Source organism: Lampris incognitus (genome assembly GCF_029633865.1).
Source record: "Lampris incognitus isolate fLamInc1 chromosome 3 unlocalized genomic scaffold, fLamInc1.hap2 SUPER_3_unloc_1, whole genome shotgun sequence".
Lineage (NCBI taxonomy): Eukaryota > Metazoa > Chordata > Actinopteri > Lampriformes > Lampridae > Lampris > Lampris incognitus.
In genome coordinates, this window is record NW_026611070.1 from 576,384 (window position 1) to 633,630 (window position 57,247).

Sequence of the window (57,247 nt, forward strand, 5' to 3'; positions counted from 1 at the left end):
CCCCGTTACTTTGGACAGTTGACCCCAAGTATTTATGTTTAATACTTGTATTAAATACTTGACCCCAAGTAGTACATTTACTTCGTAGTAATCATATAGTACTATGCATGGTGGCGCAGTGGTTAGCGCGGTCGCCTCACAGCAAGAAGGTCCTGGGTTCGAGCCCCGGGGTAGTCCAACCTTGGGGGTCGTCCCGGGTCGTCCTCTGTGTGGAGTTTGCACGTTCTCCCCATGCCTGCGTGGGTTTCCTCCGGGGGCTCCGGTGTCCTCCCACAGTCCAAAGACATGTAGGTCAGCTGAATCGGCCGTGCTAAATTGTCCCTAGATGTGAATGTGTGTGTGTGTGTGTGTGTGTGTGTGTGTGTGTGTGTGTGTGTGTGTGTGTGTGTGTGTGTGTGTGTGTGTGTCGGCCCTGTGATGGCCTGGCGGCCTGTCCAGGGTGTCTCCCCGCCTGCCGCCCAATGACTGCTGGGATAGGCTCCAGCATCCCTGAGAGCAGGATAAGCGGTTCAGATGATGGATGGCTGGATGAAGTAGTAGTAGTAGTAGTACATTTACTACATACTAATCATAACATAGTACTATATGAAGTAGTGGTAGTACATTTACTACATAGTAATCATGTCATAGTACTATGTGAGGTTAGTAGTAGTACATTTACGATATAGTAATAATTACAGTACTATATTAAGTAGTACATTTACTTAATAGTAGTCATAACAGTACTCTATGTAGTAGTACATTTACTACAGCGTAATTATAATAGTACTATATGAAGAAGTAGTAGTACATTTACTACATAGTAATCATGTCATAGTACTATATGAAGTTAGTAGTAATACATTTACTACATAGTAATCATAACATAGTACTATATTAAGTAGTAATAGTACATATACTAGTATATAGTAATCATGTCACGGTACTATATGAAGTAGTAGTAGTACATTTACTACATAGTAATCATAGTAGATATTAAGTAATAGTAGTACATTTACTTCATAGTAATCATAATAGTACTATATGTAGCAGGTCATTTACTACATAGTAATTATAACAGTACTATATGAAGTAGTAGTATATTTACTGCATAGTAATCATGTCATAGTACTATAGAAGTTAGTAATAGTACATTTACTACATAGTAATCATAACATAGTACTATATTAAGTAGAAATAGTACATTTACTATATAGTAATCATGTCATAGTACTATATGAAGTTAGTAGTGCATTTACTACACAGTAATCATAACATAGTATTATATGAAGTAGCAGTAGCACATTTACTACATAGTAATCATAGTAGACATTAAGTAATAGTAGTACATTTACTTCATAATAATCATAATAGTACTATATGTAGTAGTGCATTTACTACATAGTAATCATAACAGTACTATATGAAGTAGTAGTATACTTACTGCATAGTAATCATGTCATAGTACTATAGAAGTTAGTAATAGTACATTTACTACATAATAATCATAACATAGTACTATATTAAGTAGAAATAGTACATTTACTATATAGTAATCATGTCATAGTACTATATGAAGTTAGTAGTGCATTTACTACACAGTAATCATAACATAGTATTATATGAAGTAGCAGTAGCACATTTACTACATAGTAATAATGTCATAGTACTATGTAACATAGTATTATATGAAGTAGTAGTAGTACATAACTATATGATGTAGTAGTAGTACATTTACTACATAGTGATCATTATAGTACTATATCAAGTAGTAGTAGTACATTTACTTCATAGTAATCATAACATAATACTATATGTCGTAGTACATTGACGACATAGTAATCATGTCATAGTACTGTAGGAAGTTAGTAGTAGTACATTTACTACATAGTAATTATAATAGTGCTATATGAAGTAGTAGTAGTACATTTACTACATAGTAATCATTATAATACTATATTAAGTAGCAGTAGTAGTACATTTACTACATAGTAATTATAACATAGTACTATATGTAGTAGTGAATTTACTACATTGTAATCTTATAGTACTATATGAAGCAGTAGTAGTGCATTTACTACATAGTAATCATAACATAGTAATATATGAAGTAACAGTAGTACCTTTACTATAATAATCATTGTACTATATGTATTAGTAAATTCACTACATTGTAATCTTATAGTACTATATGAAGTAGTAATATTACATTTACTACATAGTAATCATAACATAGTACTATATGAAGTAGTAGTAGTAGAAAGGCGTTTAAGATGAAGAGGCTTAATGTACAACAACAACAACTTAGTTTTGTATCGTGGCTTTCAAGGAACCCAAGTTCAAGAAGTTTCAGGAAGGTGCAGAAGTGGGTCCAGTGTAATAGGTTTCTTCTTTAAGGCCTTTACATGGGCCATATTGCCTGTACTCGCCTATATTTAGTATTTACATGGGCCATATTGCCTGTACTCGCCTATAGTTAGTATTGTAGCGAATTCGGGAGGAAGCCCGGGAACCGTCGCCACAGCCGGGACGCGAACCCGTACCTCCCACTCCGCAAGCGACAACGTTAACCAGCCGACTAAAGGGTCCGACCCGTTAGTCGCGTCTACTTATCCATGCAGATTACAGCAGTTACATGGGCCATATTGCCTGTACTCGCCTATATTTAGTATGCGAGCACGGAAACTAAATTTCACTCTACGATTCTTGTGATTATTCTTCTTTTCCCTCCAGCAGCCTTCGTTTTCAGATGCCACCTGCCGTAGGTTGACACACAGAGGTGTGAGCAGACTTCTTGATACAGAATTAATGCGTCCTTGCTTGACACATTTCGGGTTTTTCGTAGTGTAATTTAAAAAAAAATGCAAAGTGGGGATTTGGTAAAAAAAAAGAAAAAGAAAAAAAAAGCACAACTCTTAACTCATCTGGGTTCAGGAGACTTTTCCCACAAATCACCATCAGTTTGTAAAAGCTGACATAACTAATCAGCTTTTAACACAGTGATCAACTGATTAGACGTCACTGCAGGTGTTCATTTCTACTGAGCGGACGCCAACTCATCCGAGAGTCGACGGCTACCGGAAATCCCACGAGGGCGAAGGTCACGCCAATCAAAGCGTCACGGTGAACGCACAGCAATAAAAGTTAGCAACGTTCAAACACATTTATACACATTTAATGTTTTATTAAAAAAGAAGTTATAACAGTTTATTTTATACACAACTATTTAAGAGGTTATAAGCCTATTAATAGAGAGCATGTCTTCTTGACAAGCATGCCCACTTCACAATGCAAAGAAAAATGGGGGGTTAAAAAAAAAAAACCAAAAAAAAAAAAAAAAAAAACCCAAACAAACAAAAAAAAAAAAAACAGGGAGGAGAGATCGAGGGCAAAAGAGGAGTCAAAATAAGACCGAGGACGGATTTTTGGAAAAACAAAAATCAACCCTTTGGACCCCCCACCCCCCAAAGTATCACATACTAGGTACCAAATACTTAGTTACTATAAAAAACAGCCACTTTCCATGCTGTGTGTGTGTGCGCGCGCCTGCTTAACTAGGCCCCCTCGTGGCAACAGTATAGGCCAGCACGGGGCACAAATGTACTCGAGCACGAAAAGAGAACGGGTGGGGAGCCTCAACCAGAAGCATGCAAGTGCACGGGAGAGGTACAGCCAACACATGGGGGTGGGTTGGGGGGGGGGGAGAACTAGGCTGCGGTGGTGGGGGGTTGTTGACATGTGAAGATTAGGGCTGCCGTTTTTGTGCCGTTTAATGACGAGATGGCCTGCAGAACGCCCCCCTCTGGATGGACGACGGGCCGGTGCCTCTGGCCCCTTGAGTCTCTCTCGTCTTTTGTCCAGTGAAAGCTGTGGACCGGCGTATGTACTGATCTGTGGGCCTACGGCTCCATACCGCAATGCTCCCTGCAAGTCTGCAAAGGTGTCGTGTTGTGTTGTCTCCCCAACTCAAGATCCCTCCCAGATGTTAACACTAGCTGGAAGCAGGTTGACCGGGGTCAAGTTTTTAAAAGGATTGGTGGTAGATATCCATCCCATCTGTAAGCCTCGTGGTCTTATTAACACCCTCACCCCACCCCAAAAAAACAAAAAACAAAAAAAAGGAGGCCAGGGGAGCTGAAAGGAAATTAAATGAGAAAAATCAATTAACACTTTTGTGTCCATCCCCCTTTTTTTCCCCCCCAAAAAAAGAAGAAAAAAAAAGTTTTTTAAAAACAAAAGTTCCAACAGAAGCATAATCATTTACTGGTTTATTGGACATTTGTTCAGTCCTGAACTCAAGAGTTAAAAACAAGAGCACAAACACAAAGGCTGTAAATGATCTTTATCACCAAGTTAGTTTGGGAAAATAAAAAAAGGGGCCAGGGAAAATTAAATAGCGGCTGGCTGCAGCCCGCTGTGGTGTCAATTTATTGCCCTGTGTGGATGCACACTACTGAAACCAAAAGCTGGAACCTCACCAAAATACAAGTTTGCACTTTTTTGGGGGGGGGGAACAAAACAAAAAACAGGATATTGTTTAAATAAGATCAAAATGTTTTTGTTCCCTCTTGCACCACTGTGTCACAGGTAAGTGTTCTTTTTATTACATTTCTCAACTCTGATATATATTCAGCACTCAATTACAACACCGCATAAATGAAAAGTAAAAAAAAAAAAAAAAAACTTCCAATTTTAATACTTCCAACAAAATAAAAATAGAAAAAAAATCAAATTTCCAATTCTCCTCAGTGTGACAGTTAAGCTGACTGTAATTTACACCCTTGTATAACAGTGGCGCACGATAACGACCAAGATGAAAAACACAAAAGCAAAAAGGTTCTCTTTAATGAATAAATATATATATTTATATATATGTAGGCAGCTTGGGAGAAAGCACAAGACAACTGTGAGACAGGGATGCTGCATATTCTCACAGTTTGGTTTTTTTTTTTTTTTTTTGCAGGCTCTGTTTTTGTGGGTGAGAAGATGCCGATCACAGACTTCCCACACCGCGGCCTGTTCAAACAGATGTACAACATTCAGATGGCAATATGAAAGCCAGGTTCACACATCCTCAATGTCGCAATAGTGAGTCGATTAAATTGAATTCTCCCTGCGCCAATTCAAAATGCTGCATCCTGCTGAAAAGCTCACCCAGGTATTGTTAACACCCAAATCTCCCTCGGACCAATTTAGATGATTAACCCCCGTTGCCTTAAATAGTCCAACTCTTCAATCGTGTGCTGAAAATTAAAAAACAAACTCAGGAGGGGTCCTACTGATATTCCAATGGTTTGATGATTATGAAAATGTAATTCGACCCTCCCACTTTTTTTCCTTTTTTTTTCTTTTTAAGCTAATGCCTTTGGAGAAATTCCAGACTATCTGTATGGGTTGGAAGCAAAGATTTGATTTCTACACACATTAAGATCTACCAGGCTTACTACAGGTCAAATGTTGTCCTAGATTGAAATCACTCACACTCGACTGCACGACTCCAAATCTGCAAGAGGAGGACAAGCAGGTTATGTCTATGGAGTATCTTACATATACCATGCAACAGACGCCAACTAAAAACCTGATGAACAATGAATGCCAGACAATTACATCAAACTATCTAACACTATCTGTAATATAGCCATATACCATGTGTTGTTTACCCGGAGTCACCACCCAGCGAAACTACCTACCCCAGACATCATGTCAAAAAACACTTATTTTTATAGTTAAGCAAGTTCAACGAATGTTAGCATGATTTTCCTCCATTAAAATACCATTTTTTTCTGTGAAAATGTTTCTCACTATGCAAGATACAGCCAAACTCATGTCTGTCAAACCCAAGCCACAAAAGCCTCTATCAAACCTACATAAGCTCAGTTAAGAAAGCCCAACGTTACTCAATCCTAGGTCATAACCCTAAACTGTACAAAGTGGTGATGAGAAAAACTCAAGATGTTATTGGGACAAATTCAAAAAAGGTCAAACGGCGGGGAAGAAGAGGAGAAATAGAAATGGAGGTTGGGGGGGTGGGGGTGGTGTGTGCTTTTTTTTCTTCTTAAATTTAGTCTGACCTTCATGGCTTTCCTTGTCAAGTATTTGGGCTTTTGAGATTCCCTAAATTGTCACCTTTCTTTACGAGATGAGGCACAAAACACACTGCTGGGAGAGGGAAATGAAGTCAGATGCATTAAGGTGACCACCCTCCTCCCCCGAACACTGCTTTGACACAAGAGGTATTATTCCAATATCAATCTCTCACTCAGGACCCACCAACCAACGAAAAGCAGTCCCTGTGATTATTACTACAATCTACAAAGTTAAAAGAAGGTGATTTACAATTCAAGGTTTCCTAGGTAGTCTGACTGCCATTACAAGCCTCGGCAAGCAACACTTGGTCAATGTTTACTTATTTTTTTTGACACTGCGAGTTTTTATGAGGCTTTATAAAGAGGTGTGTTATCACTGTACAAGGTAGGTGCTGCACACGTACAAATGTCCACGCCTTACTGAGTGAAATGTCAGAGTTACACCAATAATTTTGGGGAAAACTGAAGTAACAGTCAAGGTAAAAGCTGTGATTGCCAATCTCTTCCGGATGCATTGTGGACTTTCAAACCTTAAAACCCAGCGAGGTTGAGTCAAACAGCAACGTCTGGTGCTCTGTGCTCACAGACGAGCCGTTCGATCTGTAAAAACCAAAGTGAGTATTCATAAACCTTTCCCTCGGCGATGATGATAATAATAATAATAATAATAATAACAAGCGTACATGTGACTACTTGTTAGCGAAACCCCACTTTATCATCTTCCTCAAACTAGTGATCGTGAGAAAATGACGGAAAATTCCCCCACTCACCCCTGCCCCATTTGTCCCGGTAGATAAGATGGTCAAAAGTCTCCATTTTGAGTCCAGTCGATGTGATGGGGACATGTACCACAGGTCAGAACGATGCGAGGGGCATGCGTCGGAGTTTAATCCAGCTAACAGCGGAATGTGAGGAAGACCGCTACTACATGAGACTGGACCCAACCTCCGTCTCATTTTCATTTTCACTCGCACATGCTCATTAACGGTGTGACCATTACACGGAGGTTACACAGATGGCTTGTGAGGCCGCTATCCTCTGTTCAGCCTCAACTGGAACTAATAATGTTCCATTCCTCGGCCTAAATTGTCGGTCAACCACGGCAGCAACAAGGTGTTCGTTGACTGCCAGATTTGTGAACCCAGGTGGGCTGCTTCCTGTCTACCGACATTCCCATGTGGTCATGCTTCCTTAACCCCCACTGCCAGCCACGTGAATGGTGAAATTCAGACAGTCACACTGTTAACAAACCAGAGCAAGGAAGAATGGAAGAAGGCTTTTATGGCGCTGGATCCAGACTACTACTACACGACCATACACCTTAATAAAAGGGTGAGGTGAAAGAGTGTGCAACAGCAACAGTGACAGATGGGCGGGGGAGAAACGGCTACAGAATGGTAGGGGGTGTCTGTCATATACACCAAAGGCTAGATATCCATAAAAATCCTTGTTTAGTAGGAATAATAATAATAATAATTATAATAATAAAAAAAAATCAACTTGTTTAAATACGAATATCATAAGTCTGCTTTCTCATGGTTAGGAAATCAAATATAGTCTCTGTGGGGGTTTGAAGGGGAGGGCTGGGGGGAGGGGAGGGGTGCCCCTATCACTACAACTCCATGTCCTGGGCCTCGTCTTCTGAGAAATCCGACATGGAGCTTTCTGACGAGGAGTCGCCGGCCCCCTCCTCTTGTTCCTTCAGAGCCTCCTCTGTTGCATATTTCTGGATGTACTCTGTGGAGAGACAGGGAGAGAGAGAGAGAGAGCAGTAAATACACAAAACGAGAGAGAGAGAGAGAGAGCGAGAGAGAGAGAGTGGGGCGGCACAGACAGAGCTTCATAGGCTGAGAGGAGTGCTACCAGTCACAGGAGATGAAGGGATGATGGAGGAAAGAAAAGAAAGAAAGAAGTCTACAAAATAACAAGCCACCTGCCAATCTAAATGTGTACACACACCTATCCAGAAACAGACACATACTAGGTGAAATCCATGCTGAGAAGGACATGACATCAAGAAACCAACAGTCAGTCTATATTGTAGGTTGGGGTAGGGAGAACCAGAGCCAAACTGGCACCGATTTCTGACGGCTTAGAACTGAAATACCAAAAGCTCCTGAATAAACAGTACCATTATCAGTAATTTACTGTGAAGCATTCCCACAGAGCTGCATATGTGATTTTATAGCACAATCTGGTCCGTTGCTGGAAATTACTTTTAGTTTAATATACCGTTTACCTTAATATAGCTAACTAATTCCAAAACGCAGTTGCGTATAAGAAGGTTAACACATGCTGTCAACCAAAACAAAATGATATCCATCCTGACTGCTGATTTCAGGAAATTAACTGATCTTTTTCATAACTAAAATTCCCATTTTTTCCGGACGTTTAAAGCAAAGCACACAATCTCCTTTTAAGATCTTGGTCCCAAATATAAGTAATCTTTAGCTTGTATGTAAGGATATGTATTCAACCTTCTCATGTGCAAGTAGAGGCAATCTAAATACACTGAACAGGACTAACTCGGCCCATACCTTTGATTTTTTGTTTGTACTCTTCTGGACGGTGGAGGTACATGGCAGCTGCATCTCCATTCAGGGGATCAATGGGGTTTGGGTAAGCCAGCAGCTGGGGCAAGAAGGACTCAAAGATATTGGTCAGATCTGGGAAAGAACACACAAAACGTATTACTAGTACCACCAATAAGAGAAAGGACTAGACAGTATGATCACAAAGATATCCATACTTCCATCCTGGTGACTGCCAGGCTTCTCTCAGAGTCTATGAAGATATGATCATTAATGTGTGAAAACCTAATGGTGACAAGTCCATGTTATATTAAGCCAATTATGTGTCAAATTTCGATAACTGCAGTGTCTCCTCTGCTTATCTGCCAAATGAAATCCACTGCCATGCAGGCCCTGAAGCTTGTCAGGATCAATTTACATACATGTCAATCACTGCAGACTTAGAAACAGAAGGATCACAGATGCATGGTAAATGTACTAGGTAAGAGGTCCTGAAATGTAGAAATCATTAATCTCACGGTACCAAATACAAGAGTAACTACTCTAAGGGGCCTATTTCTCCATGCCAGCAGGCCTCGTTCTCTCTGCAAACAGGGGCCTGAACAGTGAAAACCTGCAATACTGTTCTCATTCACTAGGTGTCACTGCTAAGTCCAGCAGCACAAATGAACGTTTCCCCTCCGTCACGCTTTAGTGATTTAATCTCTCTGTCTCTGTCTCTCTCAACAGAAGGTAAATAATGCATGATAGATTAACTTGTTGTCTTCATCGGTATTGTCGGTTAGATTTCATTTAAAACTCTAAAGTCCCCGAAACATGTGATTCTACACAAAGACAAACAAAGCTAAAACAGAGAGATTATCTCATCAAATGGATCTGCCTTGATTTGAAAAAGGACAACAGAGATGACTACATCACAGGGTTACCAAAAAAAACCCCGGCTCTGGGAACCTTACAACAGCAATGATCAGAATTACATCCCCATTTCAAGCCACACATTATTTTAGGGTCAGGCACCATTGAAGGCTTTTACATGCTGCTGTGAGCCATACATGTGAACGCCAGGGAAAATAAAGTGGGCTGCCGTAACATCTGCTAGGGATATCATCGTAAAGACATTTATATTGCTCAACTGCCATCCTCACCAAGTAGAGGGGCTATAATGAGAAATTAATGGGGATATAAAGGGGAAGGGATACAGCAAGGTGAAGAGCAAGAGAGAGTGCCAGCGGCTGCGAGTGATACAATGACCGAGAAGAGAGAATGAGTGAGAAATACTAATCATTCACTACTATTGAGAATATGCTGGGTCCCGTTCTGGGTCTCTCAGCTGACAGCTAGTAGATCATTCCTGCTGGGGCGAACGTTTTCTGAGCTTGCTGGCTCAGGGCATTACCTCATTAGTGTAGATTAGGGCCACTACCGCTCCAGTGGGTAATGCTAACATGCCTGCTAGCTAGGGACCACTGGTGAGCAGTCATATCTATGGTGGTGATGGCCCTGTGTAAAGGTCTGTGCTTGTACCCACACAGAGCTTCATGACAAAGTAGAACATGGGAGGGATACGAGCTCTCGCTCTTTCTTTTTTTTTTTTACTAACACACACACACACACACACACACACACACACACACACACACACACACACACACACACACACACACACACACACAGGCTACTCACCATAGAGGGCTGTCCATGTCTGGTTGATGACATCTAAGCACACTGTCCCTGATCTGGAAGACAGAGGAGAACATATGTAATGGAGAAAAGGGCTTAGTTTGTATATTAGTGTGTGTGCATGCCTGTGTGTTAGTGTATTCATTCGCTTTCAGGCCTTTCAATCAGTCGTTAGCAAGAGACCGCAAAAGCCCCCATTTAACACTTACACACCTCCGCTGTGAACAGTCATTACTGGTACTAAATTTGAAGAAGATGTCTTAGAGACTTGTTTGGGCCGTGAGAGTGTGGTTGCTAGTGTGTGGAGGGCTGGTGAAGTTCAGACTAAAACATAGTCCATCACACAACACATAACCACATGATGAGCAATATAAGTGGAGGCAATATGTTTTAACAGGAGGGGTTTAAAACTGAAATGGGGGCTGTATGTGCCCACAGATTATTCTGATCAAATTCCTTTTATAGATTATATTATTTTTTTGCCTTTATTGGATAGTGGACAGTGAAGCGGAGGACAGGAAACAAGGGGAGGGAGAGATGGGTATGACATGCAACAAAGGTCTCTGGCTGGACTCGAACCAGGGACTTTGCGGTTATGCGGCATGTGCCATAACCATTGAGCCACCGGGGTGCTCAAATTCCTTTTCTAGCCACTAAATCCCATAATGCCTCTCTCTATCTTATCTGCAGTGTGTGTGTGTGGGGGAGGGGGCTAAAGACAACAGCAAAAGAAGGTCTACATCCTTGGGAGGAGACTTTGCAAATTCCCCTGGCAGAGGGTTCATCAATCCAGGATTGCAGTAGAAAAACAGACGGGTTTTTTGAGCTATGTACAAATATGGATGATATATTTCCACATTTTGCAATTTAAAATATGATGATGTTGGCAGGTAAAGTCCAATTTGGTCAACTTTGCAAAGCTAAAAACATAACATCATATAAAATGCAACTTGATTGATTGATTGATTATGACACTTGAAATACAAGAAATGGATCAACTTACGCTTCATCAATGTTCGGATGAAAAATCTTATTCATGAATCCTGCAATGGGGGGGGGGCATTATGTTAGGTACAGTGATAACAGAAAACACCAATTTATAATCCTGTATTCAAAGTCAGAGACCTTACCTATTGATGGCGATTTGAAAGGATATTTGTCAGGAAGATCTACTCGGACCTTCCACACGCCTCCCTCATACGGCGCTGAATGTAAAGGGGAGACAGAGAGAGGGATGGGAGAGAGTGAGAGGGAGAGAAACAGAAGAGACAGAGCGCTCTTGAGGACACAGGATGTACATTTCATTCAATTCGAAGGCATAGTCCATCTTTTGAGGCCTCCAATGCCCAAATAGACTAGGACATGGTGGCGTTGCAGCCATTTTCTGTACTGCTGGGAAATACAATGGATTCTGCGCAGTAATGCATTTCAGCCCAGGGCGTTTCAGACTACTTTACCTCCCAACCAATTGGTTTAGTAAAATTATATTCAAAAGCAGGAGAATGTGATTGTGCGTGTAAGTTCATGAGTGTGTGTGCACGTATCCGTGTATGTCTGTGCATGTGTGTGGGGAGGGGGATCTCCCGGAATAGCTGTAGGTAACAGGAGGAGCCTTGGGTGCAATCCTGGAACTGAAACGACACTTACTGAGGACGGAGGGCCGGGATGAGCATGTACACCACTTACAATTGTGCTTATGTGTTTGCATACCTGCACAGGGCACACACACTTTTACTGCCCAATCACTCAACACTAGTTGAAGACATCATAAGATGGGGCATGCATACACCTGTTGCCCCTCCTTGCTGATGTGTAAGTAAAGGTGGTGGTTTTGGTGTGACAGATGTTGTGAACACCATCAGTTTTTCCTGCCAAGAAAGCTGTCGCCTTCATCCAACTTTCCTTTGTGCCTGGATCCGGTCCTCTTTACAACCCAAGCCTCAGGCCTGGTTTCAATCCATTTTACGTTCGTGGCCGGCCCTCCAGAGCTCCTCTTTATGTCCCAAATGGGGGGGGGGGGGGACGGCTGAGATTCTTCTGTTAACCGCTATGAAGACGGCTCTCTCAACGTTTCCTCAAGCTAACTTAACTGAGACTAAAATAATGATGTTTAAAATGTCAAGTATCCTTTTAATTGTGGTCAGATTCTATATCTTATTTTAAATAGAAGAAGGGTGTGTGTGTGTGTGTGGGGGGGTAAAGCACATATATACAGTCTAAGCAACAAGGGTTAAAACAGTGAAGATTCAGCTCTCAAACAGTGTAGAAGGAACACTTACTTCCTTGTGGTCCAAAAAACTTGACTACAAATTCGTTGAGTCCGCTGAGAATAGTGACTTCATGCTTGCTTTCAATGCTGGGTGGCTGTTAAGGACAACGGCTACTTGGGTGTCACAAACACACAGACACACACACGCGGTACACTCAAAGGATAAACAATGCAGTTTTGGTCTCTTGCGTCGCGAAACAATATAACCTCTCTGAGATGATAACTCACCAGCTGGTGTCTGAGGTGTGACACATCATGACGTGCTTTGTGGCGAGGAGAACAGAATATGACCCTCTCCGTTTCTCTCGCTTTCCCTCCTGACCTCATTCTTCCTGATATCACATACAGTCAAGAGGACAATAGGGAGAAATGATAGCTTTTTGACAGATAATGTAAACTAATCAATGTCGGGATATTCGCCTGGGACTCTTCACCGACTCCCCTCCCAGTCTTCCGGAAAACATCCAGGAGAATCAGCGGCAACGCTAGACACTAACTACGCCCCCGATTTTTCACCGTTCACCCCAAGATGAGCGCTGAAATGTCAACGACAAAATATTATCCGACTGCTGAAGAAGGAGATGTCCCTTGGTGAATACAAAAATCAAATAATGGACACCGGCGTGAGTGGACTCACACACATCAGGCACGAGGAAAACGCTAAACTGAAGGGAATAATGAGGCAGAAAGCAGGAGAAAGTGATTCTCAGCATCAACCTTTTTTCGCAACTCCTTTCTAAACTGTTTTGCTTCATGGGAACACAACAGCTGTGGTCTGGTAGGTACAGCAGCCAAGCTTTGCACATCCCGCCCACCTCTGAACCCACCAAATTTGCACCCTCTCTCAAAATACCGGCAAGTAAAACTCCCACTTCTCATAACTGAAGGAACCATTCAGTAGAGTTGGGAGGACGCGAGCCTCTCTGTATCAAATTCCACACTCCTTCTGCTCCAAAACCCCCTGCTTCACTTTACACGTGTCACATATACACGTACGCACAGCATGCAGACCAAACCACACAGGCCTCATTCCACCTGTCATTCTCCAACAGACCCTGAGTGGATAAAACACAGGTCCTCACTGAGCAAGTCCACAGAATGGCGAAAGGTGTTTCAAACCCAAACACCCTCTACTGATTCATCCTCTCTTTGACTGTGACTAATTCCTAGATTATGACCATAAAAGAAAAATTTCAAGAAAGAAACTACCTTGGCACCCTCACTGTGCAGGCATACCTCAGGAGATAAACCTGATAGCGTTCAAATGGACAGATGACGGGGCTTTCATCTGCAGCATGTGAAAGTGAGAAATATTGACTTGCTTACAACACCACTCGTGTGAAACAGATTTGAGACACACTCTTGACAGGGTGCAAGAGTGCCATGACTGAAAATAAACGCAACTGTTGGACAGTATGGGCTGCTTGGCCAGACGGTGAATGAATGTGTGTTTGATTTTGCATAATCTCCTCTAATGTGATTCACCTCCGTACATACAAACAGGCTGAGTTTTACAGAAGTTGCATTTTCCCTAAAACATCTGCCATGGAAGATATTTTTCTCCCTCTGAGATGGGTGAATAATCGGTTAGCGTTCTCCTTCACTCCTGGCCATTTAAAATAGCAGCTACTCCAGTTAAAGACATAATTACAATAATCTCAGCTTCTCCAACACGCGTTATCTTATTTTCTTTTTATTCGCAGAACCACAGGGTGCAACTGCTATGTGGCTATGCTCCATCTCAGCCTTATTCTGCTTGCACTCTGGTACAAATCATCACGGAGAGATTATCCTCTGTGTAAAGAGGAGGAAAACAGAATGCAGAGAGCAAAGGAGTGAGAGAGAGAGGAAGAAAATATGTAAACATGAACAAGTGAGATGAGAGAGATTCACCAAAAGAGCAAAAGACTCCCAAGAGAAAGAGGTGGAACACAGTAAATACAAATCAACTGAAGGATCAAAAGAGTGAAAGGAAGAAAAAAAACAACCTTTCCAGGCCACACGGTAGCAGCTGGCTAGTCAATCCTGATTGAGCGTACATCCCATTAGCAGTGGCACTGACCCCCAAAGGGTTAAATCAAACTGGAGGTTATTTTAAGCTCCGGCTGAATCTGCGTTCGTCTGACTGAATCTCCCAGCTTCAAGAAATGTGTCCTTGTGAGATTGAAGAGGAACTTCTCTGTCTGACTCGTGTTTCAGTCAGGAAGCCATTTTGCGACTCTAAAAATAAAGCCAAGGCAGAATGAATGCAGACTAAACACCTAGGAAGTACCTAATATTCAATCTGAAGCATGCTAGCAAATACTCCAACTAGCCTATGCACGCTGCTTTTCCACTGTTCATTCATTCAGCATATCCACCTGCCTTCCACATAAGGACATCTACGCAAGTAACAGGGACTCACATCTGTGAGGGTTTGCGTCTTGGGGTCACACATAGGACAGGGCCTCATAGGACAGGGGGAGAGGCTGAGCTGTGTGCATTTTATGTGTTAGATGAAAGCACTATATATATATATATATATATATATATATATATATATATATATATGCGTGTGTGTGTTGGAGGGGAAGTGTTACTAATGGGGCTGAATTAACGATGGTCCCACTGCGGGCTAATCAGAATCAACCATATTGCTGTGGGGAACTCAGCGATGGAAGAAACGCCTCGACATTACAAATGCCTCAGAAATGCCGACACTTATGCTACATCTTTGGTCTTTTGCCGACACTCTCATCCAGAGAAATGTACAAAGAGAGGAACAGTACCATACACTTAAGTTTAAGTTCGTAGTTCATCTAAATCAGTAGCAACTAATTGCAAAGAATGCAAGAGTCGGGGCTGTAGTGCCCTCACAAGACTCACTGGACCAGGGTATGTTCCCGTCAGAATGAACTAACGCACACACCAAGATGAAAAAACTTTTTTTCCCAAAACACAGGAGAGTGACATGGTAAACCATCTGCTGACTTCTTACTTTACTTACTGTGACACACACACACACACACACACACACACACACACACACACACACACACACACACACACACAGCTGACCAATAGCAATACACAAACAGGGTTGCACGCTCACAAATGTGTGCACACAGAGGTAACAATGTTCAGTGCTCAGTAGTACAAGACTTGGGTATAATGGGCAGCTCCCAGGTCCCAGGTAGGAGTGGGAGAATGTGTGCAAGTATGGGTAATCAATCTACTTCCACAAGCTTTCCTTGTAAATGAATATGTGCACTTACTCAACCCATTCTATAACCTGGAACATATCTTCATGCAAGTACAGTGAGCTAAGTATGGAGTCACACACACACACTTGGCATCTATAACAACACGTCTGCTTTAGTGTAAACATCACCAGGCTCTCCTCAACAGTACCTTATCTTTAAAGCGGCAGTAGACAACTTTTCTTGCTTTCACTTATCATTATGAAGTAAATTTTTATTGCACATTGTAATGGCTATAGAATAATGACATCATCAGTGCTTAGATTAGTTCCCTATGAGCCTTGCATTCACTTTGCAATTCTGTCTGCCACTGGCTACAATCTCATGGGAAAATGAAGGCTTGATTTATGGCACAGAGGTTGTGCATCAACAATTGTACAACCAAAATAGGATGGGGGGGGGGGCGTCCGGGTAGCGTAGCGGTCTATTCCGTTGCCTACCAAAATGGGGATCTCCAGTTCAAATCCCCGTGTTACCTCCGGCTTGGTCATGCATCCCTACAGACACAATTGACCTTTCGCAAAGTCCCGCCCCCCTTAGTTACTGTTGCTATGCCCGTCAAGCGTTTCAGAACTATCCAGGAAGTAGCCGGAAAACACCAAAACATGAAGGAAGAAATCAGCGCATTGTGTGGGTAAAAGTAACAGTAATAATACGTTAGCTGTGGTAGCTATCAGTAATAGCTAATAGCAAGTTTAGCTTGGAGCAGACAGGTATTTTTTTTGATTTTGGATGGATTAAGCTGGCCATGGGGTCTGCTATACTGCGAAATCTATTGCCGACATTGCACTTCTTGCATTCTGGGTTTCAAGAAGAGAAAGAAAATTACAACCCCCTCCAGACTTTTCAGATATCTAGTATCCGATTTGCAGATCCCATAGGCACGCTGTTTCAGCATTTTGTTGTGTGTTTGAAAGCTTGACGGACCGTTGCTAGGTAGGATTGGACAAGCACCGTTCTGGGGCGGTACTTTGCGAAAGGTCAATTGGCCGTGTCTGCAGGTGGGAAGCCGGATGTGGGTATGTGTCCTGGTCGCTGCACTAGCACCTCCTCTGGTTGGTTGGGGTGCCTGTTTGGGGGGGAGGGGGAACTGAAGGGAATATAGCATGATCCTCCCACGCGCTACGTCCCTCTGGCGAAACTCCTCACTGTCAGGTGAAAAGAAGCGGCTGGCGACTCCACATGTATCGGAGGAGGCATGTGATAGTCTGCAGCCCTCCCCGGATCGGCAGAGGGTGTGGAGCAGTAACTGGGATGGCTTGGAAGGGTGGGGTAATTGGCCGGGTACAAATAGGGCGGAAAAAAAAAGGGGGGGGGATTAAAAAAAAAATAGGACAGCGGTACAACCAAAGTGACAGTAAAAACTCTACCCAGTAACAGCTAAAGAACCCAGCTAACAGAGGAGGCAAAGAAGGCAAAGAGGGAGAGTGATAGAAACAGGTAAAACAAGAGCAAACCTCAGATGGGCATTCACTCAATGGAACAAGCTCCGGTGTTGTACTGAAATCTGTTTCCCCGTCGAGATCCATTTACCCCTAGCCAGATGAAAGCGTTCGCATGGAAACAGGTTAGCTATCAGTTACGATTAGGTTAAGGTAAGTGTTAGGCTAAGTTTAGGGTTAGGTTGAAGTTAGGTTAAGATTTTGAGTTGAGGTTAATCAAGAATGCCGGTGTTGTATCAAACTCTGGCTAGGGGGAAACGGATCTCAAACGGGGAAATAGAGTTTGATACAACACACAGGACTTGAGAGGGTTCCAAACAGACATTTAGTTGGCTTCTTTCTACTGGATCAGTAAGTAACGCAACCTACCTACTTACTAATACTACCAGATGTTTTACTCTGCCTTTATCATAGCACTGAGATCGGGGTTTCTAGTTCAAATTGGGATTATAACAGTTGTTTCTTGCTTTGGATAATAGCCAGGCTGATAATAAATGGAAAGCGATCCAGTTGTCTTTACAACAGCAGCGCAAACAATAAAAACATTTGGAAACAGTAAGGGGGGGAAGTTGAAAAGTTGTCTACAGCTGCTTTAAGTGAGGAAAATTCCAGCTCGCATTAATTTAAGTTGTGGGGATTCTGGCCATATTTCATGCCGTCATGACTCCCTCATGATCTGACCTCACTGGCTTTGTGATTTACACAGAGAGGCCCAGCAAGCCTTGGGCTCACTCTTCCTCTCCAGCAAATAAATGCAAGGCACCATCAACAACTGCATGCTCCCAGTATGTAGGAGTTTGGCAGCTTTGTTAAAACGGAAGGAGGTGCCTGCGAGAGCTCGTCAAACTCCAGCTGTTTGATGGATCCATGGCTGTGGATGATAAAGCCAGTGTATGGTCATCACACAGCTCCACAACAAGTAATAAGAATAGCAGGAGAGGGGAGATAGTTGTGCATGTTGTCAAAAAACTGAATAGCCAGGACATATTGTAAATGCATACCTTGTTACTAAGAACTGTTGGAATTACAATGTTGGACTTAATCCAATGGCCATGTGGCAAACCTGGTATGAAAATGGCAATGACAATATCCATTTCTACAGTATTATCCCAAAATAAAAAGCAAAATTTGTTAGCTTCGAAGGCCAAACCAATAAGAGACCGGGGCATGCATTATGTCAACTAACCAGTATTCAACTATACTAAAAGTTTCACAGCCATTTGTATAAGCACCTCTGAGTATTTTGGCACAGGATATGTCAATTTATCACTGTTCTCCACTCCCTCCGACTCTGGTCTTTGTCTGTCCGTCCCTTCACCCCCCACCTCGGATTAGTATAGATAAATCATAATCTCTGGACAGCACTAGGTCTATAATATCCCTTTACTCACCCTTATAATCTGATACACAGAACCCAATCAGTCCAGAAGAACTAACACATTGTCATGGCCATGACTCCCCAAAGACAGTCATGGTTTATTTTCAGCCTCAAACTCGAACAGCGGTGTGGCACTGAAGACAGTTGTTTTCCTCTGATAGTTTATGCTTGTGCCAAGAGCAGACAGTATTAGAGAGCTTCACATTAGTTTTACATGTATGCTGAAACTGTAACAGCTTTTGTAACAGGTTTTTCTTTTTACATTTGTAGTGTAAATAGAGTACAACAGAAATGTACTCGGGAGTTATGGGGGTTGAAGAAACCTCCAAAAAGCTGACTTCCCCAAACTCTATATCAAATTTCAATATATACAAAAAATAGGTTTAAACAATATAAAACTATACCAGAAAGTGTTGTTCTGCTAGAATGCAGTGGATCTGGGTCCAAGGGTCTTCAGATTCTCCTATCATTCATTCATTCTACCTTATCAAAAGTCAATGTTTCCTCTACCATAGCCATTACTGGACGGGCTGACCACCAATCCTCCTGTTAATGAAATGTGAAAATTAATATTTTCATTAACAGTGAAAAGGAAAACACACATGCAACAAAAGTTCATTTTACTGTACCACGGCATTACAGATTTTCACAAGAATAATCCATACCTCTCTATGTTTAAAATTTTGTCCACAAAATGTGACTGCGTCTCAAAAATAAATCCATGCAAGAGAGTTGCAGCATTGTTGACAGTGTCACTCAGTCTGGTATTTTGGTGTACACTGGACCAAGGTGGACATCTTACAGCACAGTGACTACAATATGTATTGTTTCAAATCCGGTATTCATTTTTTGCTAACGGTTGCTTTACATTTAACACAGTAGAACGTTCCAGCATTACTATTACCACAGTAAAACTGACTACTTGCAAGTGTGGTGTTAACACACGGGTGTGGAAAGTTTAACGCTAGCCTTGGTATGGTGACAAAATGGAGTAAAGGAAGCAAAGCAGGCAACATTTTCAACAACATTCTCTCCCGGTCGACAAAATCCCTACAACTCACCACCCCCGCGCAATGATAGAATAATTCTAAGGCTGGGCGTCTGGGTGATGTGGCGGTCTATTCCATTGCCTACCAACACAGGGATTGCTGGTTTGAATCCTTGTGTTACCTCCGGCTTAGTTGGGCGTTCCTACAGACACAACTGGCTGTGTCTGCAGGTGGGAAGCCAGATGTGGGTGTGTCCTGGTCATTGCACTCGCACCTGTGGTAGTCTGCAGCCCTCCCCAGATCGGCAGAGGGGGTGGAGCAGTGACCGGGACGGCTCGGAAGAGTGGGGTAATTGGCCAGGTACAATTGATTTTTTTAAAAATTTTGATATACTATAATGATCCCTGTAGTGAAATTATGCTCTACATTTAACCCATCCTAGCTGTGTAGCTAGGAGCAGTGAGCAGCTGCCGTGCAGCACCCGGTGACCAACTCCAGTTCATCTTGCCATGTCTCGGTCAAGGGCACAGACAGGTGTATTAACCCTAACATGCATGTCTTTTTGCTGGTGGGGGAAACCAGAGCACCCGGAGAAAGCCCACCGCAGATACAGGGAGAACATGCAAACTCCACACAGAAGATGACCTGGGATGACCCCAAGGTTGGACAACCCCGGGGTTTGAACCCGGGACCTTCTTGCTGTGAGGTGACAGCACTAACCACTGCACCACTGTGCTACCAATTGGGGAAGAAAAAGGGAAAAATCACCCCCCCCGCCCAAAAAAATAATATTTCTAAGGCAAACGCTACAAATGAAAGGCTAACAACTTTGTTTTGCTGCTGTGGTCATGTTTTGGGGTCAAATACCAAGAAGTAAGGACAAATTCAGTACTGATGCTTGACAGCCAAAAAAATCCAGAAATAACCCAAGTTCTCACATTGGTAATATAAAGCTAAATACTCGAGTGTAAAAATATGCAGCAACAGAAAACAAACAAAGCCTTTACAATGTGGCTCAAACAAGTCCGTTTTCCTTTTTGGCTCATAGAGGCCACTATCCCTGTCTAACCCTGGCTCAAAATATCTCCTTATTGCTAAAAAAAATAGGGAAAACAAACATCACGCTCCATCATAAATGGCACCATGTCAAACAATACGGTATTAACCACGCTTGGATATTTCCCTCTTGGGAGACAGGACATGTGGCGAAGCCCCAGTGACGAGGGAAGCAGTACTGAATAAAAAGAGAAAGGGGGAGGATAGCGAAGTATATATCAAACCTATATACAAATTGACTTCTCAGTATTAGCATTAAACTATGAAAAGCAAAAAAAAAAAAAAAAAAAAAAAAAAAAAAAAAACACACAAAATCTAGGAGCTCCAATTCCATTAAAGTTTAAGCATTCACCTATTTTTTCAAATTTTCAGGGTTTTCAAGTTCAGCTCATAAAGTGTGGCCCTATTTCTCAACCAATCAGGATTAAGATGAATGGACAAAACAGGCAAAACTTGCCGGTGTAGACCCTTTTTGTCCTCCACGGCATACACAACACGTAACACCTGTTGAATCCTCCGGCCTCACAGCTGCACCTCTTGAATTATAGTATGAAGAGCCTAGGCTCGTTAGGGATTGAAAAAGAAAGCACGAGGGATAGGAAATTAGACATAGAATACCAAAGAGAGAGGGAGGGTGGGATGGACCAAAAAAAAAAAAAAAAGGCACGGACATCACTCATCATAGGCCTTTTCCACTAACAGGGAATGGGTTCGGTGCCGGTTTGCAAACCCTTTTTTGAACGGTTCACAGCACTTCGACCAAAAATAAATTGGTTGCGAACCAGAAAATTTAGTTCCGAACTGGCACCAAAAAATAGCAGGTTTTTCAGCGCGAACCGTGACGACATCAATGGACGCGTGACATTCCAGAGGAAGAAGAGAGGAGATAGCCTAACGGTAGATAATGGCGAAATCGGCAGATAACAAGTGCGCGCAGTGGTCGGCTGAGGAAACTCAGTGTTTGGCTGTTATCTGAGCATCTCCCGAGTTTCAGGAGAAACTAGAGAGTAGCACGAGAAAGAGTAAGCTGTATGGCGAATTAGCAGAAGAGATGGCCAAGAATGGGTTCACTCGAACGTAAGAACAAAGTGGGTGGGTTTCAGTGGGATATAGCTAATGTTTACATCCGGTGAGCAACGCACAAAGTCCCCCGTTAATGACGTACAACGGTTCTGCCAAAACCTGGTCGAAATGCGGGCTCGTTCGCCATACAACATGAAGGTTCTCAGAATCCTGAAAGGAACCGGTGCTTGAACCAGAGCTACTTTGATCGAAAAGGGTTGGTCCATGGAACACCAGAAGCCACGCTAAGGTGTTTTATATTGGATAAACTACAAATGGGCCTGCCTGATGTAGGCTGCAGTGGAAAGGCCTGCATGGGAAAATCCAATATTAGGCTAATAAGTCAGTGACCTCGCCTTCCAAAAAAAATATATATAAAGAATATAAAGACAGTATAGTTAGGTCTCCCAGCCACACAGCCTGTGAGAAGAATATGACACAGGGGAGTGAGAATATGTGAGATGACGGCAGAGAGATGACAAAGACTCAAGTGAGAGAGACAAAGAGCGAAAGAGTAATGGCAAAGAGAGGGGTAGAGAGGGTGTGATGCACAGAAAGAGAGACGTTCAGCCTGGTGAATGCTGAGCAAGCCTCATGGGCAGATCTGTGGATGTGAATGACATCATGGCTGTGGACTTCAGGCAATAGTCTATGATGACATTGGCTGTGTGTTTGTATGCATGTACATGCACACAAATGTGAGTCCATTATATATGACTCAAATAACTTTGGGCAACACAGAGCATAAAATAGCATATCAGTGGTCAGAGGTGAGTGTGGGGCAGCTCGGTTTTCCAACATCTCTCCAAGGACAAAGGGGATAGGGTTATCCACTGGAGAACAGGATGAGGCAACAAACTGGACTGCTTTAGTAGCAAGGCAAATATTTACTCTGTGCCAAAAGGGTGTACACCTCTGTCTCACCATCCAATTACCCTGAGATTACCTAGCTGCAGGCCAGCCTGCCAGCCTGCCGCCGACTGCGTGCCGAAAGCAAGCAGTTCACTCTCACTTGTTGAGCTGTGTCGGCAGTGAGCAGTTGCGTAGCCTTGGATAGGGATAATATGGTTTGACATGGAATTTTAAAGTGCATAGGGATTGAATAATGTGAGTATGCTGGCCGTCAGTTTGCCTGGTTCCAAGGGCAACAGAAACACAGTAAAATGGACCAGACACTCTCTGTCTGATACTTCTCTAGACAGTACAAGTTTTAGAGTGTATCTGCCATTAGAGACGAGGAAGTGTGAAACATTAGTCTTACACACACACACACACACACACACACACACACACACACACACACACACACACACACACACACACACACACACACACACACACACACACACACACACACACACACACACACACACACACACACACACACAGCAACATATACAATCAAAAGCCCTGCAGATGAAAGGCAGGAAGTATAGCAACAGTCCCTCTCACTGTGAAACAAGAAAGTTTCCGATAGAGAGAGAGACAGACAAACTAGAGTGAGGCATACAAACGGAGACATATAACTTACGAACAAGAGAGGGGTGGGGGGGTGGGGTTCACGAGCAAATAATCTATGAGGTAATAGGAAGGACGGAGAGAGGCTTGCTACAACTGAAATGCATTAGTACAGCAAGACAGTAAATTCTGCAGCAACATCCTACCATCAACAATGCAGCTCTTTTTCTCTCTTCCTCACATGATGGGCACGATGCCCGTTTCCTCATGTGGGGGGCTAACTGAAAGACTCAGAGGAGGGTGGCATGTGTGTGGACTGATGCAAACATTTTTTTTTTTGGTCAGTATAAAAGATTTGCCGTGTATATATATCTTTGGGGTTTCTGTTGGACAATATTGGGACATTCTCCTTCACTAAAGTTTCCTTCCCCATGACTGATGTATTGATAAGCATTTTGGGATTTATACACCTGTTATTGACCATTAAGTATGAACCTACATGTGCGCATTTTAGTACATGCATCCTCAGCCAGTCACATGTGCACATTTGAATACATGCATCCTCAGCCAGCCTACAACTCTAACAGTACAGGTGTACATAGGTCTGTGTGTGTGTGCACAGGCTATATGTGGACAGTTTTGTGGGTATTAATGTGCTGCACTGGGCCAAGCAGATTATTGTGTGACCTCCAACTACACTAAACAGAATCTGGGAACACAGGCTGCTAGAGCGGCACAGCAGTCGGCAACCATCCTAGGTAGAGTCTGAGCGAGAGAGAGAGAAGCCGGGTATCCATAACATATTTTTATGTGCATTTTTAAGTATCGCATTAGAAAAGATTTATGGAAATGGCAAAATTAAAAAAAAATCTTCAATTTCGCAAAAAGGTTTTTACGCCCGCTTGATGTGGTTTTTGCTTTTTTCGAAAAAGAGTTAATTCACTAAATGGGATGTGGAATCACCTTTGCTGAAAAAAGTTCTGACATAGTGAACATTTAACTCACATGACTGATGAGCTGTTTCTGTTGTCGTCATCTTTCCGAATATTCCCATAACGCGCATTTCTTCGTCTTCGGGCAGCATGAAACATGGCCAATAAAAGCTGGTCTGAAAGAACAATTACAACTTTCCAAATCGAAACAAACTCGGGGTCAAGTATGACTGCCCTGGGAGGATGCCTGTGCATGACAGCTTTTTACATGGACTGGCTGATGCGCCTGCAGCCACCACACGGTCCTTGGCAAGGGGTGGCCAGAGTCCAATGGCATGGAGAACCAACAGGATTGGGGACCACCCTCTGTTGCAGCCTTCATCTGCCTTCACTGGCATTGTGACCTGAAGACATCTTCCGCCAGTCCCGCCGTTGAGGTCTTTGTTGGATCGCGCTTTGTCTGGAACCTCCCCCTTGACCTATCCGCCTTGGGTGATCCTACCAAGAGCCAAGCTCCGGACAGCATAGCTCTTGGGATTATTAGTACACGCAAGCTTCTCCACCACTGCAAGGTGGCGATCCAAGAGATCCTGACCAAATACAGACTCAGTGACCACCAGCTGGCAGTAGAAACAGGAAGATACAAACATGGTTACCCAGAGACGAGCAGGAGAGGTAGAGACAGATATGCACTTCCTCCTCCATTGTGAGAAGTTCTCTTCAGTAAGAGATTTCCACTATGGGGAAATAGCCAAGAAAATAACAAACTTCCTAATGTTAACCTCCAGAAGAGAAACTAGCAGTTCTCCTAGGTGAAGGGACAGCAGCTCCTCTGGCATCTAAATATGTATCTGCCTGCCACAGCCTGATGGACTCACAGTCACTATAAAGTCCCAAAATTTGTGACTGTATTAAATTGTAGTGTATTCTATAGCAATCAAATAATATACTGCCTCAGTATAATATAGAACCTGCATATGTGACACCCATGTATTCAATATGTATCGGTAACATATGTGAATCTTCTGTAAACTGCTTTGGCAAAATGTTTTTGTTCATGCAAATAAAGCTATTTGAATTGAACTGAGAAAGAGAAGTTGCTTTGAGAGCATGATTTAAATCAGCTCCACACCAAACAAAGATCGTTCTCCCCCACTGCCATCTTCAGCAAACACCAGTGACCCACTCCAACACTCTCCATGTCTCTCATTTCTTTTCTCACACTGTGAGGCCACTCCCCCCGTCCCTGTTTGCTCTCCTTTATTGCTTGTTAATTCTAGCTCTTACTGAATAGGTGGGTGCATCGCAGCAGGCTAATAAAGAGCAAGCATAGCCTTACAGTAGTTGAGAGCTGAATTAAAATTCAAGTTAGGAGGAAACTCTTTGGGGATCACTATTGATTGAGTGAGACTGACCAAAACTAGGGAAAAAAAACATTTCAAGTACGCCCTAATCAATGTGAGAGCAATGATGAAACTCACTTTAAGTGAGCTTAGAAATAGGAGAGTCTTGATTCATTTGAGCAAGGTTGAAGAGCTGATCATCAATCTTGCTTCACCTGACATGCTTTCTCACAGGACTCAAAGTTCACACGTGCAGCTTAGTGCTCTTTATAGCTGGGCAGTGGCTGACTGTAGAAGAGAATTGCTGTGAAATAAAACCAGTTGCTGCCTTGCTTATAAGTTCCATAACAAGAAGGTTTAGTTGCATGACTGCTTGACTGTGTGGGAGCTCAGTGTTTCTAGTCGCCACGGAAAAAAAAACAAAAACCAAAAAAAACCGTTCCAACAATCAATCATCTAATCCAACGCCTTGGTGACTCACCCGGGAAGTGCGATTCTCAGCCCCCGCCCCCCGTGCACGCATTACAGAATTCAGCTAACAGCACTAATTTAAGAAAATGAGCTTAGGTATTTTCCAAGGAAAAGAAAACCGGCGAGGCAGGTAAACAGAGCAGGCATTTAGTTAACGCGGGTGAGGACGACTCATCTCTCTCACTCGCTCACTTAGGTCCAAACTGGGTTAGCTTAGCTCTTATCCTGGCTCTCTCCCCTCTCTTCTTGGGGCGATCACACCGCTTGCGGTGGAGTTTGGTGCGGCTGGTCTTGCTGGGCGGTTGGAAGATGCTGAGGGCAGTGATTGTTTCAAGGTCCGCTGCACTTAATCCAATCTCTGCGCTTCCTTTTTAGCCTAAATCAAAGTGATCACATATATTACCTTTCCATATCAAGAGCGCCGAACCATAGGTGGGAGGATCTCCAGTTTTCGGTCATTTTAACTGACTCATAGCTGGTTACAGTAATAGTTACTGAAAGCACAGCCTTTCAAGTAACTATTATACTAGCAGCCTTCAGGCAGCTGTGTATTAATGGGCCTCCTCTCAAGGGCTTCCCATATCAAAGGGCCATGGTTCTACAAGAAGCCCCAAAGAGTAAAATGCTTCAACAAATCCTGCAAGCTTTTTCACTAAACAATAATAACCCCCCCATTCACATTGCCCCCACGGCAAACCTCTTGTTCTGCAGAAAACACTGGCGCTGTGACACCCACCATGCACAGGATCTTCAGAATTAAACATGCTAATGCTAGGCATGCCTACAGTTACTTACAGGCCCAAAAGTTATCCTGAAATGCTCTGCCATGTCCAATGCTCCTTAGCCTAGTTCTTCTCTTCAATGTACAGGCTGGTTGTTCTTAGTTCTCCTATGAGGCCATGGGGTCCTGGCTGTCTGTGACTGGCCTGTCCTGTCCTCATAAGTGAATACAGGTGGACTGATAGGACAGTTAACAGGGCTGCAGCCTCTCCAGCTGTTCTCACCTCCCTTTTTTACTTGCCCTTGCCTCAGGGTAAGAAGGTGTGTCATTCCCTTGGTCTCCTTTGACTGTGGTGCTCCACTCAGGGAGTCTAGGGTCTTAAAGGCTACTTATACCACACAAACACTGCACTGGGAAACAGATTAAGCATGTAAGTGTTCTACGTGAAACCAAAACGAGTAAATTAACCACAAGGACTGGATAAATCCTTCAACAGCAGTATGGGCTAACATCTAAGTCAAAGCCTGTTATGATACAACTCATCACTACAAAGACCAGAGCAGCACAATAGGGTCCGTTCAAAGTCTACAAGGAGGCGACAAGATCCATCAACCCTCTATAATTTCTCCTTGGCTATAAAAAGATGAAATGAGAACATCCGGGTAGCGTGGCAGTCTATTCTGTTGCCTACCAACACAGGGCTCACCGGTTCGAATCCCCGTGTTACCTCTGGCTTGGTCGGGCATCCCTACAGAAACAATTGGCCGTGTCTGTGGGTGGGAAGCTGGGTGTGGGTATGTGTCCTGGTCGCTGCACTAGCACCTCCTCTGGTCGGTCAGGGCGACTGTTTGCGGGGGGGGGGGGGGAATAGCATTATCTTCCCATGCGCTATGTCCCCCTGGCAAAACTCCTCACTGTCAGGTGAAAAGAAGTGGCTGGTGACTCCACATGTATCGGAGGAGGCATGTGGTGGTCTGCAGCCCTCCCCGGATCAGCAGAGGGGGTGGAGCAGCGACCGGAACGGCTCGGAAGAGTGGGGTAATTGGACGAGTACAATTGGGGAGAAAAAAAAAAAAGGGGGGGGGTATTAAAAAAAGATTAAGTGAACTTCATTGACTGTTAAAGGGAAATTGGGTCCATATTTGACAAACCTTGACAAAAATGACCGAACTTTACATTCACTTACATCCAACTTTACATCTATGCCAAAAAAGCATTCTTCCTCATAATTTCTTGGTATTATAGAGAGAAAAATTAAAAGCCAAATACGCTAAGGGGTAGTAAAACTGCAAAGGAAAAGTAACGTGGGTACTTTACAAGATGGGATAAGGAATTCAGTTTGCAGCTTTTCTGCAGCTGCTATTTTTAGCACTCTGCTTTCAAATGGTCAATCAGAGGTTCAGCAATTCCTTACGACAAAAAAGTACAGTAACACCACAGTTCTGCTTCTGACAAAAACTAAAGCAGCCATATCCATGCTACAGTCAAAAGTTTTAAGTTAAGATAAACCCACTCTATTCAAACTAAAAATACTCCCCCACACACACACCTTCATTCATGTAATACAGTGAGTTGCAGAAACCTGCTAAACAGTCTTTCGGCATCAGGCTGCTGCTATTCCCCATTCTAATCTTAGCCTGGATGAACAGCAACCTTCGGCCGAATGCTGGAGATTTCAAATTAGCCACTATGACAATTGACTATATATTTGTCTTTGGGAAGAAGTCAACGTGTCTGATAATTGCTCAGTGAATCAGGTAGCCGATAGCGATTACAGGTACTTTCTCACTCTGAGGCCATGTGTCATGTCCTGCTTTCATTCAGGCCGAAGTTGCACAACTCTTGCAGCAGAAAGCTATGAAAGGGCTCATCGTATTTTGAGGGTCAATCTGTACTTCAAGGGGGTCATCTGTTCGGATGTGTTTCAGAAACACAAAGCGGTAAAAGATCAACCCAATAGCAAAGTCTGATGTAGCATATTTCATTAGAAAAGGACTTGGACACTACTCCTATAAAAAAGTGACTTACACCTCCAGTTGAAAGCTGACATGAGTCGACCATTTTTTAATATGATAACTGCAGCGATGGCGGATCAACAAAGGCTTTTTTTTATGTTAGTGACAATTACCCTCGCCCTCTCTTTTTTATAATACCGGTAACCTCAAAATACTAAAGAGCACCTTCCAAGCAAAGTTTTTGATCCTCTTACATGTTCCCAGCTAACACTCTTCTCTTTTCTTATTGTTGCCTTGGGTATTTTCACGTCGAATACATCCCTCCTTTTAAACAGCTCATGTCTGGCATTTCTGAGAATGCTGAATTTAAATTATATCTTCTAAAAAGCATCAAGGTCCTCCTGACAGTATTAGTGTTTGAATACTGCTGGAGCGAATGGTGCCAACATGTGCAGACTACGCAAAGGGAAAACCTTGCCGCATGTTTTACATATCAATGGACATATGGCCCCAAAAGGTCTGACTCATTGAAATCGAAATGTAAATGCTTTTTAGCTGTTAAGTAAGTACTTTACTCGCAGGGTGGTGGGATGAGGGAATCGAATGAACACTTCAGTCTCACATATGGCTTTGAGAATGAAAGTAAACATTTGAGAACATACATGAAAAACACTTTGATGACTACATTTAATAAGACAGTACTGCATAGAGGTTACTTCACAACACATCAGTGAAATGGGGGAGAGACTGAGTAAGCTTCGTGCCTTGGCATACATTCTGATAGGTAATTTAATGTTTTGATGCTGTTAACCTTCTCCAAGTCTCGTTCACAACGTTCTGACTGACTACAGGTGTTTCCACACAGAGATCCCACGATAACAGCATAATGAAGACTCGTCTTTGTCAAAACTCAATTTCTAACTGCCCGCGACAGCCACGTAATGCCAGCTCATTTTCTGATATGCCCATGCATGTAACTTCAGTAGTTGGCCTACTTTTACTGTGTTGCATTATTAGCTGTGCGTTACTGTTTGCGGTCAGTGCATAGAATTGCTGCGATGAACACAATAACGTTGCCCTCCGTGGTCGTTAAAACAAGTGTGATATTTGGTCAAATAATAGCCTTCCCTATCCTCAGCCTCACCAGCCACCTGAGTGACTAGATTTACTGTAGACATTCGTAATGTACAATTAGACCAGAACAGCCCCCTCCCCCATTTTTCTCCCCTATTGTATCCGGCCAATTACCCCACTCTCCCGAGCCGTCCCGATCTCTGCTCCACCCCCTCTGCTGATCCGGGGAGGGCTGCAGACTACCACATGCCTCCTTTGATACATGTGGAGTCGCCTGCTGCTTCTTTTCACCTGACAGCGGGGAGTTTCACCTGACAGCGGGGAGTTTCACCAGGGGGATTTAGCGCGTGGGAGGATCACGCTATTCCCCCCAGTTCCCCCTCTCCCCCGAACGACCAGAGGAGGTGCTAGTGCAGTGACCAGGACACATACCCACATTCGGCTTCCCACCCGCAGACACGGCCAATTATGTCTGTAGGGATGCCCGACCAAGCCGGAGGTAACACGGGGATTCGAACCGCCGATCCCCGTGTTGGTAGGCAATGGAATAGACTGCCACGCCACCTGGATGCCAGACCAGAACAGTTTCAATTAGGCAGCGGAAATTCCCCCCCCCCCCTAAACATCCATTAATCGTTCAGCCGCACCAGTGCTAATTTTGGGGGAGGGAAAAAAAAAAAATCACTCGCACCTTGGAAAAAAAAGATGTTAGCAAAATACGACCAATCAGTTGCAGTCTGGAGTCCTGATAAACCAATTGTCCCCTGAGACCAACACACCTAGTAATGAGCCTTTTAAACAAAGCTGTTTCTGAAACCATATCAATATGCTCTTGCACTCAAACAGTGTGGACATTTTCAGAGCCGGGTCTACACACACAGCTCCAGAGTCCACACACTGCCACAAACATGCCACCAAAAGCCACAACTTTTCTTCAGCTGTACACTCTATATACTGAAGAAAACTCTAGTGTGTAGCTCATTCTGTGGGTTCATTTACTGCAAGACAGGCCTACTTTTAAACATGCTAGCTGCCCATCTGAGTAGGAGCTGGGGCAAGGCAATATGACACAGGAGGAGTTTTTTGTCTTCTGTGGTGAGCGATGAGCTCCCACCCACTCCATTCAAACAAGAATCCCTGAGCTGCTCCTCCTCTCAAGCCTTCACTAAATCAACAGTCTATTTACAGCAATGTGTGTGTGTGTGTGTGTGTGTGTGTGTGTGTGTGTGTGTGTGTGTGTGTGTGTACAGGATATGATCGCCAATGAAATGATCTTCAAAGCTCCTTCCTAACAGGTTTGGGTAGGAGAAACAATGACCTAAATCCTGGCAAGTCATCGAATTGAGGCTGTCACGATAGTAGAGGTTCACTACACAATTATCATGGCCAAAGAATTCACGATAACGATATTATTGCGATATCTATAAAAAATTTGAAGAAAAAAAACAATAAAATAAAATGCTATCAGTCAAATTCACCTTAATTTTTTTTTTACATTTTGTTTTGTGCATTTTGTCTCCCTACACTCAAAATACGAGTGTAGGGAGATGGAGAGAGAGTGTGCAACCATAACTGTACAAAAGCGTACAGAAAGAACAATTACACTTAACGGATAGTGAAACGGCAACCAAATGAACTGGTAAACAAAAGCTCCACAAGGCCCAACATCTGCCATAAACACAATGTCAAGTGAAAGAAAAATCACTCGCGGGGAGCAGGGGGACAGAGAGTTACAGACTGACAACTAATCACTCTGATACACTGCGATTTAATGTCCACTGACCATGTCCTTGCATTTTTTTCCTCTTTCCACATTTCATGACGTGATTTTGCGTAGTAGTAGTAGTCACACGCTGTGGTAGTAGCTAGCTAGTGTAGCGGTTTGACCAGGTTTAAACCAGTCTGAGTCAATGGCAAATCCCACAAAGGACACATGCATTCAGAATGCACACATTTTTTTTTTACAACGCAAATAAATTATAATTAATTGCAAGGTGGGGAAATAAAACAGTCAATTAAAAACAAATCTTAACCACAACATCAGCCAATTTTCAAAGGTTATATTAGAGCAAAAGGGAACGAAAAAAAGTTCCATATAATTCAATTCAGTTAATACTAAGTAAACATATTCCACTTCAGGATTTCAGGGTTATCACTATCAGTTCAAGTCAGTTCAGGTCACTCAACAAAATTACTCCACTTCAGGTTTCCTGGCTATCCTACAAACAAAATTCAAAACAAGGCAGTATTCGCAACCACAGTTCAGTTCAGTTAACGCACAAACAAAAAATCAAAACACCCAAAGCTTTAGTCAAGAGGAAAAAAAAGGCAAAAAATAAAGACAAATGGTTCACTCAGCTTTCCCAACTCACGGTTACTGTGGTGAGTGATTATTAAGCTGTCGTCGAGTCTGCGGAGATGTTTACAGATTCCTTGAGATGATGAGGCGATGATTTTTCACGGGGACACATGCAAATATATAACAAATGCAGACTTAACGTGGCGCAAAGGGTCTGGGTAGGCTGACGAAGTGGAAGTTTAAGTTCTCCCTGCTCTTTACTCGCCGGCGTCAGTCACCATACTGATTTATTTGACTCATAAAATAATGTAAGGGGCTGGTGTTTCCGAAAACAGGTAAATCAGCACCATATCACCGGTTGACAGGATTGGTGGGTGTGTGGAGGAGACTGAAAACAGACTGATAGCCGGAAACACAATTATTATTCATAACAACATAATCTGGGCGATCGCCACACTACTACGTCGTGACGGGGAAGGGAGACAAAGCGAGAATGGAAAGAAACGGAAATGATTTAAGAGGCACTTGATTATTTACACGATACTATGTGTATTATTAACATGATATCAATATTTCATTTTTAAATATCACGGTTAGGCCCAGTGATGGACTGGTGGCCTGTCCAGGGTGTCTCCCCACCTGCCACCCAATGACTGCTGGGACAGGCTCCAGCATCCCCGCAAAACTGAGTAAGGATAAGCGGTTTGGATAATGGATGGAAATATCACGGTTATTGTCAACACCAGTAAATCGCAATACCCCTACATCTATTGAGAGCCTCCAAACAGACAAGATGACAACAAGTTTGGCTGCCTGTTAGAAGAAAAAAAAAAGAGAAGGGATTGGGGGGTAAGGCATAGAATTTCAGCACTCCAATGCTGAAAGGTTTTGAGTGTGACACACACACACACACACACACACACACACACACACACACACACACACACACACACACACACACACACACACACACACACACACACACACACACACACACACTTATCAAGCCAATACAGATGAGAGCAACACAAAGCCAGATAGTCTGATAAAGACATGTACAGGGTGTGAGTAAGACTATCTATCTGTGAGTGCTATTCTGTTGATAAGACCCTTTATTTGCTTAATATCTAGGCTATCACTTTTGAGGAGCTCGGTCAACGCAAAAGGCCTGGTTTACATTACCACCAACATGACACAAGTTTATTTGCACTTGGTAGATGTTTTCAGAAGCGGCGGCTATGCATGTTACTGACATAGGCAGGCTGAGCACCCTGGTGCAAAACAAAAAAGGAAAGAGGGGAGAATAAGAGTAGACAAAGAGAGGTACTTCAGTCCATCTGTTTTTTTCTGAGAGAAGTCAGCCATGCGTGGAGGAAACTTCACTGTTTGTACGGTGGGATTAACAGTGAGGGCCTCAAATCTCCTACTGTCACAGACATCTTACGCCTAGACCTTGGGAAAAGGAGGCTGTCAATCAAGGTCGGGACCCTCTCTCTAGAAGACAGCCATAATTTACTAGGTTACCTAATAGACATTCATGAACAAATGGGAGGTACAGGGACTGGGTCAGGTGATGCATAAACATGTTGAAATATGCCAGAAGTACAAAAACAACATCCACGGTACACATAAGAACAATGGCTCTGTCAAACTGTGATACAAAATTTACATACATATCACAGTTTCCCTTCTTCATAAGCAAAAAAAACAATCTGAGCAAAGGTGAAACCTGTGTGAATTCATGCTCATATCCGACAGGAATGCTATTTGCAGAGAGTGCAACCTGTATAAGAAGAGCGCGGTAAAAAAAAAGTTATGAAAAACACATGTTGGCCATAATTGTAAGTGCTAATCTAGGTTTAACTGAAATATGGTAGAACAATGTAGGACTGTTTCATAACTGCATGTGATCACCTGCCAAGTAAGCAGGCTATTCACAAGATAGCTTTTGCCAAAGTCAGTGTTTGAGCTTCTTACTATGGATTAAATATTAACACTGAACCAGATGAACATGAACAAGAAGGTGATATATGGGTGTCAGGTCACAAACTGTACAGCCTAATGACACCTCCATCACTTGGCCAATATTTAGATGAAGTGATAGGACTACATTGGGAATACGGGGTAGAAAAAAAAACCCCACTAGTGGGACACAAAGTCCTTGCATTACAGATTTACACTACGCCCACATATTTTTCATTTACTGGATGGCCTTCACAAAATGTAAACGCAGTTTGCTCGACAGTCATGTTAACCATGTCAACCAAGTCAATTTCTACTGCTTTGACTGTCTCCAAACTGTTAAATGTTATTTGTAACTTTCCAGTTTCGTATTTCCTATGCCTCTCTATTTCAACAAAAGTCACAACTATCATACTTGTCCATAGCATCACAGCATCTTGTTACTTTACACAGCTGCATCGCCAGCCCAGAGCTTTCCCATTCTTCTCACGGCTTAAACACATGCACCTATTCACCAAATTCATCTATGGGCAAAGACCAGGCAGCAGAACTGCTGGCTCCTTCCCTACAGTCAACTGCTATCTATTTGGTTCAGCTGTGCAACAATAGAGCTAGGTGCAGATTAGCTGCCCGTGACTGTGTGACACGGTCTGACACGGCAGCAGGAGGTGGAGGTCGCAGGGGCTCCTGTAAACGGGCAAAACAAAAGACCTCACTGCTGATGCTGTCCGGATGTCAGGCTATATCAGCACAATAGGGCCAAAACCCCAGACCAACAGCAGATAAAGCCCAGGATTGGTATTCCACTCAGGGAGGATGGAGGGTTGAAGTGGTGAAGGGGAGGGCTGGATGGCCTAATAAGCAGGAAGGAGGTGGACCTTGTCCGCATCAGACTAACACCCACTGTGTTCAGTTACATAAAATCAGGACCCCCTGGAGCCAAATATCCACCTTAACAGTCCATCAGGATAACGTTAAAACTGCTTTAGAAAAACCTAAACACATCTGAAGTTCTTATATTGCAATGCATGAAGGCATGCTAGCGACAAATAACAAGTTAACTCTTCTCACAGAAAGGTGCCAATATGGGGATATAAAAGAAGAGGAACCCTTTAGACTAGTGGTGATGCCAGGTATTATGATGGATATTGGGCCTGGTGAAGCATGCAAAGCCCTTCAGAGCAACCCCCACCCATCTCCAATACAATTCACCGGTGGCCATGCTTCACAGAGCTGTTATCCAATCATTCTTGGGCCTTCTGGCAGCAACAACAAAAGGTTAAACTCAGTTGAGAATCACTGTACTTTGCATTAAGATTACCTTCATATATCTTCCCATGTAATTAGCTTTCATCGTTAAACAGGTGTTAAACGTAAGTCCTACAGCCTGTATTTATTAATCACGGCAAAAACAACAATACCTCTACTGCTAATAGTAAATGAACAAGAAAAAAATAAGAAAAAATCCCTTTGACAAACACTTAAGTAGAGCCTACGTTTCATTATGCAGCTTTTAAGAGCTGAATTTGATTGGTTGAAAGATCTGACAGAATGTTTTTAAACCTCACTTTATCACATTATATCACTTTATAAAATCAAATTCCAATATTTTTCCTTGCCTTCATGCACTTTCAAAGACCTTGTTTTCACTAGATATAACCGACTCAGAACTGAAAAGAAATTTGTTAGGATTGTTCTGTTATGGCAATCTGAAATCTGAATTATTGGCAAACTGCAATGAAAAAAAAAACCTTTCCTTAACCTTTTAAAGAAACACAATTTTATAATTCCATGGGTTTTTCAGAGTTTCCACTAGTACAAAAAGCTGTCCTTGTATGAGAATCATCCATATCTTCAAAAGTAATGAAGGTACACAATTCCCATTCAACCCCATTCTTCCACTAACAATCCCCAGGCCTTGTTTCACATATAACATAAGGGCTTGTATTTGCACTCACAAAAGGCCTGGGCCTTTATAATCTACCTGTGCTCAAATTCCTGGGGCTTACTGCTTTATAGTATTTGTGAAGGGAGTAGGCCTCTAAAGAATCAACGGGAATAACAGCACAACAACCTTCATAATACCTTCAGTATATTCCACTGGACAACCTGAGTGCAAAGCTCCAATACACAACACAAACCCATAGAACCATTTTTGAGAACACCATGTTCCTCCCAAAATTAAGTAGCATGTCCAAGTATACAGCTAAAGCAAAAGGTAAGTGGGAACAGGGGACTTGAAATTTGATTTTAAGCAAGTTTAGGTCTACAGATTTAGCAGAAATTTGCCAAACAAATGTATCCCTTAAAACTTACAGTCAATGCGCAATGTGGGGGAGTCAGATAGCAAGAGTGACACACACAGTCCAAACAGACACTGTGTACACAACTGTAACACAACACTTAAAATGTCTCCGCAATTACTATTTCATTAAATGCCAAAAAGACACCTGGTCCATCAACATGAAAATGTTTGAAATATAAGCTCGGTGCCAAAGGCAGGTTGCCTTCCTTCTGCCTGGTAAACGACTGAGTCAAATGGTACAACATGTCCAGGTCATTCTGACATTCATTTTGAATTCCCTATTGGGCCGCCCCGCTCCAGATTCTAAGCTCTCTTGTGGCCCCAGCAAATCCATGTGTGCGGACGCTCGGAGAGAAGCTGCTCCTGTCTAAAAGGTGGTGTGAGTTTCGGGTTTTGGTTACACTGAGGGGGAGACATAGGGATAGGCAGCACAAATAGGGGGCTGACTACTAATACTGCATCAGGGAAACTTGCAGAATGAAGGGAATGGCTGCCCAGGCAACTAACCCTCTTTATCTTTTTATCCAGCTAGTAGCCTAATCAACAGCGAGCTCATTTACCATATGTATCTGTCAAATCATTATTCCACAGACCTCGACACTAACAAACATGCATACACAGTTCTCTCTCTCAACATTTGCCCATCCATTTGTGACCCCTGGCAACTTCGAGACACACAGGTCCTACTATGTAACTGAACAGGTGTCAATCAGCAAACCTGCTCTTGCCTGTCAGTGAGCAAGTGTTTCAGGGGAGAGTGAGAGCTTGCAGCTGACGAGACTACCCCAAATGCAACAGTGTGCGTGTGCGTGTGTGTGTGGGTGTTTTGAGGTCCTTCACAACTCTCGTTCTCGGAGCTGCACAGCTAACCACTCTGTCATGGCTGTCATAGCCCACAGAGATATAGGGTGGACTGGGGAAGGGGGCATAAACTTGCTCAAACAAGTGCTGTTGTTAGCTTAGACACACAAATGCCTAAGGCAGCAGGCCAAAAGAACTTCACAGTAGCTGGCAATGAACTGACTGAGACCCTTCAGTCAATGTGTATTTCATATGTTGCAGCCAAATGCAGGTTCATAAGCGTAGGCTAAAAGTAGAAAGATGTTAGTTCCAGCGCCATAGCTAATTCAGTGAAACTAGTGCTATGTAATGGGACGTATGGACAAAAAAAATACACAATTTAGGTTTGGCATAGATCCACTTTTAAGTAAAAACAACTGAGGAGTTTCTTGAGGCTTCTCAATTTTTTTCCAATCACGATGTTACTCTTTGGAGTCAACAAGTATAATGTTGACTGCTTGTTTTGGGTTGGTTTTGACCATTCCAGTTCTAGTCCCATATTTGATTCTTGAGCTACTGCCACTCCATCGACTAAGTCCCACCCTCTTGTGGTTTCCGGCTAGTAACAGGCTACCCAATCATTAAGCTGGTTTCCAGAGTGCTGGGACAAAAACAAAACAACTTGTTCAGACTGCTCTTCTAGAACATTGCAGGGATTGAAAACATCCCTATGATTCATTTGAGAACTTCCTCTGTCAGCCCCAGTTGAATAACAACAAAAACGTCTGCAAAACGATCATAAAAAGTTATGGCACTGACTTGAAAAGGGAACACGCTAGATGGAAGCTACTGTACATTAGAAGTCCACCGAGATAGAGAAAAAGACAACGCATGCTTTGGACACCAGCAGTAAAAGCGAATTATCGATTAGCAGTTTAACACACACACACAAAAAAATCGCTTTCAATTTTCCATTACTTCGGAAAGAGCGGATCACACCGGAGTGAGCGATACTCGCTGGCCATTCATAATTTGGCTGTCGACGCCGGGATACAGTGAGACACTGAGATCAGGTAGCCATTTTGATGTTGAAATTAACCAGCAGACTTAGCCAGTCAAGCTCAGCTGCTTGCCAAGGTGCAGATGAAGTGGCAAATTGAACAACCCCGATTTCAAACCTTTCGGGGGGGGGGGGAATATCCCGAGCAAAGCAAAGCAAAGCCCGGAGGCGCTCCTACATACAGCCGTGACGTTACTACGAAATGTGTCTCAAGAACAATGGCAGCGGCACTTCCAGTCAGCTTTGCGTTATATAAACAAGCCAAGTCAACGTGTAAAGGGGGTCTAGTGACAGTGGGACTCAAGTCCCCCCCCCATCCCCCCACCCCCCCCCCAGACAACAACAGGCTGGACAAAGAAACCAAAACTGCCGTCGTGTTTCTTCCCGAAGGGTCGACTGCTTGACAGATCTGTGAAATTCGCGCAACAACAAGATGAAAGACAGGAGGGGGAAAGGCAGAAGGGCGCCAGCCAGGGCTGCTGCAGGCAGCCGCTCTCTAGACCAAAACTAGACAGCCTGACGCTATATCGCCACTCAGGGAAAGGAGGAAAAGAAAAAAAAAGACAGTTGGGAAATGGCAAAAAGGGACACGGGGTCGTTTTGAAAGGCAAACGAGCCCCAAAAACGACAGAGACTAACAGAGCAGGACAGAAATAGCACACCGCCAGGCTTTGCTAGCAAAATAAGTGTTTACACAAAACACCCAAGCGCCGACAACGCCAGGCGCTAACTGCGTGCTCGCCAAGCGTTCGCGAGGCAAGTCGGCGTCCGCAGCGACGCCGATTGCCTCTTGCTTGTTGTTCAAACGTCTTCTCGAGCGAGAACCGAGACTGTTGTTTATGTTCAGAAAAAGGATACAGTTTCACCACGTCGGTATCCATCCGCCTTTTACCAGGACTTGGAGACGACATTTTCGCTATAATTCCACCGCCGAGCACCGATAACTGAACCGATAAGCTAGCCCCCCCCTCAAACGCTAGACAGTCTAGCCAAGCGCACTATCCGAAAGTTAACATTTGCTTTCAGCAGACGTTCACAGCGAAACGTGTCCACGGCTCGGTCCCCGTCCTAGGCAGTAGCGCCAGACCTCTCTGCCCGTTCCGTCTTCCCTTCGGCTTTGGCGAGTCGCGATCCCTCCGCCGATGACGTCACATGTGCGCGCCAACACGTCAACCTAAGCGGCGGTTTGTAGTTCCTGTAGTTTTGCTGCTTCGACGTCACCGCCGGCCACCCGGCCACGCTTTCCGAACGCCGAAAGGCTGATGACGTCGTCGGCTTTGCCAACGTTAATGTGACAAAGACGCACGCGAATGAGATGTCTTGATGCCAGCCAACGCAAGTGGTACCAAGGCCACATCAGCTTTCCATCTAAGGGACTACTCTTTCAAAATACAAAAGATAAAACAGTGTAACCAGTTATTTTCTTGCACGGTGGGGGATTCGATACGGAGTGTACTGCATCACAAGGCGACGTCACTAACCGCTCGGCTAAAGGGTCAGATCCTCTAATTAATGTTTTGAGAACCTGTAGCTGCTTTCATTAGAGCAGTTTTTTCCATCGTTGCCTCATTTTTTTTTAACAAATTGCTTTGATAAATTATATTCTCAAAATTGGTCTGGTGCTACGTTCAGCCGTATCTACACTAATTCAAATTGTACATCAAAATGGCTGCTAGAGGGAGGCAACAATCCACAACAATCCACTGTTAATGTGGATTGTTGTGGGGTGAGCTGAACCCAAGTATCTCCAAATGAGAAATCACTTTCCGTCTTGAGACGTTATGGCCGATGCGTATGCAGTAAGAATTAAGCACCAAAACCACTAACAAGAGCCACATTAAGTAGTTCAAACCTCAGCAAATGTGTCTCCTGGAACTGAAAACATTTTAAAGCAACCATTCAATTTATGCTTTATTTTCTTTCAAATTACAAGATCTACAAAAGGACAAAACTGAGTGAAAAACATCTCAAGAAGGACCAGTGTATAGGGTTTAGTGGCATCTAGCCGTGAGGCTGCAGATTGCAACCAACTAATAACCCCTCTGTGTAGGAGAACCTACGGTGGCCGCGAAACTCGTGAAAAACGTGAAAGGCCAGTATTTGGTTTGTCCATTTTGGGCTAATGAAAACCATGGCGGGCTCCGTTGAAGAGGACCCACTTCCTCTGTAGATATGAAGGGCTAATTCTATGGTAATGAAAACACAATTCTTATTTTCAGGTGATTATACGCTAATGAAAGTATCTTACATTTCTGCCAATAGATCCCCCTAAATTTTACACACTGGTCCTTTAAAGCCCCTTGGGAGATTCTTAGGATTTCAAAGCACATGCATGGTAAAAAGGATTGCATTAGCTATGAGAGGTCACAGGAAGGCAAAATGGAATTAGACAAACTGCTTCTAATCCAAAGTGTATTTGGAATTCTATGGCATATATGTTGTTCTACCTGGCCATGATTTCTAGGCTTAACCTTACACAAAACAGAAAATACCACCACTCCAACAGGAACCTTTCTCCTCAAAAAATAAAAAGAAGAGCCCCCCTCCCCCCCCAAAAAAATCAACGCATTCCTAATATTCATTTTAACACAATTAAAATACATCAAAAGTCTTAAACCATCTCACTATGTGTCTTTATGCATGCTCAATAATCTAGGTAAGAAAATCAAAGGTTGAATCAGTTCATCTGGATACAATGTTTATTGACAGATATGTTTCATCACCCCATGGACCCACCACCCATGGGGATGAGCATTGGGGTAGGGTGCAATGCAGGTCAGGTGGAAGGAAAAGGCGGGGACCGGGGCATGCTGACTTCCAGCATTGCAGACTGGTCCTCTGGACATGGACTGTTACCTCTCTGGCAGGAAGGAGCCTGAGCTGGTGCGGGAGGTGGAGCGATACCAACTAGATGTAGTTGGACTCACCTCCACACATAGCATCGGCTCTGGTACCAATTCTTGGAGAGGGGGCTGGACTCTTTACTTTTCCGGAGTTGGCCAAGGTGACAGGCACCAGGCAGGTGTGGAGATATTCACAAGTCCCCGGTTGAGCACCGCCGTGTTGGAGTTCTCCACTGGGAATGAGAGGGTCACCTCTATATGACTACGAAACACTGAGGGGAAGGCACTGACTGTTGTGTGTGCTTATGCACTGAATAGCAGTTTGGAGTATCTGGCCCTCTTGGAGTCTCTGGGTGGTATCCTGGATAGGGTTCTGCCTGGGGACTCTATAGTTCTGCTGGGGGACTTCAACGCTCACATGGGCAACAATGGAGAAACCTGGAGGGGCGTGATTGGGAGGAACGGCTTCACTGATCAGAACCCAAGTGGTGTCTTGCTATTGGACTTTTGTGCGAGTCATGGATTGGCCATAACAAACACCATGTTCAAACATAAGGTAGTTCATAAGTGTACTTGGTACCAGGACACCTTAGGCCGAAGATCAATGATAGAATGTGTGGTCATATCATCAGACCTGCAGCCATATGTTTTGGACACTCAGGTGAAGAGAGGAGCAGAGCTGTCAACTGATCACCACCTGGTGGTGAGTTGGATCACATGACGGGGAAGGCTGCTGGACAGACCTGGCAAACCCGAACGAGTAGTGAGGGTGAACTGGGAACGTCTGGCGGAGGCCCTTGTCCATGAGGTCTTCAACTCCCACCTCTGGAAGAAGTTCTCGTGTATACCAAGGGAGGCTGGGGACATGGAGTCTGAGTGGGCCATGTTCAAAGCCTCTAGTGTGTTGGTGTAGTGTTCTGTGCCTGTTACGTCTCACTCTTAACCTTCACCGCTGGCTACCAGAAATGCGAACAGGAGAGCCAAGCATATAAGTCTCTCCCTGCCAGTACATAGCCTCTCCAATAGCATGGCCTATGTAGTGCCTCCTCGTGGCAACACACAGTAACTGGGTACACCTTAGAACCTGGCTGAAGTACAAGGGACTCGGAGGAGGTCTGGCCCCTAGACGTGGGATATGCAGGCCCGCCGGTGTGTGGATATTCCCTGATGCCCACGAACCAGCCCCCAGCTATGGGTTAGATAGTGCCACTGCCTAGTGGATACCTCGGGGGAGGAATAGGCTATAGGAGTAAACCCCTACAGAAAATCAACGTGTACAGTGCTGTTGTTTTTTGTTTTTCTTGCCCTTTGGTATCTGTTTAAGTCGGAGAGTACTGCTGGCGTTGTGTGTGGCTGCTGCTTCTCCCTCATAGCCCCCCTTCCCATCCACCCCTGTATGTTTGTGTTACGTTTATCTGTTGTCTTGTTTCACCCTGTTTACTGTAAAGTGACTTTGAGTGTTAGAAAAGCGCTATATAAGATTGATTTAATATTATTATTATTATTATTATTATTATTGCAGATGTGGCAGGTAGGAGCTGTGGTCATAAGGTCATCAGTGCCTGTCAAGGTGGCAACCTAAGAACCTGCTGGTGGACAACGGCAGTGAGGGAAGCCGTCAGGCTGAAGAAGGTGGCCTTTCGGGCTTGGTTGGCCCAGGGGTCTCCTGAAGCAGCAGAGAGGTACCGGAAGCTCAGAAGGGCTGTGGCTTCGGCGGTCGTGGAAGCAAAAACTCAGGTGTGGGAGGAGTTCAGAGAGGCTATGAAGGAGGACTTTCGGTTGGCCTCAAACAAGTTCTGGCAAACCATCTGGTGACTCAGGAAGGGGAAGCAGGGCTTGACTCAGGCTGTGTTCAGCCTAGGAGGGGAACTGCTGACCCGGACTGGGGATGTTGTCGGGCAGTAGAAAGAACACTTTGAGGAGCTCCTGAATCTGGCTAACACATCCTCAGTGGAGGAGGTAGAGTCTGAAGACTCGGGGGAAGCCCCACCCATATCCCTGGCAGAGGTCTCTGAGGTAGTTAAGAAGCTCCTTGGTGGCAAAGCGTCAGGTGTGGATGAGATTCAACCTGAGATGCTCAAGGATCTGGACATTGTTGAGTTGTCTTGGCTGACACGCTTCTTCAGTGTCACGTGGAGATCGGAAACAGAACCTGTGGAGTGGCAGACTGGGGTGGTGGTTCCCACATTTAAAAAAAAAAGGGACTGGAGGGTGTGCTCCAATTATCGGGGCATTACATTGCTCAGCCTCCCTGGGTAAGTCTAGTCTAGGGTGATGGAAAGGAGGCTCTGACTGATTGTCGAACCTTGGATCCAGGACGAACAATGTGGATTCCATCCTGGCTGTGGAACAATGGACCAACTCTTTACCCTTGCAGAAGTACTGAGGGAGGCATGGGAGTTTGACCAGCCAGTCTACATGTGTTTTGTGGACTTGGAGAAGACTTACGACCATGTACCCTGGGGGACTCTATGGGGGGTACGGCGGGAGTACGGAGTACCAGGGCAGTTGCTACAAGCCATCCAGTCCTTGTATAACCAAAGTGAGAGCTGTGTCCGCATTCTCGGCACAAAGTCAAACACGTTTTCGGTGGGTGTCGGACTCCGCCAAGGTTGTCCCTTGTCTCCAATTCTGTTTGTGATATTAATGGACAGAATCTCAAGACGCAGCCAAGGTGAGGAGTGTGTCCATTTTGGAAACCTCAGAATTGCATCTCTGCTCTTCCAGATGATGTGATTTTGTTGGATATGACCTCCAGCGCACACTAGGGTGGTTTGCAGCTGAGTGTGAAATGGCCGGGATGAAAGTCAGCACCTCCAAGTTTGAGGCTATGGTTCTCTACCGAAAAATGGCGGATTGCTCCCTCCGGGTTGGGGATGAGCTGTTGCCTCAAGTGAAGGAGTTCAAGTATCTCGGGGTCTTGTTCATGAGTGAGGGTAGGATGGAGCGGGAGATTGACAGCCGGATTGGTGCAACATCAGCAGTAATGTGGATGTTGTACTGGACCGTTGTAGTGAAGAGTGAGCTGATCCGGAAGGCAAGCTCTCAATTTACCAGTCAATCTTCGTTCCAACCCTCATCTATGGTCATGAACTTTGGGTAGTGACCGAAAGGGTGAGATTGTGGATACAAGTGGCTGAAATTATTTTCCTCTGTAGGGTTTCTGGGCTCAGGCTTAGAGATAGGGTGAGGAGCTTGGACATCTGGAGGGAGCTTGGAGTAGAGCCGCTGCTCCTTTGCGTTGAAAGGAGCCAGTTGAGGTGGTTCGGGCATCTGATTAGGATGCCTCCAGGGCACCTTCCTTTGGAGGTTTTCCGGGCACATCCAACTGGGAAGAGACCCCGGGGTAGACCCAGAACTTGGTGGAGGGACTACATGTCCCATCTGGCCTGGGAATGCCTTAGGATCCCCCAGGAGCTGGAGGGCATTGCTGGGGAGAGGGACGTCTGGAGCGTCCTACTTACCTTGCTGTCGTCGTGACCCGACCCCGAAGAAGCAGCTGATGATGAGATGAGATGAGATGAGATGAGAGGCATTCCATCACTCATCTAAGTGTTCATCTGAGTGACCTCTTCAGTCTAAACTGACTGCAGGTATCCACACCCTTATTATTATTACAATAACAATTATTATTGTTTATAAGGGTGGGGGTACCCGAGGTCAGTTTAACCTGAAGAGGTTACTTACACTACCGTTCAAAAGTTTGGGATCACCCAAACAATTTTGTGTTTTCCATGAAAAGTCACACTTATTCACCACCATATGTTGTGAAATGAATAGAAAATAGAGTCAAGACATTGATAAGGTTAGAAATAATGATTTGTATTTGAAATAAGATTTTTTTTACATCAAACTTTGCTTTCGTCAAAGAATCCTCCATTTGCAGCAATTACAGCATTGCAGACCTTTGGCATTCTAGCTGTTAATTTGTTGAGGTAATCTGGAGAAATTGCACCCCACGCTTCCAGAAGCAGCTCCCACAAGTTGGATTGGTTGGATGGGCACTTCTTTGAGCAGATTGAGTTTCTGAAGCATCACATTTGTGGGGTCAATTAAACGCTCAAAATGGCCAGAAAAAGAGAACTTTCATCTGAAACTCGACAGTCTATTCTTGTTCTTAGAAATGAAGGCTATTCCATGCGAGAAATTGCTAAGAAATTGAAGATTTCCTACACCGGTGTGTACTACTCCCTTCAGAGGACAGCACAAACAGGCTCTAACAGGTACTATTTAATGAAGATGCCAGTTGGGGACCTGTGAGGCGTCTGTTTCTCAAACTAGAGACTCTAATGTACTTATCTTCTTGCTCAGTTGTGCAACGCGGCCTCCCACTTCTTTTTCTACTCTGGTTAGAGCCTGTTTGTGCTGTCCTCTGAAGGGAGTAGTACACACCGGTGTAGGAAATCTTCAATTTCTTAGCAATTTCTCGCATGGAATAGCCTTCATTTCTAAGAACAAGAATAGACTGTCGAGTTTCAGATGAAAGTTCTCTTTTTCTGGCCATTTTGAGCGTTTAATTGACCCCACAAATGTGATGCTCCAGAAACTCAATCTGCTCAAAGAAGTGCCCATCCAACCAATCCAACTTGTGGGAGCTGCTTCTGGAAGCGTGGGGTGCAATTTCTCCAGATTACCTCAACAAATTAACAGCTAGAATGCCAAAGGTCTGCAATGCTGTAATTGCTGCAAATGGAGGATTCTTTGACGAAAGCAAAGTTTGATGTAAAAAAAATCTTATTTCAAATACAAATCATTATTTCTAACCTTATCAATGTCTTGACTCTATTTTCTATTCATTTCACAACATATGGTGGTGAATAAGTGTGACTTTTCATGGAAAACACAAAATTGTTTGGGTGATCCCAAACTTTTGAACGGTAGTGTAGATGAGTGATGAAACATATCTGTCACTAAACATTTCCAGATGAACTGATTCAACCTTCTGTGACCTCACACTATGTATAAATGCAGTTTAGAAAAAGCAAAGAGTACACAAGAAAAGGATGTCCTCACAGCTTTTGCTAAACAGAAGTTCATAATTCACTTTTCCCCTCAAATGTGTCATACACTGAGGGCAAATACCTTTCCAGTGTCAAGCCATTTGGCTCCGAGTAGGGATTCCTTATGCCTTATATTTTGAAATGACTTTTTTTTAATTGAAATGACAGTGATCTTGATTTCATAGAAATACAGACTATGATGATCTCATGATGGATTAACAGATTCATGTGAAATAAGAACAGGTGTGTTATCTATAACTGGATAATATCTGTGCTCCATTTCATATGCTTAGGTGTGTTAATTCACATAGTTCAAGGCATATATATTAGGGGTGGGACGATTCACAAATCTCACGGTTCGATACCTCTCACGATTCAGGGCTCACGATTTCGATTCAATATAATATAGTGGATGTCTTGTAAGCAAGAGACAAAACACCATTGCAGTTCTCTATTTTTCATTTATTTTAAATATTAGGCTCAACATTTAGGCATTATCAAGGCACATATTCAAACGTCATGCAAGTGCAAAAGTTCTAGCAAAATGTTATGCCATCTTTTCTTGTTGTGTAATTGCTTTACTTTAAAAACTACTAAAACAGCCAAGGTGGTTATTTTGACCATTTGGATTTTCAAAGTTTAATAACTTTGTGAAAAAAATGTTAAAAAAATACCGACCTGCCGCTCCCTGAATGCTCTTAAAATTGCATATATTTGCATTAAAATGAGTTTTAAATCAATTGCACCAACAAAAAAAACAAAAAAAAGCTATGATAAGATCTACCTAAAACGACCACGAGCAGTCAAAATGATCGCATGTAATTTGAGCATCAACGTGGGCATCATGTCACTATTTATGAGGTGTGTTTTTCACGTCATTTCCTTTGCACCATTAAGTACTTTTTTAAAAATTTTACATTTTATAGGCCTTGTTACGTTTGTTAAATTAGTAATATGTGTTTTCCGTTTTGTTTTTCAGGTATTGTTTCCAACATGTCTGGGTACAGCCGCCGTTTCAGACGCACCATGACTACCACCGAGGCATTGCAGTATTTACAGGAGTTGGAAAGCGGTGATTTTAAATTGTTTGAAAAATAGTATTGTCATGATCACAGATGTGTAGACTCGCTAGCCCTTTGGCTAACGGGTCGGACCCTTTAGTTGACTGCTTAACATAGTTGCCCGTGGAGCGGGAGACTCGGGTTTGCGTCCCGGCTGCGGCAGTTCCCGGCTGCCCCCTGAATTTGCTACAGTATTAAAGCTGTTAAAATTTTAATTTTGGTGTCAGTCGTTTCCTAACAGACATACTAACATATGCAATTCAGTTATATCTCAATTGGGTATTTATCTTGACAGAATATAGAGTTTAAAAACCTGCCATCATTAGGTAGAAGTGAAATCCTGCTCGTTCTATTGTTAATAACACATGATCTCGCGAAATGGGGAGCATCTCGAACCGTGAAGGACGTATCGAACGATTCGGAATTCGATCCAGTATCGTCCCACCCCTAAATATATCCCCTGGTTGTTGTACATCTCAATATCCATCTATGCAGCAGCATCCAAATGTTTTCAACAACCATGCAGGCAAACCTTGACATAGTTTCTTGTTCAAAGACGACAATATTCCTTTTGACAGAAAACACCATTTAATTCCCTGCCTTACAAAAACCTTTTGGCTGTAAACACGGCTTTTAAGGAACAGGAAACATACACTGTGCCTCAACAAACCTGGCAACCCCCCCCCCCACTCCAATAAAGGGAAAAGTCGTCAGAATGTTGATGCCTTCTTAAGGTGGAACAAGTCTACTGAGAAAGAGAGGATACCTGCCACTGACGAAATATAGCAAACACTCTTTTAGACTTGTCATGAGGGCCCTGGAAAAACAGAGAATAGAAAACCGTAAAAATTGAGCTGAAAGACAGAGACATGCATTACTAAATGGCAAGTTCAGCTGTCTAATAAAATCAACATTGTGAATGAGGTAGGCCATTAAAGACCCATTAACTAAATTCATATTACAAAAACTTTAACACGGCGTGACAGATCTCTGAATTTTCCATCTGTAGTTGAATTTAGTCACAATATCCTATGTATTGCTGGAATAGGAATATCTGTACAAGTGGTCTGTCATTATGCCTAAATCTAGACTATACTTAAGCCGTTATATGAATTTGTAATCTATTGCACACGTGACTGTAACAAAGGTATAAGAAAAGGTATTTTTTAAATATTTAGATATTTTCAGTATTCTGGGTATACAGGTACTTTCCCAAAGATGTGGTTATTTTTTTTCTATTTCAAAAGAATGTGCTTATGTCCATGTATCTTCATGTCAAGCATCTCACAATGACAAATTACTTGTAAATGCAAAATCTACCTGGCTTTCAACAAACTTGAATATTCATAAAAGGGTCCCATCGATTAAGGTGGTAGAATTGTTTCTGATGGTCTTTCATGTGTAAGAAACAGTAAGGAATAACAAATACAGAAATTCATGCCTTCACTGATGTGTTGGAGTTCTTTTTCATGGGTATGAGGAGGTCCAAAGCAGCCTTCCACCCCTGCTGATGCAATGGGGAGTCTTCATCCATGTTGGGTATAGCTCCAGGGTCAGTATTCTCTTTCCTCACATTGATCCAGGGGCACCAGTCTCTGTGCTGTGCAAGTGGGTCAAACACATTTCTCTGTATCGGTCCCTCCTGCAGGTCAAGAGAGTAGCTTGTTGAGTTCTTGCAGAAAATAACATCAACTTACAAAAGTAACAAGAAGGAGCTTTGTCTTGTGAAAATTCAAACTATGTGATTACTGAGATTACTGTCAAAACACTGCATTCGTGTGCGATGTAGTTAATATTGTGCCCTTTCTTATCAACGCAAACTCGCAAATACAAATACTACGACAATAATAAAAGCCAACTGATGACTAAACAAAATCAAATGGTAGCCATTTGCTGGTTCTTACAGGACCACCAGCTGATGAGAGGCGAATGCGTTTGGAAGAGTGTTGAGTGCTGGTGGTCCCATCGCCACCTGTTCCATCCCCTTGCCCTCGACTCCGGGTTGCAGGCCTCTTGCCTCTACTTAGGGGGCTTGGTAGCTCCTCATTGGGACTAGGGGAGTCCCTGCTGCGGGTACGCGACACCAGGGGAGATGAAGTACTTTCAACCTATTGGAGAACACAACAGAATGCATGTCAGAAATCAGCCCAGCACCAGTCAGTCAAACATCAAGTGCACAAAATAACAGGCTTAAAGTGACCCCCCCCCCTCCATAATGTAGAGAATTCCGGGTACACCACTCACCCCCCCCTGCTTGTTGGTTGCTGGTAAACTGCTCACCTGATCAGATCGGGTGGTGTCCTGGCTCCTCAGCTTCATGCGGCTGGGGGTTATGGATATGATGGCTGGGAGAGGAGCACTCTGGTCCCCCTGGTTCTCCTGTGTGACTGCAGGAGCAGAAGTTGGTGTTTGGCCAGAGGGGCTGAGAGCAATTGGAAAGGTATCCCCCTCTGCCCCCGTCCCCTCCATCTGGTGGAAGTTCCACAAGCCCACCTTGCGCATGCAGAAGGAGCAGGTGAGGATGGGCAGGTTCATAGCATGCAAAGCTGGGCTGGAAAGAAAGAAAGACCTGTGTGTTAGAGCACATGCAATGTACTGAAGCCTAAGCCTTCTTTTCACAGAGCTAGGTGTTTGTACCGTCCCTCACTCACTAAAACACTTTCTCTGCATATTCTCCCCATCTTTGTTCTAAAATGCATGTGATAAAACATTTAGGGTGTATTCAAGAAAAGCGTATAAGATTTTATTATGAGCAAAACGTATCCAATAGCAGCTTCATCTTACCTTGCAGCCCAGCCGCACAGAGAAACAATGCAGGCAGCCACCTGGACAGCCAAAGGATCAGCAGATGAAGTCCCGCCCTGTTTTTTCTGCTCTTCCTCAATCAGCTGCAGCAGAATGCTGACAACATCCTCAGTCAAAGCCTGGGAGGAAAAATCCACGGCTTATTTCATCTGCACTATTAAAAAAACCCGTAGTGTTTTCCTCTAAGTGAAAATTATACATGTCTGTGAATATGAATAAAAACAAAAACATGTATAAATCTCAAAAGGCTTTATTCCCTCTCCTGCAATGTGAACAAGAGGCCTCCTCTCCTGGGAAGAATCTTTCTTTCTTTTTCTTTTTTTTTATAGTTTCCACATTAATAAGATAAAACAGCTGAGGCTGACAAGAAAGGGGTTTAAGAGAGGGGACAGGAATCCATAAAAGTCCTGGGACTGGTTCTAACTCAGGATGTTGCTGTTGGGTCTGAGAGACCACATGGCATGCATGCTATTTAGTTGAGCCACCAAAATTATTTTGGCTGTTAAAAAAGAAAAAGAAAAAAAAAGAATCATAGAATCAGACTTCTTCCGTCTCACCATGGATTTCAGCTGTTCTGGCTTCATGGCAGGCAGTTGCTGTTCTAGAAGACAGACACTCTGGAAGCGTTCTAAAAAGGCAGCAAGCAATCCCGAGGGCTCAGAGTCCGGAATCAGACAGAACCGCTCTGAAATAACAGCAACCTTAGAATGTGACCATGTAATGTTTACATAGAAACATAACTAAAATCTTTATCCAGCTAACATGACAAGATCAGACTAAACATGTTTTGCAATATGTCCTTTAATATGCTAGTGGAAGCTGTTTCTCTTACCTGGGCATGGGAAGTCAGGCCAAGGACAGAACTTCTCATGCTGTGTCTGTAGTTGTCTTGATATCTGTGCAATGCGGGATTGATCTTAGAAGAAAAAAAGACAGCTGACCTTAAACATTTGGCAGTAATAGTGACAGCTTAACTCAGCCAAAGTAAAGTGTGGGCTGGTTTTCACATTGTTCTTTGAGGCCAGTTAGTTTTGCTCACATTTTTCAAAGTCCAAAGTTGGTTGCAGTGATGCACAAAGGAATGCCTGGCAGCTGGGGCATTTGAGCATATCACAGCCTACGTTGATCCAGCCATATCTGGCACACCTCAGAGGGGAGAGTATTCGGGGCTTACCTGCCCATCTCAAACAGTTCTCTGGCTAAGAAAAATCTTACTCAAAAGCACAAAACATTCACTTATAGCTAAGCTTGAGTGAAAGTTAGACTGCAAAATTATAATTATAGACAGAACAGAGACATGAACACTGAGTGTTACCATTTCTGCAACATGATCCAGATAGGGCTAGTGTGGGTGCAGGTCTTTGTTCCAACCAATCAGTTACACACCTGATTCTATTATTCAACCAATAGTCTTTGCTAAGGACCCTGATTTGTAGACTAAAATGGTTGGAACAAAGGCCTGCACCCACACCTGCCCTTTCTGGATCATGTTGCCCATCCCTGCATAAGGGTTGTGTGTGCTACTCTAATTGAAAAATAAAACAAGATGCTCCATGATTTTTCAAAACGATTAAAGGATATTGAATAGGTTTCCACTCTGGAGAAAAAGGCTTCTTTGTTGGTTGCTTCACAGGGTGTTTGACTGATGCTGTTCGCTTCTGGCACCTCCCCTCGTAAACTGAAATTTATATAAAAAACAAACAAACAAACAAAAATCAACAGGTATTGACTTCACACTGTTAAGATGAATACTTGAGTAATTAGTAGGTCAGGTCACTCATGCTGTTGTCACTACTACTAGTCCAAATATTCTCTCCACAATATTTGGACTCTTATTAAATAGACCCACTTTAATATAGCAATATGTTTCAAACACAAAACATTTTGCTACTTTAGAAATTTGGATGTATTCAACTTTTTGAAACACTACACCCCCACCCCCTTTTCTCCCCTATTGTACCTGGCCAATCATCCCACTCTTCCGAGCCATCCTGGTCTCTGCTCCACCCCCTCTGCCGATCCGGGGAGGGCTGCAGACTACCACATGCCTCCTCCGATACATGTGGAATCGCCAGCCACTTCTTTTCACCTGACAGTGAGGAGTTTCACCAGGGGGACGTAGCGCGTTGGAGGATCATGCTATTCCCCCCAGTTCCCCCTCGCCCCTGAACAGGCGCCCCGACTGACCAGAGCAGTGGAGGCGCTAGTGCAGCGACCAGGACACATACCCACATCCGGCTTCCCACCCACAGACACTGCCACTGACCAAGCCAGAGGTAACACGGGGATTCGAACTGCCGAAACACTACACTTTTTAATATATGTAAACGTTTTGCCAAAGAAGGGAATGGCAGAATGCAAAGTCTTGCAAGGGGACTGTGGCATCATCTGCTGCTTATTCACAGATTTCCATGCTTTTATCCTGGACCTAGTAACCACCTTGCAAAACCTTTCAACTTGACAACACATTTGTCCAGGAAATGTACTTTCACATAATAAAATACTATTTAACATTATGGAAGGAGCACATACCACACAGAACAAAAGGCATATCCCTACACCCATCCCCTTTTAATTTTGCATGGATGGTTGGGGTGTAATATTTCAAAAAGAATTTAAGAGTACGATCCCACTTGCCGAGGTCTGAGCTTTCCCCCAAGGTCCCATGTGGCTCCACAGACCTAGGCAGAGCTCTCAGTTCCTGTAGATGCTAAGAATCCGCTCTAGTACCAGCTCAACCAAAATGACTCTTCCGACTCCGAGACTGATTGGCTGTAGCTCAGCTGTGGCGATGAGAGTTCTGCTCAGCACTAGCTGCACTAAATCAGTCAGTATTAGCCATTCCTCCTTGGGAGGATTTCTATTGACTTGATACCTTGCTACAGGATTGCGTCTGACCATTTACAATTGATCACAATGAAATCCCAGTGCCATCACAATGTGTATTTCTCTAAACCTTTGTACTTTTGTCTGGGGATGTGTGTGTAAGACAGCTGTTGCTCTCTGATGCATTTCTAGCAAGATGGATAATGACAGCTGATTGTCACACTTCCTGTCATGTTGACCTCGAGTTTGCGATTTTTGCCATTTGTTTCTGTACACTCAAGCAAAAGCCGCTTACCCCCAAGACATCAAGGGTCCCGAGAAGATTGCAGCACCACACTCACACAAGCACAATTCCAAATGGAAAAAGGGCACCAGTCAAAAGCCTAAGTCTGTCCGTAGAGTCCACTGACATAATCACTGAGGCTGTAGTCATTACTGTTGCAGAGTCAGTCTTTACTGAGGAAGGCCGTTCTTTATTGAAGGGGACAAAGTATTTTCACTACAGAGGTAGGTGATGGGAGGCAAATTAAGATTTTTTTTTTAAGCTAAGATTGGCTAAAGGATGAGTAATAGGTCGGGTTCCAGGGTTCCCACACTTTTTAAGAAATCATTTTCCAGGACTTTGAGGATATTTTCCATGGCATTTAATCGGATACAACATGACAGCTCAAACAAAGTTGAATCAGTTCATTTGGATACAACGTTTACTGACAGATACGTTTCATCACTCATCTAAGTGACCTCTTCAGTCTAACCTGACTGCAGGTATCCCCACCCTTATAAACAATACAGTTGCATAACGACTGAAACCAATGATCAGTTTCATATGCCAATTTGAGCATGACCATTAACTAGAGTTACAATGGTCATGTGTACTATTCACAGAGGATTTGGGAATGTTTACAATCATAGCATTGTAAGTTGTTTTTTTTTTTTTGATATACTTTATTAATCCCCGTGTGGAAATTCTGCAATGCATTTAACCCTATCCTAGCTGTGTAGCTAGGAGCAGTGGGCAGCTGCCATGCGGCACCCAGGGACCAACTCCAGGTTTGTCTTGCCATGCCTTGGTCAGGGGCACAGACAGGAGTATTAACCCTAACGTGCATGTGTAGCAAATTCAGGGGGCAGCTGGGAATCCGCTGCAGCTGGGAATCAAACCCAGATAGCCCAGACAACGGACGACTGCGCTAACTAGTCAACTAAAGGGTCCGACCCGTTAGCCAAGGGCTAGCGAGTTGAGTCATTCGTGGTCATTACACTACCCCCTTCCTTTGGGAAGCGCGTCCCTGCACTTCAGCATATCAGCTCCCTCACGTCTCTGGGTGCATGCGCTTCTGATGGCCTCACGGTCTCACCAGCCCACTTCTGACACCAATGTAGCAAATTCGGGGTCCAGCTAGGAATCCGCCGCAGCCAGGAATCGAACCCAGATAGCCCAGATCATGGGCAACTGCACTAACCAGTCAACTAAAAGGTCCAACCTGTTAGCCAAGGGTTAGCGAGTCTATTCATGGTCGTTACATGTCTTTCTGATGGTGGGGGAAACTGGAGCACCCAGAGAAAACCCACCGCAGACAAGGAGAGAACATGCAAACTCCACACAGAGGACGACCTGGGATGACCCCAAAGGTTGGACAATCCCAGAGTTTGAAGCCAGGACCTTCTTGCTGTGAGGCGACGGTGCTAACCACTCGGCCACCGTGCCACCCACTCTTAGGCTCCCCCCTTGGTTCAGGGATGGTCATTCCCACTTCACATAGATGGCCCCTTTGACTCCACTTTCAAACCAGCGTTCCTCCCTATCAAGGATGTGCTTAACCTTGAAAGTGGGAGAACGACCATCATAGGATGTTGTATTGTTGTAAAGCCCCAAGGCAAATTTGTAATCTGTGATATTGGGTTATACAAAAAAAAATTGAGCCAGACACTGAACATGCCACCTAAACTTCAAGCACTGATGTGCAATGTCAGCAGCTTTAAAGATATGGCTAAAAATATGAATCTTAGCAGATAATACAATTCTATAACAGTAATGTACAATTTTCCAAGACCTCAATAATATTACTAGGTCATGTGATAAATTGTATCATTTTATTTCCCGGGCAGTTGATCAATTTGGTCATTTTCCATGACTGGGAAACCAGTTTATATGATGTCAGGCCTTCCAGGACACCAAGTTGTGGAAGATGGCTTTAAATAGGCTAATGGGAGGGCCCAGTGAACATGTCTGTCCTCGGGCCCTCCAGCCATGTTTGGCAGCTGGAGCTCGGCGAGTGGGATTGTAATCACTGTGGGGGTTATCTCCTGACCCAGTAAAACAAGTTAGATTATCAAATGCCATACACTTTTATTGAGCCAAATGGTGAGGATGCAAGGAGTAGAGGTGACGAAGGCGTATGAGTTTAAATACTTGGGGTCAACTGTCCAAAGTAACGGAAAGTGAAGAAGAGAGGTGAAGAAGAGAGTGCAGGCAGGATGGACTGGGTGAAGATGAGTGTCAGGAGGGATTTCCGACAGAAGGGTACCAGCAAGAGTTAAAGGGAAGGTTTACAAGACGGTTGTGAGACCAGCTATGTTATATGGTTTGGAGACAGTGGCACTGACGGAAGGACAGGAGGCAGAGCTGGAGGTGGCAGAGTTGAAGACGCTAAGATTTTCACTGGGAGTGACAAAGAAGGACAGGATTAGGAACGAGTATATTAGAGAGACAGCTCAGGTTGGACGGTTTGGAGACAAAGCAAGAGAGGCAAGATTGAGATGGTTTGGACATGTGTGGAGGAGAGATGCTGGGTATATTGGGAGCAGGATGCTGAATATGGAGCTGCCAGGGAAGAAGAAAAGAAGAAGGCCAAAGAGGAGGTTTATGGATGTGGCGAGAGAGGACATGCAAGTAGCTGGTGTGACAAAGGAACAGATGGAAGCGGACGATCGCTGTGGCGACCCCTAACGGGAGCAGCCGAAAGTAGTAGTAGTGGTAGTAGTAGTGGTAGTAGTAGTAGTCGTAGAGCAATGCACAACAGAATGGATGCTCTGTAAGTTTGACGGTAAACAAACTGTCTAATGTGATCAAACGTTGACTATACGTCCTAACACATGTTACATACGATGTAACATTTCCAGCAAAAATCTCGACAGCCGCCCGCTTTATCCTTATTTAATGCGGTGCGTAGAGCTGATTAAATAAGGGGAGAAGCCAGTCAACATGCAGGGTACAGCTTGCAAATATAAGAAAGGTGTGTGCATTATGTAGCGATTGCATCACAGAACGGATGAGAGATTCCCACTGACTAAGCTAGATAACACGTCGACCCGCTTGGGTTTACAGCTAGCGTGAAGGCGGCGTTATCTAACGGAGTGGCCAAGCTAACTTGGCTAACTTTTGAGTTGTTCTTCTGGGTGCATCAATCAAAAGAAATAGTCCGCGTCAGTAGCGTAAAGTTACCTGTTTGATTTATCTTCGGCCGACACACCTTCGTTAAGAAGATTGCGAACTTTCTCTGGAGAAACCAAGGAAGACTTTTGTTGGTTGGAATTGCTAAAACGATCCCCGAGAGCCGCCATGATCGGTTCAAACTGCAAAGTCGTCCCCCTGGAAAGAACAACCCTGTGATATCAGTTCCGAGGGCGCGGTTTTGCGCACCACTGTGCAGATTCAGGGGGGAAACGGAGTAAGATAAGATTGAAGTTCACGTAGAAATGGTCGCTAAGAAGTCAACTGTTGCCATATAATCTGATCCGCAAAATGTAATAGACGAATATGTCAGAATGAAAAGTAAACGTGATGCAACACGTGCAAACGCGAGGCCTGTGATATTATGTGCATCTTGAATATAGCGGTTGTTATCTTGGTAGGGACTGAATATGGATAGTGAATGTGGAGCTGCCAGGGAAGAGGAGAAGAGGAAGGCCAAAGATGTGGTGAGGGAGGACATGCAGGTGGCTGGTGTGACAGAGGAAGATGCATAGACACGGAGAAACGGAAACGGATGATCCGCTGTGGCGCCACCTAACGGAAGCAGCCGAAAGTAGTAGTAGTGGTATCTTGATAGGGACTGACAGGGAGACAGGTCGGAGTAGGCCACAATGGAGGACAATTAAATTTTTAAAAAAGTAGCCCATAGAACTGAAATGTTAAAAAACACTTACTGAAACCCTATCAACGTGTCCTATGGACCAGTCAGGGATATCTACAGGTTGTGTGGGTTATGCAGTGGTAACAGCGCGGACAAAACCCCTATGAGGTTGATTCAGATCAGTAATACAGTAGAACAAGTACATTATTCACAAGGGAATGCAATGGCTTCTTTGGAGGAATTGTGTCAAACTAAAATTGAATTTGGGATTGTGTCTTTATGAAATCCATCCATAGATGCACCGGGCCCTTTGTTAAAAGGCTCACAGCAATTGGGTTTTCTCAAAATTGGGTTTACTTTGCTTGCGGCTACATTGAAGTTACATTTATTTTTGTTGTTTTCACTCAAATGCATCCTCGGATGCCTATGCAGGTGACATTTGATTTGAACAATGTAAATGTGTGTCAAAAGTTGTGGGTACATGCGCAGCCCACACCACCTCCACCTCCTCATCTTCGCTTTTATTGTCGATTGGCATCCGAAATTCTACATTACCGCTGTCTGA

The 57,247-nt window shown here is 43.6% G+C and overlaps 2 protein-coding genes across 2 annotated transcripts; both read right to left on the reverse strand.

The window, feature by feature from the left end:
• Nucleotides 1–3,152: 3,152 nt before the first annotated feature.
• On the reverse strand, nt 3,153–39,185 carry ube2h (ubiquitin-conjugating enzyme E2H (UBC8 homolog, yeast)). The gene is made up of 7 exons (XM_056301625.1): nt 38,930–39,185; nt 12,556–12,632; nt 11,407–11,481; nt 11,280–11,319; nt 10,280–10,332; nt 8,603–8,731; nt 3,153–7,802 (listed from the first exon to the last, which is right to left on the reverse strand). The coding sequence occupies exons 1-7, from the start codon at nt 38,980–38,982 to the stop codon at nt 7,678–7,680; spliced, it is 552 nt and encodes a 183-aa protein (XP_056157600.1). The 5' UTR covers nt 38,983–39,185; the 3' UTR covers nt 3,153–7,677.
• Nucleotides 39,186–47,165: 7,980 nt separating this feature from the next.
• On the reverse strand, nt 47,166–56,170 carry zc3hc1 (zinc finger, C3HC-type containing 1). Its single transcript, XM_056301640.1, has 10 exons — nt 56,052–56,170; nt 51,362–51,458; nt 50,820–50,970; nt 50,613–50,696; nt 50,338–50,465; nt 49,760–49,899; nt 49,256–49,526; nt 48,880–49,083; nt 48,417–48,617; nt 47,166–47,792 (listed from the first exon to the last, which is right to left on the reverse strand). The coding sequence occupies exons 1-10, from the start codon at nt 56,168–56,170 to the stop codon at nt 47,721–47,723; spliced, it is 1,467 nt and encodes a 488-aa protein (XP_056157615.1). The 3' UTR covers nt 47,166–47,720.
• Between the last annotated feature and the right edge of the window lie 1,077 nt (nt 56,171–57,247).

Excerpts from the sequence above, each read along its gene's own strand:
- ube2h (XM_056301625.1), bottom strand. The coding sequence starts at position 38,982 with ATGTCGTCTCCAAGTCCTGGTAAAAGGCGGATGGATACCGACGTGGTG. Across the intron at positions 11,320-11,406 it reads TTTCAAATCGCCATCAATAG|GATTCATGAATAAGATTTTT; the intron begins GTAAGGTCTCTG and ends CCCCCATTGCAG. Across the intron at positions 8,732-10,279 it reads GACATGGACAGCCCTCTATG|ATCTGACCAATATCTTTGAG; the intron begins GTGAGTAGCCTG and ends GTTCTTTCCCAG.
- zc3hc1 (XM_056301640.1), bottom strand. The coding sequence starts at position 56,170 with ATGGCGGCTCTCGGGGATCGTTTTAGCAATTCCAACCAACAAAAGTCT. Across the intron at positions 50,697-50,819 it reads AACTTTGGACTTTGAAAAAT|ATCAATCCCGCATTGCACAG; the intron begins GTGAGCAAAACT and ends TTTTCTTCTAAG. Across the intron at positions 50,466-50,612 it reads GCCTGACTTCCCATGCCCAG|AGCGGTTCTGTCTGATTCCG; the intron begins GTAAGAGAAACA and ends CTGTTATTTCAG.